Here is a 72,089-nt window from a genome sequence, read left to right as displayed (position 1 = left end):
CACCATTCCATCAATATAGTACAACGAGTCAAGAACAATAGCAACATATAGTAAAACATTGATTTTACTCAAATCTCTCTAATATTTCTCATACTCGAGTCTCATGTTCAATGCCATAATACGCAAAGTATGATCAACACTTTTACACATTTCATCCAATTGCTCTTTTACTCGATAAACTTATTGACATTATTCATTTGATGTAACATACAAAGAACAAGAAATGGTGCATGAACATCATAAAGGAGCCTCGTGAATGAAACAAAGACTGACATTTTCCCAATTCACATATTTAGATTGCCCCAATCTCTCTTCTTCCTCATCAAAATGAAGGACATATAGTTTAAATTAAACAAAAGTTAAGAATTTTTCCAATAGTATCACCTCTAAGAGAATTTCTGACAAATATAGGGTTTCTAAGAGCATCCTCATTGGATTATGCAAATGCAAATCTAATGAGAAGTTTGGCTAATAGAACAACAAAATTGTCTACATTGGATTATGTAACTTCAAAAGAAGATGGCTTTTTGCTACAGTGATTTGGGGTTGGGGTCATATTTGTTTTTACTGTAGCTAGACCAAAGTGAATAAAAATGCTTTTTCTCTCCCTCGATTCTCCCTTTCCCGAACTCATCTCTCTCGCGGTATTTCCCCACCATTTCTCCCTCAATCCTTTCTTCCTTTTTGCTAGGGTTTCTTCATTTCTCCTTCTATCCTTTCTTACTTTTTGCCTTTTCGATCCCCACATGTGTCTTGCGAAATCCTTTTTTTTTTTTCAATCCCCTCCTAGACAGAGCTTTGTCCAGCACCTTTTGTTTCATCGTAGCAACTTCTATTCGTCACAGTAGTAGTTCGTCGCAGCAGCAGCGGTCCGTCGCAACAACATTAGTTGCTTTAGCACCAGCACATCCTGCCATGAGTTTCGAAAAATAGGTAAGTATGTTTGAAATCTGTTTTATTGCAATGCTAATTTAGAAGTGGTGTGATGATTTTATTGTGGATTTAGGGTCTAGGGTTTTGTTATTAAGGATTTTCTTGTAAGATAGAGTGGCAAAAGAAATCCATATTGTTATTAGGGATTTTCTTGCATCCATATTGTTATTGCAAGATAAATGCACATATAGAGTTTTGTTCTCACTACTGTAAAACATGTACAGAAATCCATCATCGTCCTTATAAGATTCATATATGGAGTCCATGTTATTAGCTGTAGATGAAAGCATCCATAGATGCTTTCAAAATTGTAATGTGATTGAAATCAATCCAAAAGCTGTACAGTGTCATCCAGGTGCAAGTATCTGTGAATGCTTTCAAAGCCGTAGCTCACATTGAATATTAAATTGCAATATTTAAGGATGTATAATAGAACCATAAATTAGATGTACGTAAACAACCTCAAGTACGTAAAACATTGCTTGCTAATCTTGTGATGTAAACAACCTCTGCACTTGATTATTGATGTGTGGGAGTAGGAAGTATAAAAATCTTGTGATGTCTCTAAGTTTGATTTGAACACTCTTGGATTAGTAAAATAGCTTGCATATGGGCATAATTAATATATCTTGATTTTGAATTGAAAACAATTTGGATTAAAGGAAAAATGTTTTAGAAGTGCATCAATTTGAATTGAAGGAAGTGGGTTTGGATTAAAGGAAAAGATTTGGATCAAAGGAAAAGATTTTGAATTGAGTTTGGTTGTCTCCTCTTTGAAAGTTTTTGGAGTAAGCCTCAGCTCTCTAGCACATGTTTTTATTTTATTTTTGATAAGTTAGCATGAGTTTTTGCGGAGATTTTGATTATAAAAGAAGATTATTTCATATGCCCCTGCTGTCATTTGATCACCTCATATGCCTTTGCTATCATTTGAGTAGCCCAACAGTTCACTAGTAGAAAGATTTCAAAGTGTGTACAACGTAGCTAGGTACATAATTAGCTTCAATGAGCGAGAACACTATTGCTATTAAACAAAACAATCATACTTTTTTGTTATTATCAAAAGAGGCAGAAGAAAAGAGTAAAGAAGAAATCAAAACATCATGAAAGAGAAAGGATGTAGAAAGAGAAATTAAAAGTTAATATATCATACATTCATACATACTCTACTATTTACACTTAATTAAAATAATTAGGTAATTTTTTTTTTAAATACCTAAGTTGCAAGCAAGCATGAATAATCTATGTACAATAAAATTATTTGATATTCATTAACATTGGCTCAAGTAGGGTGTCGAGAGTGGCTCGAGCGAACACTGGGGTTTATGTCTGACTCGAACCCACTGTCACGCGAGAGTTGAGTGAACTCATGGGCTCAAGTGTCGAGCGCACCTTGAGCGAACTCACGGTTAGAGTCTTGCTCGAGCGCTAGGTCGAGCGACAGTCGAGTGATCTCACTGTTTCTTGATTGTTTAGGTCCAAAACCAGTCTCCACTCTAACAATTAATAATTATGCATACTAAAGAGTAAAGTCTAAGTTAGTAAGTAATAACTATCACTATCATAAATATAATTATAGTAAAATATTTTTTAATGAGTTAGTTACATAATCCACATTAATAATTCATTTAATTTTAATTTAGTAATTTAAATAATTTTTTTATTAATTTATTTGAAAAGAAATGATGAAAAGTTTCTTTTAGTAATTTTTAAATTTCTACTTCAAAATCTAATTTATTTTGGTGTTGTTTAAATTTCAACTTCACAATCTTAATTATTTTGGTGTTGTTTAAAATTTGTATTCATGTTTTATGATGAACTTTAAATTATTCAAAGATTGAGCTTTCATTTGATGCAGATCTCTTCTTCACCACTCTCTTGTAAAGTGGTGGACAAGGGGAAGGCAGCATCCCATTCAATAGCATACATGATAATGTGGTGGCCCAACTATCATAAGCTGAAGGTGAACAAAGGCCACACACTAAAAAATCTTAACGAGGTGTGTCTTTCACCACAGGAGAGGATAATCTCCTTGTTTCATCTTGGCTAAACATTAGCCATGATGATATATAGGGGATTGACCAAAAATCCACACAAATGTGGAAAAGAATTTATGAATACTATAATAAGTACAAAAAACACCAAACACTCCTGAACGTTCGATTGCGTCATTGACCAATCGATGGCAATCCATCCAAAAATGAACAAACAAGTTTTGTGTTGCTGTAGCACAAGTAAAGTCTTTGCATCCGAGTGGTACCACAGAGCTCGATAATGTATTAATTTTTTTTCTCCTTTAATTTTTTTAATATGCTTGGACTTATTTACATACTAACTTTATCACTTTGTTCATTTAAGATTGAGAAGGCGAAAATTATGTACAAAAATGTTGGGAATGCAATTTTTACCATGGAGCATTGTTGGTGTCTATAGAGACACTAACCAAAATGGCAACAACATTAGTCAACATTGTCAATGAGGAGGAAACCACCTGGAAAACATTCGGGCAGTGCTAGATTAACTCCAGATGGAGATGATAGTTTGGATGACAACGTCGAGGACATCCATGAGAGACCTCTAGGCAAGGAGGTTGAGAAATAAAAGGAAAAAAAAAAGAAGTTTAGAGAAGTATTAGATGCTGAATTTAACCATGTCTTAGCTCGCATGACAAATGACAGAAATATATCCATGGTGGAGAGAAGAGAGGCAATCAGCAAGGTAGAGCGGGATAGAAGTGAACACCTTGCACTTGAGAAGAAGAAGAAGTTCGAAGCTAAAATAATGCAGTTAAATCTTGCTGGCATTAATGCAAAGCAGCAAGTTTATTTCCAACATCTTCAGGATGAAATTTATGAAACTTTAATGAATAAGTCTGCAATCACAACACCATATGAGGACATCCACACCTTTTGGAGGTGTGTAAGTATTTGTCTTAGCCTATTTTAACATTGTAGTTAATAGTAGTATATGTTTAATGTATACTTTGTCTGATTTTAGTGGCCATCCAGGCACATGTGATGGAAATACATGTGGCTGGGCAGCAACTATGTTACTTGATATAGTTACCCCACTTTTAGTTTTGAGATTGGGCATTGTCTTTATTTTTTGTGATGGGAAGATTTTTGTGATGGGGTGATTTTTATGATGGGATGAATGTGCCATGAATGTTTGTACACGAGTTCCCAATTACTCAAGTAGATTTCAAATTGTGGAATGTCTAAGAATTGGTGTAGGTTAATTTTTGTGATGGGTTGAATTGTGGAATGTTGGTTGTATCATGAATGTTTGTAGACAGTTTCCAATTACTCAAGTTATGATGTATACTCATTTATTAATTTCTTCTCTTTATTCAAGTCTCTTATTGAATAATATTAATATTTCCATGTAGCTCTTAATTTAGAAAAAAAATTAATAGAAAAAAATTGAAAAAAAATATTAAATTGAAAAAATTTTATTATTATTTTAATTAATAGATGAATAATCTAATGTAGGAATATGTTTTGAGTGGAATAGCCAAATGTAAAATCTTGTAATATTATGTGAATTTTACATTTGTATTTGCATAATCCAATGAGAATGTTTTAACATCATAAGGTTTTGAGATACTTATAGTTGAGAGTGGAAAGTGGAAGATGACACTTTGTTAGGGTAGATGAATTTTGTAATGAAAATAATAGATAGAATACTTTGGAAATTCGAGGAGCCAACACCCTCCAAAGACTAACTTGAAGAACAACTGAAAACTTACTTCATTTTGATAATACATAACGTTAAATGCAGACCCAATAACTACACATTTCAAATGACCACGTTAATCAAATAATAACTGAATGAACCCAATCAACACTACAGAGCCCAACCCACCACTAACTAATAAGATAACCCACTACTAAATACAAAGACCAAATTGACCCTAACAATTAATAAAAAGACATACTACATATATATCATAATCTCTTGACCTAATTCCCTTCAGACACCAACCCTAACTTCTTGCTGCACCTAACACACTCCCATTCTTCAGAAGATATTGTCCACAAGATCTGGGTATCGCCGCTTCATTACCATGAGATCCTCCCATGTAGCGTCTTCTGCCATTGAGCCTTTGCACTAAACTGGTACTTCCACTCCTGCTTGTTGCCCCTTCTTCAATAGACTTTGCTAAAGAACACTATCTAGTTCAGGATCTAAGGTTCCTTCAGGGGTTACTTGAGGAAGTTTAGGGTTAGGCTGAATCTTGGCTCCAAGCTTCTTCTTGAGAAAAGAGACATACAAAGTGGGGTAGATATGAGATTCTTTGGGGGAGATTCAGACGATACGCGATACGCAACTTTTCCAACCAGGGGGAGAACTTGAAACGGCCCATAATAGTGCGATGACAGCTTAATGTTGTGACGAGTGGCCTACGATATCTGCCAGTAAGGCCTTAGCCACAAACCAATCTCCTTCTTGAAACTCCCTATTTGTCCTCTTTAGATCTGCGTAATGCTTCATCTTGTTTTTGGCTTCACGCAGGTTTTCTGGAACCAAGGCTACTATGAAGTCTGGTTTCTTCATCCTCCACAGCTTGCACACTGGTAAACCCTGGTTCATAGGATAACAACCTTGGTGAAGGTTGTCCATAGACAGTCTCAAAGGGTGAGATCTGTGTCGAACTGTGCTTAGATGTATTATAAACATATTTGGCCAATGATAGCCATTTTGTCCTTTGGGCCTGTCATTAGAGAAACACCTTAAGTAACACTCAAGGCTTTTGTTAGTTACCTCTGTTTGTCTATCCGTCTGCAGGTGATAAGCATAACTCATTAAGAGATCTGTTCCACAAATTCAAAATAGCTTTTTCCAAAAATGACTAGTGAAGATGGGATCTTTGTCACTTACTATTGTCTGAGGTATTCCATGTAGCCTGAAAACATATCCATAAATAACCTTGCCACTAATAAGGCTGTGTATAGGTGAGTGAGGGATACGAAATGGGCATACTTTCTCAACTTGTCGACTACTACGATTACCATAGTTCATCTCCATGATGCTGGTAACCCTTTTATAAAACTCATGCTAATATCTATCCAATTCTGCTCCGGTACTATAAGTGGTTGAAGCAACCCTGCTGGGTGGAGGGTTTCAACTTTGTTACTTTGGAATGTATCACATTCTCTTATGAAGCTTCTTACATCATTGCGCATACCAGGCCAATAAAATTCTCTTTTTATTCTAGCATGTGTTTTGTGTACTCCCGTGTGACCTCCTAATGGACTATTGTGGAATTGCTACAGGATCTGTTGTTGGAAAGGCACCAAGGTTCCGAGATGTAGCCTTCCCTTGTAAAAGAGTAGCTTATTTCTGAATTGGTATTGAGAGGGGTCTAGGGTTCCCTGATGGTAGGAGCTAACTAGCTTCTTCAACAGGGGGGGGGGATCATGGGGTTAAGATTTTCTTAACTCTTCCATCCACTTAGCATGTATCATACTGATTGCATGAATTGCCATGTTTTTGGGATTGGGTTAGTTATTGATGGGAAGGTTGGATGGGTTTCTATTTTGGTGGTTGTTGGGAGGTGGGAAAATTGGTTTTTTCTGGTGGTTGGGTTACGTTTTCTGAAGTAGGGAGTCGAGATAATGCATCCGCGACTAGGTTGGTTCTGCCACTTTTGTATTCCACTGTAAACTCATGCCCCATTAGTTTAGATACCCACTTTTGCTGAGTTAGAGTTCCCACTCTCTGTTCTAACAAATGTTTCAAAGCTTGCTGGTCAGTGCGAACCATAAAGGACTGACCCAAGATGTAATATCTCCACTTCCTCGCTGCCATTACCAATGCAGGTAGTTCTTTCTCATTGGTGGATATGGTTAGACTTTTACCTTTTAAGGCTAGGCTAAGGTAGGCAATTGTCTCCCTTCCTGCATCAAAATTGCTCTCAACCCATTCCTTGATGCATCACATTCTATTATCAAACTTTTAAAGAAATTTGGTAATCTTAGGACTGGGGGTTTTACGATAGCCTCCTAGAGTTTCTCAAAAGCTCCTTGAGCCTTTTCTGCCCATGAGAAAGAATTCTTCTTTAGTAGTGCTTTAAGTGGAGCTGCAATGGCTCCATAATTCTGCACAAACCTCCTGTAGTAACATGTCAATCCAAGAAATTCTCGTAATGCCTTAGGATTCTTTGGTACATGCCAATTCTGCATAGAAATAATCTTTTGTGGGTCAGCTCAAACCCTTTCTTTAGATATAAGATGCCCCAAATACTCCACTTTGCTTCTGCCAAATACACTTAGATGCCTTTGCAAAAAATTGGTGAGACTGTGAAATCTGCAAAACCTTCCTCAAGTGCCACGAATGTTCCTGTAATGACTTGCTATAAATTAGTATATCATCGAAGAAAACCAATACAAATCTCCTTAGATAGGGTCTGAACAACTTTTTCATTAAACCATGGAAGGTTGAGGGGGCATTGGTCAAGCCAAAGGCATGACTAAGAATTCATAGTAACCCTCATGGGTCCTGAAAGTTGTTTTTGGGACATCCTTAGGATTCATCTTGATTTGATAATACCCAGAACGTAGATCCAAGTTGGAAAAAATGAGTGCCCCATGGAGTTCATCAAGTAATTCATCAATATTTGGAATGAAATATTTATCTTTCACCGTATCCTTGTTGAGAGCTCAATTGTCCACACATATACTTTAGCTTCCATCTACCTTTTCCACAAGTAACAATAGGGAGGAATATGGGCTTTGACTGCTATGAATGATGCCACTTTTGAGCATCTCTGCTACCAACCTTTCAATCTCTTCATTTTGGTAATATGGAGACCTATAGGGTCTCACACAAGTGGGCTGTGCTCCTTCGTGTAACTGTATTTTATGGTCATGGCCTCGAGGTGGAGGTAGACGATTAGGTTCAGCAAACACAATTTTGAATTCTTCCAATGATGCTTGTATCTCCTGTGGAACTTCTACATTGAAACCCTATCGGATCTCCTCTACCAATTGTAACCAGATTCCTTTTGTTGAGCCTTTCTTCAAACCCTTATTGTGATCCTCTTCCTCTACCACTTGGGATGACCTTTGGATCCCTTGCAGTGTAATTTTAGCCTCCATAAAGGTAAACTTCATGTTGTGGTGTGCAACAACGACTTTAGCTAACTGAGCATGGCGAGTACCTTCAACCATGGTGCAAGAACGTGGCTTTGAAACCACTGTTAGGGTAGAGGAATTTTGTAATGAAAATAATAGCTAGAATACTTTGGCAATTTGAGGAGCCAATACCCTCCAAAGACTGACTTGAACAACAACTGAAAACTTACTTCATTCTGATAATGCATAACGTTAAATACAGACCCAATAACTACACGTTTCAAATGGCCAACGTGGCCAATGATCAAATAATAACTGAATGAGACCTAGTCAACACTACGAAGCCCAACCCACCACTAACTAATAAGATAACCCACTATTGAATACAAAAGCCAAACTAACCCTATCAATTAATAAAAAGACATCCTACATATATATATCATAATCCCTTGCCCTAATTCCCTTTAGACACCAACCCTAACTTCTTGCCCCACCTAACACACTTGAGAGAGCAGCCTATGGCGACAAGGATGGCAACGTGAGTAAGCAACAGAGACGAGGCATTAGCTTAAGAGAGAACGAGGGAGACGGAAGGAGGGTAGGAAAATCGCCAGAGAGGGGGGTTAGGCTATACGGTGACAAAACAATGTCGAAGTTTTTTAGAGTAATAATATATACCATATTTCCATCCCATTATGTCAAAATGTGGCACTTTTATCACTCTTAAATGATCTTTTATTTTCTTAAACAATAAATATAAAAATTGATGGGTAATACCACCTCATCAAAGTGGGATGTGAGCATGGTGTATAGATATATTTCAATTTTTTAGCATCCTAAACGACATTGTTATATATATATATACACATAAATTTTTTAAAATATAATATATATATATATATACACATAAGTATAAATATGTGGGCTTAAGGGGATGGGGTGTAGGATCCACACCTGGGCTCCGCCTACATATTTTTAGTTTTTTGATTCAAGAGCCACCCACCCGCCCCCTGATGCGGGTGGGCAGCCCACCCGTTTGATGCGGGGGCCAGGTGTCCGATAGGTTGCTGCCTAGCACCTCTAACTGGAACTAATAGTGATGTATTGGATTTGACTATTTCAAAGTATTTGATGCAGCTTTTCATGCACTTATCCTCCATATTGTCTAATGGAGCAGTGTGTGACCTCCATGTGCCAGCATATGAACAAATATGTGCATCATGAACATTTGCTCCAATGACGGAACCTATAGATTGGTAGACCATTCGCTTAAATTTCCATTTCAGTGCAAGTGTCATACCTTGAGATTTCTATATTTATTATAATAATATGATTGTCACACCATGCAATTGTCAAGTTAACCTTCTTCTAAGCTACTAGTGATATTTGATGGCATGTGGAGCACATGGTCTTGCTTTCTGAAACCTAAGGCACCTCGTACGAGTGTGCATGACAAATGCATTGTTCTTGAGTTATCCCATTTTGTAGACTTTGAAAGGGCTCTCTAATGATATATGAAAATGTGTGATATGATGCTCTATAGGCAATAATTTGAGACTAGGACTGTAATCGAGCCGAGTTTGAGCGAGTAGTATCCAGTCAAATTCAGCTCAATTGTTGAAAAAAATAAGCTCAAGATCAACTTAAAGAAAATGATTGAGCTAACAAATATATTCCTCTAAATTCGGCAATAATACCATGAAAAATGCATGTTTGGAGACTATGAAGATTTACAACATTCTCAAGTCTTCTCATAATTTCATTCTCAAATATCACTCAAAAACAAAAAAATTTCTCAATTTCAAGTTTTCAACCTTTTTTTCTAATCATTACCTAATCATTTTTAAACATAAACTCAATACAAGTTTTAAAAATTTCAAAATAAAAATAATATTAAAAGTTATATTTAAGCAATTTTTTCACTTTATAATATATTTTTTCAACTTTTTCTCTTATTTTTCAAAATTTGATAAAACCTTCCACTCAAACAATCTCACTACTATTTACAAAAATTCTGAGACACTCCAAGTGTCCAAACATGCTCTTTGGACACTTTTGATCCATCAGCATAGAGAGGAAAAGAAAAATTTGAAGAAACTGAGACAATTTTTTCAAACAATTTTTTCGATCCTTCTGCATAAAGACATCTACGTCTACCACTAGGTAAGAGCCCAAAAGACTACATTTTGCTGTTATTTTCATCATTGTTACAGTACAAATGACTCTTATATATAGGAGAATTGTGGTTGATGAAAATAATACAACATAATATCAATTTAGATGATAAGAGTCAACTATATTTAAATAATTCCACGAAATAATAATCAATCAAAAGATTTGAAAATATTCAAATATGCTTATTTGTGAGAGAGGCAAGCACTAAAGGTCGCAATACTTATGCGTCCAAAGAGCTAAGCATGCACAGTTATATTCTTCGAATACCAAATGTTTCTTGTCTCAATTGGCTCTTTGATATATGAATGAGTGAAATTACAACACTGGGTCTTTGTTAAGGATAGGATTGAAGATATTGTCAAACAAGGAACTAATTCTCAAGATTATCAAGATAAACCAAATAATCATGATCAAGAAAATTGTAGTCATTAAGAAGGTCTTACACTATTAGTCATTGAGTAGTTCTTAATTTTTTCACTGATCTACTTTTACTAGTCTACCTCTAATTACAGGTTCCTAGTACAAACCAAACTATGTGATTGATGTTTATAAATAAACCAAGTTGCACTGCAGTTAGTGTGTGCAAAATTATTCAAGTCAATGTGGATATTTAACATGGTATCAAGAGCCACTTGACTTACGTATTTCTTTTTTCTATGGAGGACCAAACTTCTCAACAATTTGATTTCAACATTCTTTCCCCTGTTACAATACTACTTTCATCAAATAGCTTACCTCCCTCTACCACCCCTCTGACCAATTTTTTGCCTATCAAACCCACCCGTTACAACTACCTTCTATGGAAGGCACAAGTTACTCCCTATCTCAAGGGCCTCAATCACTTTGGCTACGTAGATGGATCTACTCCCTGTCTTGCTATCCTTCTCACCACTCCCACAAACCAATCAGTCCCTAATCCCCAGCTTACACAACTTGGATCTTGCAAAATTAGCTTATTCTCAGTACCTTGAATTCTTCTCTCTCTGAAACAATCCTCACCCATGTTACCAAATGTTCTACTTCTTAACAGGTATGGACAACCCTTGAGTGTATGTTTACTTCTACATCTCAGAAACGTTCCATGAACCTACACTAGCAGCTTGCTACACTAAAGAAAGAGAGCACCTCAATCACATATTATTTTTACAAATTCACTACCTTAGCTACACCTTTGCCACTAAATATCAACCCTAGAATGAGTTTGAGCTTGTTTCTTTCTTATTAGTTGGCCTTGTCGGGAATATGATTCGTTTGTGATGTCCATGACAACCTATGTAGATTCGATATCGTTGGGAGACCTCTACGGCTACATGCTCACCCATGAGCTTCGCTTGTAACATCACCACCTTATGTGGGTCTATCCCTTATTGATGCAAACATGACATCTCATATTAGAGGTGTTTGTAGTGGTCATTTTTCACCTTCTGCAGGTCATGGGACAAACCCTAGTTACAATCGACCCAATTGAGGCAGGGGTGTGGTCGAGGACCCCTTTCCAAGTTCTCAACACCAAGGCCCATCTGTCAAGTATGCAACCGTATCGACCACACCGCTCGCTTCAATGAGTTTTGCTAAGTTATTCTCCGTTTGTTAACTAGGTTTATTTCACCGCTCCATCATCTTATATCGGATCTTGCCAACCTAAATATCAAGTCTAAGGAGTACACTAGATCTGAACAAATTCGTATCGATAATGGATTAGGTTTACCTATTAGACACTTTGCTACAACTCGTTTATCTACCCCCAATATTTCATTTCCTTTAAAGAATGTTCTTCATGTTCCTCACATAACAAAAAAACTTATTCTCCATTCAAAAATCCACCGTTGACACTAATATTTTTTTTTTAATTTCATCCCCATTAATTTTTTTATGAAGGATCAAGCCATGGGAAAAACTTTGTTGTGCGGGCTGAGTAGACATGGACTTTACACCCTTTCTACTTCTAATGACGCTAGTCCACCCACTGCCTTTGTTGCAGAACGTAACTCTATCTCTCAATTACACTCAAGAATTGGTCATCGAGCTTTTAGTGTCGTTAGTCATATATTGTCTCAATTTTCTGTGTTCAGTGTGTCTTAGCTCTAAAGGTAAACAGTTGTCATTTTCGTCAAATTGTATGCAGGCTTTTGCCCCACTTGAGTTAATATTAAGTGATGTTTGGGGTCCTTCACCAATTATTTCTAACAACAGCTTTTACTATTATGTTACATTTTTGGATTTATGTTGTTGCTATACTTGACTCCATCCCATTTCATGCAAAAACTATGTTGCTAGTGTTTTTATTCAATTTCAAGTTCATGTAGAACATTTATTTAATTGCAAAATTAAATCCTTTCAATCTAATTGGGGTGGTGAGTTCCACCCATTAATAAAGATACTCGCTTTCCTTAGTATCCATCATTGCTATCTTACCTGCACACACATCAACAAAATGGGACAATTGAACATAAACACCGACATATAGTTGAAATGTGGCTCGCTCTACTTCATCACAATCACGTTCCCTTTTATTTTTGGGACGAGGCTTTCCACACTGCATTCTATCTCATAACTGCCTCCCCACTCCTCTTTTGCAGCAAAAATCATTGTTTCAAGTGTTATTCCATTGTCCCCCTGACTATTTTTTTTAAGGTTTTTTGGTTATACTTGTTCCTCTAATCTTCGTCCATATAATAAGCATAAACTTCAACCCCATTCCACTTGTTGTATTTTCCTTGGCTATAATCTTCAACATAAGGGCTATAAATGTTATAATCCACATATTGGAAAAATCATCATTTCACGAGATGTGATTTTTCAAGAGTTGATATACCCCTTTCAGTCCCAAGCTCAATCTCAATCTCACACTAGTACACATCTGGTTAGGGCTGAGCAAAAATCCGACTCTGTAATAAGTTAATAACTAGAACTTAAATAGTTAAATTCAATAATATACTAGTATGAGCTAATTATAAAATAATATATTTATACTATAATATAAATAGACTAATGATGGTTTAGTATATGTAAATAACATAGCATTACAACCATACATAATCAAGTATAGGAATAAGTTTACAAGTATTTAAATAAGTCTAGTATAATAAGTTAATAATACATATACTAATTTACTAAAGTATAATAACATGTAATTAGACACTATAGTATAAATCTTGTATAGAAATAAATTAGATACTAGTATAAAAATAACTAATAAGTTTAGTATAATAAATTAATAACACATAATACTAAAATAATTAGATACTAGAAATAAGTCTAGTGTAGAATAATAAGTTAGACACTAGTATAATATAACAGTTCTATTGGAGGCAACCGCAGGGTGAACCGTGGCGTAATCGTGTCCCACGTGGCATTAAATGGAAACGACACCGTTTCTTGGAAGACTGAATTGCAGTTTCTTCTTCACCGCTTCATCAACCAAGGTCTCAAGGGAATCGGTTTCACCATACCCCCGGCCCCCTCTTCTTGTTGTCTGTGATGATTTTGCTTGCTGATCAACCTATTTGAATTAATGGTTAAGTAGTTATGATGTGTTGATTCTCTTTAAGTTCATCATGTGGGTCGGGGGTTAGTATTTCTTACTTGATCTTGAAAAAAATAAGAACAATCATGGATAGATATAGCTATTAGAATTGAGCAATAGTGGCTGGCTGGATCTAATTTTTAAGGCTTGAGAAGAAAAATATGCAGTAAGGTGGGCGGCCATGAAAGATATATATTCGATCTGCCAAAACATGATTGAACAATTTAATTCTCAAGGGTCTATATATAATTCTCAAGGGTTACCAGGTCGTTCAGTAGCCAAAGGTCCACCGCATCGAACTCACCACCTCCATTCTGCAAACTAAGCTACTCTGGAACCAAACCCAAGAACGATTCCAAGCTCGAGAATCACTCTTTCAACTTGAACTCATTCGCCCCCTCCCTCTTTCAACTGGTGGTGATGTAACTAGTGGAGCTGGAGCAAGTTGGTGTAGCTTGGCAAATCTCCCTCGCTCTTTCAACCCCAAGGCCTCTGCCTGATTCCTCTGTACAGGTTCTTCCTAGTTATACTTCTTTTACTTTTTTGCAAGTTGGTTTGTTTTCTAAGCCTTATCACTCCTCACTGTAATATTTTCTTGTTTACTTTAGACATTTCCCTTCTCCATGGTATTTGTTTTGGACTAAAGCATGAAACGGTAGTGTTTATTTATGCCACGTAGGTGGAGATTACCCCCCGGTTTCCCTAGTCGGTTGCCTTTAGCATTTTTCATAATATAATAACATGTAATACTATAGTATGATAACATGTAATTAGACATTAGTATAGAAGTAAATTAGCAGTGAATTATTTAGTTTTAATATTTATAATTTTTGGAAAAAATGAAATTTGAAATGCCACAAAAAATTCTTTTTCAAAATGGGTTAAATATGAAGTTAAAAAAAAAATTCAAAATAAAAGTTCAAATCCAATTCCATTCCGACAAGTCAGAGTCGAATCGAAATCTATACAAGTCAAATTCGAAGTTCAGATTTAAAATCCAATAAATTAAATTCAAAATCAGATTTAAGAGAATCCAACTTCGACTAAGTTGGTGCTCATTGCTCACCCCTACCTTTAGCTCATGCTGCTGTCTCCATTCCTCTAGTAAAAGCTCATTCGTTCATCTTCAGCCCGTGTAGCAGGTGCACCTGTCCAACCCACTGCTGAATCACCCAACCTTGTTGGGCCAACCCTTAGCAGCCCTAACCTGTTAGCCCAACCGGAATCAAACACTTCCCAACCGAATACCCCTCCCAACACCGAGCCCTAATCTCTCTCGACCCCACCCTCTGCTCCCGACACAATTCCCCTCACCAAACCGTCATCACCCTCACCGCCACCCACCAGTGTCGCGCCACCCACCAGTGTCGCACCACCCATCTCTCGGCACTCCATGGTCACACGATCCCAAAATAACCACCGACCCAAAAATTACACCGACGTCTCCGTTCGATAGCCACTACCCAAAGTTCTCACCGCCGAGCTCAGGCCCTATCTCACAGAGTCGAGGGGTGTATTTACACGAGTTATATCAACGACCGTAGCGAAAGTGTTATCGTGCTTTCCAAACTTATGGCACCGGCAAAAATCAAACTACACCATAGAAATCTTTGCAGATCAGTTAAACCCATCAGACCTTATTATGCTCTGGTTTCACTTTTCTTCACTGAAACCCTCTCTTACGCTTCGCATTCCCAAAGACCCCTGTGCACCAAAGCCCGCAATAACGCGTCTTTTCCTTCGGACCTCACCTGCATCACCGATGGCCTAATTTCAATCTTCACCAAGCGACCCTTTTCCCCGGACGATCCTGAACTCGAGAATCTAGCGCCAAGACTGACCACCCAAGTGGTTGAGAGTGTGCTAACTGGCCTAAAGAGTTGGAAAATAGCTCATGTATTTTTTACTTGGGCTTCGAATCAATCTGGGTACAAGCATAACTGTTATACTTACAATGTGATGGCCACTATCCTATCACATGCTAAAAAAATCGACTCACTGAGAGCCATGGCCGTGGATATTGTAAACTCTCGATGTTCCATCACTCCGGGAGCTTTGGGATATCTAGTAAGGTGTTTGGGCAGAGTGGGTCTAATTGAAGAAGCTGACGTCTTGTTTGATCAAGTTAGAATGATGGGTCTTTGCATTCCTAACAAATATAGCTATAATTGCTTGTTAGAGGCTATATGTAAGTCTAAATCAATTGATTTGATTGAAATGAGATTGAAAGAGATGCAAGATTATGGTTGGAAATTTGACAAGTACACCTTGACCCCGGTGTTGCAAGTTTATTGCAATGCCGGGAAGTTTGAAAAAGCGTTGAGCGTGTTCAATGATATGATTGAGCAGGGATGGCTTGATGAACACGTGTTCTCTATCTTAGTTTTGAATTTTAGCAAGTGGGGTGAGGTAGATAAGGCCTTTGAGTTGATTGAAAGAATGGAACGTCATAATATGAGATTGAATCAAAAGACCTTTTGCGTTTTGATTCATGGGTTTGTCAGGGAATCCAGAGTGGATAAGGCCATTCAATTATTTGATAAAATGCGGCAATCAGGATTCAATGCTGATGTTTCGGTATATGATGTGCTGATAGGAGGACTCTGTGAAAATAAAGAGATGAAGAAAGCATTATGTTTGTATTCAGAAATGAAGAAGATGGGAATTCATCCCGATGTTGGAATAATTACAAAGCTTATGACATCTTCCTCTGAAGAGAGGGAAATGATCCGATTTCTTTCAGAAGGGCAAGAAGATAACGAGGAAGATATGATTTTGCTTTACAATTCTTTTCTGAATTGTCTTGTCAATAATTGCTCACTGGATAAAGCTCTTCTCTTTCTCCAGGTGATGATGGGAGATCAATCTGCTACTGAGATTGAGGAATATAAATGCCTAAGGGTTAATAAAGCCATTCGCCCTAACACCACATCTTTTATTATTGTCATTAATGGTCTACTCAAGACTGGTAAGTTGGATTTAGCACTTAGCGTTTTCCATGATATGAAACACATCGGTTATGAACCAAATATTTTACTCTATAGTAACCTAATTGATGCTCTGTGCAATTCAAATAGACTGGTAGAAAGTTACGAGCTTCTTTCAGAGATGAAGGTGTCAGGATTTGAACCAACCCATTTTATCCACAACTGTATTTTTGGGTGCATATGCAAAAGAGAGGATGTTGCAGCAGCCCTTGATATGCTGAGGGAGATGCGTGCTCATGGGCATGAACCATGGACAAAACATTTGAGCTTACTTGTAAAAGGACTGTGCAAACATGGGAGAGCTGTAGAAGCTTTAAAATTTCTTTCTAACGTGGTTCAAGAAGGTTTCCTTCCTGATATAATTGCCTATTCTGCAGCCTTAGATGGCTTGATCAAGATTCAAGAATTGGATCAAGCTTTGGAGCTCTTCCATGACATATGTTCTCTTAAATATCGTCCTGATGTAATTGCATATAATATATTGATAGGTGGGCTGTGTAAAGCAAAAAGAGTTTCAGAAGCTGAAGGTATATTGAATGACATGGTGATCAAAGGGCTTGTTCCCTCAGTTGTTACCTACAATCTCCTAATAGATGGATGGTGCAAAAATGGCAACGTTGATCAAGCCATGCTTTGCCTCTCAAGGATGTTTACTGAAGACAGAGCACCCAATGTCATCACTTATACAACTTTAGTGGATGGGTTATTAAATGCTGGAAAACCTGATGATGCACTGGTGCTTTGGAATGAAATGGGAAGAAGAGGGTGTGCCCCAAACAGAATTGCTTTCATGGCCCTCATTCATGGTCTTTGCAAGTGTGGTAGGCCCGATCCAGCACTTGTGTATCTCCGTGAGATGGAAGAGAAGGAAATGAAACCTGACACATTTGTCTATGTCGCATTAATAAGTAGTTTTGCATCTAATTTTCACCTGCCTTTGGCTTTGGAAATTTTAAAGGAGATGGTTGGCAAAGGGAACTTTCCAGAACCACAAGATAAGAACTATCTGATTTTCAGAGATGCAGTGCTGAAGTTGTCAGAAGATGCCACCACTTCCTCAGATGTTAAAAATCTCATTGCTGAGGGTAGAATTGCTGGAATCTTTTGCCCAGATGTGGAAAATGAAGGTTGAGTGTAACTCATTACCAACTCATCATTTGATCACAAATCAATAAGATCATGCGCACAAGCTCAAGGAAATCTTTAGGGTAGAAGTGGGGTGCACAGGTTATAGAAACATGTCTTTCTTGTCGTGGATGTGGATTAGTTTCAACAACACAGGGAGCAATGTTTCTCATTATCAACTACCTCTGAGATTGATGATCTCTGACATCACCGAGTGAGGTATTTTCACTATTGGAAAACTCTGTTGGTTCTTTTTCCCTGTTGTGATAGGAATTGGTAAGGACCACATACCTAATAATTCATTATTCTTAATTTTTCAATCCATTAGTTGTATAGGATTTAGTTTTCTAGAAGGGAATAGAAATCTTGAACTTTGGCCTTTATTCTCTTTCTATTTAAACTGAAGACAATCCATCAAATTAGGTAGTTATTGGTTTTAGCAGTGGATGAAAAACCCAGTGATGGAGCTTTTCTCTTTCTCTGCATATGAAGACACACAATATTCAGGGGGAAAAGGGAAAGAAACAAAATATACTTGTAAACTATAACCCCCGTGGTGGCAATATAGGACATGACCTGTGAACCCAACTCAACACAAACACAACATGAAATAAGCGGGTTTAGGAAAATGGGTTGATCCGAAAAACAGGTCAATATTGGGTCATCCTGTGAAACCCGCAACCAATCTGTATAACATTAATAAAATCTATTTTCAAATTCTATAATTTATTTAGTTTGACTATTCATGCAATGGCCTGTCAATGTTGAATCACTTGTCCTACTAGTACTTGTCCAACTGTAAGATTGTCATGTCTTAAAGGCAAAGTATGTACACAGGGGTAATCACACATCACGATTTGGGTCACCCATTTGTATGCATCAGACATTGTAGTTAGGATTGCATCTGAATGCACAAATTGGCTTCTATGATTGTTTCAATACCTAGTAAATGCAATAAAAGGAAACTAAGGGCAACTTTAAGATTATGAAATAATGAGAAATGCATTCTTCATCCTAAATTTTGTTTGCCCCACTAACACATCTAATTTGGGATGAAGAGTAGCATTGATCTTATCAAATTTCAATATGCTCTTACTTAATTCAAGTGGTAGATAGGTTAACGTGTGGGAAAGGGCTCTTTGATAGTCATTACAATGCGGCCTATTGGCAAAGAATTCCTATCTATTAGTTTGTAAACTTGAAGAATGTTTTTCATTCAAGTAGTTGAGGTATTTGCTGTCTTGTTCATAGTTATTCCTATTTCTCCAGGTTGAAAATAGACTGTTTATGGTTATAGAGATATGTTTGTCTGTTCATAAAGAGAATGAAGCAGTAGAATGTACTGTTTGATTTGTGTATTACCTTCATTTTTTATTAGTATCTTCGGTAACTTATCAAATTCTTTGACAAATGGTTTCTAAAGTTGTTGCTATTTACAAGCATTTTCTCCCCCCACCTACGAAAGAAAAAAACCTTCTTTTTCCCCCTCATTAATTAATATAGATTTAATCAAGTGAAGTCATTTCTAGTCAGATCTTATTCTATTCTCAAATATATTATTTCCTTACTATATATAGACTACAATTGTTTACAATATAACTCTCTCTCTTCTCCCCTCCACATAATCATAATGATAATAATAATAACAATGACAGTAATAGCACTAGTGGTGTTTGTTAACGTGATTCCTGTTCTAGGCTCGTACTATATTGCAATGATTTGATGAAGAGGTATAAGAGCAAATTATCTGCTCAAGAGGCATTAAAAGGGCACTTAGGTATGCATAGATCCCAATGCCAAGTGAAGCTGGTATGAAATGCTTTACTCTGCTGTGGGTGAGCCACCTTCAATGAGATGCAACTCCAAGTGTAACAGCTGTGGCGCTAGTCAATCATTTTTTTAATGTTTGATGTACAGATATCAATGCTTGCCATGGCAATGGTGTTATGCGGGTGTTACACTTGGGGTGTTATAAGTAGCTGGTCTCTCAACTTAATCACAAAAGTGTCCACATATTCTTACTACAATGTTTAAGATGGAAAAAGAAAATTTCTTTCTATTCTGTGTTAATTAATAGTTTTGTGTTAGTTCTTTTGTTGTGATGACCATAGTATGCTTGACATGTTATCTTTCTTGAATGGCATGCGCGTGTGCATTGTGTTAGTTCTTTTCTTATTGTACTCCGTATGAAGTTCTCTTTTCATTTCAGAAAATCACTCTTTGGTCATTTATCCATACTAGGTCAATTTTAAGGTTTCAGTCCTGGTTTTCTGTCCCTTATGGCTTCTGTTAGTTAAATTAGTATGTTGGTTTTCATGTTGTTTGCAACGTTTCCGTTGAAGCTTACTTTCTGGGGACCATTACTCTAAATTTTGCAATATTTATTTGTTATTACCACTATTTTTGTTTATGTTCTGTTTTGTTTTCATCTGCTCAACCTCAATCCATCTTACATAGACTTTTGCAGGACATATGGGAGGAGGCCGATCCCTGCGAGCTCTCCTGCAAGGTAAACTAATCCTAGTGCTTTGGGGGAGCTTTTTATTTTCTTTTATTTTTTATTTTATTTTTTGGGGGGAGGGGGGAAATGAATTACCTTCACTTAAGATATGGTTTAATTATTTCAGGAACTGATTGCACTTGGCAAAGTAGTTGGAACTGAAAACAAGAGGGCCTTCGGCTGATACAAGAACCTCTTTGCATCAAGTAAATTACAAGTTCAGGTGGCACTTGTAAGAAATTGCAACAAATAACAACTTAGGACTGGTTTGGATTCGGAGATAAGATGAGATGAGATGGTTTTAGATAAAAGTTGAAAAGATATTGTTAGAATATTATTTTTTAATATTATTATTGTTTTGAAATTTAAAAAAGCTGAATTGTTTATTATGTTTTGTATGAGAATTTGAAAAAGTTGTAATGATAAGATGAGATAAAATATTTTTCGAATCCAAACGAGGTCTTATTCTCATAAAAAATGATGATGCCGAAAATAGTAGTAATTACGAGTGACCAATTTGTTTTGAGCGAGTTGAAACATGATGCAAAATTGTGATTTCTTGGGTCCTCGCAAATAATCGATTTTATATCTACTATAATCTACGCTTTCACATAACTCAAAAAACTATAAATTTCACAATTTGAAGTTCAGGTAGAGAAATGACCTCCATTGTAGGAACTCCTCCAACTCAAGTTAGTACTAAAATTTATCGGACTTAAAAATAAACAAGTTTCGGACATGCCTTCTTGCAAAAAGTGAATCCATTTTGAGTCGTTTGGATGGAGAAATACTCTCAATCAATGTCATTCTATCATTATAATTTTTTTAAATTTCTAAACAAAATATAATAAACAATTTAATATTTTCAAATTTCAAAACGATAATAATATTAAAAAATAATATTTTAACAATATTTTATTCAATTTTTAACTTTCATCTCAAACTATCTTATCTATCTCATTATCCAATCAGGTCCTAAATCCCTCTTTCTCTCATCGTGCTCCCAAAAATTAAGAAAGTTCACTCATGACTGCCTGGATCTTCCAAAGAACTTTAATAAGAAGCATTGTTATTGAACACAACACTTATTTAAGTTGATGTTGCTATTTCGATCTTTAATAGGATATATCCAGTGACTTTGGACTTGATACTTTATTTTATTTTAGATGGTGAATTCATTATTCTCCTTTTTTTTTTTTTTTATTTGTAACTTGTAAGTGTTTCTTTTCACCACATCACTGTTTGTCCAAAAAGGCAGATTAATTTGTGAAGTTGTCGAAAATTCTAACTTGTCTGTTTATAATGAATGATCCAATATAAAGAGAGATAAACAAAATATTAAAAAATTTCACACGGGTAACATTAAATGTCGTAGAGGCTATATGATCATGTGTCTATTTCTTTAAAATTGAACCATATATCTATCTAGATAATTAATAATTACAGTTATGAATATATAAGTACTGTATAATCCATTTTAAAAAAAAATGAATAAATACAAGATTCATATGAAAAAAAAATTAATTTTTTAATAATAAATCTTATTTTTTTTCAAAACGGCTGCATGACATTTGCACATTTCATGACTGTACGCAGCATTACTCATCTATCTAATTCAATTGATAATTAAAAAAAAAAACCCTATTTTTGAAAGTTTGATTCTTGGAGGATTATATCCATTGAATTAATCCAACTAAATTATGATCAGGACTTAGTCATTAATGAATTGACAAGTACTGAATACCACATGAGGTTTAGAGCCAAGACTCGCTCTTGACCATTAATTATTTTTATCCAACAAGATTACATCATGACTAATGTCTTTGATAATTAATTATATCCATTGAAAATCGGAAATTGATTCAACTTAATTCGTTTATATATGTTGTTTCATAATAACTACTAGTTCTAGATCATTTTCTAATTTGATCAAGATTACATAAAGATAAGATTTAATTACATATATCCATGTATGTATGGGTTTTTATTGCCAAATTTAGATCAAGTTGGTGGGTTCTAATTAAGGCAATTTATCCAAAGAAATATTCAAATTCAACATGCATGAGGCTGTAAATGAATTAGGCAAAGAAATAGAGGGAGATAAAGCCTATTTTTATAACAAAAGTTGGTTGCTTCAACGTCCTTTGAATGGCTAAAACACAGGTAAAAATCGTTGTTATAAACCCGAACTTGCTTTGGGATCAGACTAAGGGAAGAAGGTTGAAACATGGGGCTGGGGATGATATTATATATTCAAGGCGGCATGTGACTGGGAACTGATCTACTAAGGCAACGATCTCTGTTGGTACTGGATTCAAGGGTTTTTGAAATTTCGAATTAAACATCTTTTGAAAGATGGCTGGAGGAGGTTTTGTTGCCCAAGATGGTGGGAGGAACTATGCCGGTCAAATCACCGCCTTCGTGGTGATTACCTGTTTGGTTGCTGCAACTGGCGGTCTCATCTTCGGTTATGACATTGGAATATCAGGTTTGGATATATACTTCCATTGATTCATGTTTTATGCTTAGAAAATGATTCGTTTCTCAATTTTTGGGTTTCAATCACACAGGAGGGGTGACTGGAATGCCATCATTCTTGAAGGAGTTCTTCCCAGCAACATACAAAAAGTCACATGATGTTAATGAAAACGCGTACTGTAAGTACGACAACCATCTCCTAACATTGTTCACCTCTTCCCTATACCTTGCGGCCCTGGTTGCGTCTTTCTTTGCCTCTGTAATTACGAGGATTTTTGGCCGGAAAACCTCCATGTGTTTCGGAGGTCTTGTTTTTCTCGTCGGAGCTCTTCTCAACGGTTTTGCTACCAACATAATAATGCTTATCGTTGGACGTTTATTGCTTGGTGTTGGTGTTGGATTTGCCAATCAGGTAGTGCATGCATGTGAATGAATGAATACGTACTCCATTAACCAATATATATGCATATAACTTGACAATTTAGATGTTATCAATGGCAGTCGGTTCCCGTTTACCTCTCGGAAATGGCACCGGCAAAGATTAGAGGAGCACTCAACATTGGATTTCAAATGGCCATTACGATCGGTATTGTAGTTGCGAATCTCGTTAACTATGGCTCATCAAAGATTGAAGGTGGATGGGGTTGGAGAATTTCTCTAGGTCTTGCTGCCGTCCCTGCGATCATTATGACCGTTGGATCTATCTTCCTACCCGACACTCCCAATTCCATTCTCGAGAGGGGTCATACCGAGAAGTCCAAAAAAATGTTACAAAGAATCCGTGGCACAGACGACGTTGAAGAAGAGTTCCAAGACCTTATCGATGCTACTGAGGCAGCAAAGAGAGTCGAACATCCATGGAGGACAATCTTGGAACCCAGATATAGGCCACAACTCGTCATGTGCACGCTTATTCCATTCTTCCAACAGGTTACCGGCATCAACGTCATCATGTTTTATGCACCTGTTCTTTTTATGACTTTGGGTTTCGGTCAAAAAGCTTCACTTATGTCTGCTGTCATCACCGGGACTGTTAATGTTGTTGCCACTGTTGTTTCTATCTACTCTGTCGACAAGGTTGGAAGAAGGGCACTGTTTCTTGAAGGTGGAGTGCAAATGATTCTTTGCCAGGTTAGTAAATTAAACTATATATCTTAACGATAATGATCGGTACCAAACTCAGGTACGTGCAAGTTTGTTTGTTTGTTTTTTTTTTTTCAAACAAAGGCATCCACGCACGAGATTTGTAGGCTGGATGGATAGAAATTCATGGACTAACTATCTTATAAAACCGGTTATAAAAGAAAATTCTTTATAAACATACTCAATAAAACTCATGTTTGTTTTGCATTAATTGCAGATCGGTGTGGGAACGATGATTGGGTTGAAGTTTGGGGTCAGTGGAGAAGCAGTGTTATCCAGCGGTGAAGCCGATTTCGTGTTGTTCTTAATTTGTGCTTATGTAGCTGCATTTGCATGGTCGTGGGGACCATTGGGGTGGCTTGTTCCCAGCGAAATCTGTCCTCTAGAGGTCCGATCAGCAGGACAAGCCATTAATGTCTCTGTTAACATGTTGTTTACCTTTATCATTGCTCAAGGTTTCCTCTCCCTGCTTTGCCACATGAAGTTTGGTCTCTTCTACTTGTTCGCCGGTTTTGTGATCATTATGACTATTTTCATTTACTTCTTCCTTCCCGAGACCAAGAATGTCCCAATTGAAGAGATGAACAGAGTGTGGAAAGCACACTGGTTTTGGGGCAAATACATTCCTGATGATGCTGTCATTGGTGGCCCTACCTATTCCTCCAAAAACAATTCTTCTGCATAAAAAAGTAGTGATGATGATGATCATCATGAAGAGAATCAAATCGAAGTTAAGGATCAGAGCGCCAGGATTGATGATGATATGTTCATGTCATGATCGATATTTGCTACTCATCCAAAGAATGTAGAATAAAATAAAATTTGTATTCGATTTTTATCTCTTACATGATGGAGGAGGTTTAGGGTTCAAGAATCCGATCATGAATTCTTGAACTTGCATGCATATCTTTATTGTTTTGAAGATGAAGTTCATAGTCAAAACAAAGGTAAATATGTAAATTTAATTATTATATTTATTTGTCTTAACAAAACAGATAGACCAAATATCATATCATATATATGTATGTATATGTATATATATTCGATCAAAAGTCATCATGCATGATCTTGAATAGAATTTAACTGATAATAAATTTGCTGAACAGGAAATGATCATCTGGAATGATAATAAATGATAAAATAGAATTACTGGGGAGAAATAATTAATATTACAGGCCACTAATTTTTTAAGCCAACAAGGAGGTATTGTATCAATATACTGCAAGAAAATTAAGAAAACAAAAGAAAATCTATCTATATAATTGCCTCAGTTGGGTAAAGAAATGAAGATAATATGATCTGGTACTATATATTTATTTGCACGTGATCTTCAACTTTCTCTTCAATTTTCTCATGCATCTTCGAGAAAATTTAGGTTGGTAATATATAGAGTGCTTAAATTTATTTTAATCAACCGGTAAACTTCATTTTATTGTATAATATTTTGTTTTCAAAATATATCCCCACATGACTTGTCTTATCCAATGAATCCTATATTTCCCCAAACATAGGGCGCATGGGGGGAATGAAGGGGCACACAGATTAGCAAAAGTATGCTTGGCATGGGCGCATGTGAATGATCTCAATGTTTGGTGGGAATCATTTCCGGATGTTATTTCATCAGTTATTTAGCTTGATAAACAAATTAATTTGTTATGCTTTTGTCTTAATGAAGAAGTCTTATTATAAATATATATATATATATATATAAAAGCCAAAAAAAAAATAGATTTTTTAACATGAAAAATGCCAAAAAAAAAAAAAAAAATGGAATCTATTTTTTACAAAGGGTCTGCAAGGCTTGCATATATATTATATAGTTCGATTGTCAACCAATGTCCCTTTCTGATATTGAAAGTCTGAACGTCTAACATACGTTCAACGGAAAATATTTTTCTGTTAGATTTCTTTTGGATTCTTCTCTCTTTTGCTCGTAATTGATTGAAAGGGGTGAAGTGGCAAGTCTCTCTACTCCCACTGGGTAGAGGTGAGTACAGCGCTGTCTTGTCTGTTTATTTCAAGCAAAATAATGTCATTGAGGGAGAAGGTGAGCGATGGAGGAACTTGAAGAGGTTTGGACTAAGTTGAAACTGAACGAGGAGGAACAACAGGAGATTTGCATTCAGAAGGATAAATGGGATGGTTTGAAGGAGAGAGAGAATCGAAATGTGGTTGGCAAGGTGTTATCAGATCGGTTTTTGAGTAAAGAGGTTGTCAAATCAACAATGCTCAAAATTTAGAAAGTGAATAAGGTTGTGGAGTTTGTAGAATTGCGGGCTAATACTTTTGTTATCTCCTTTGCCAATCCGGGTGATTGTATGAAGGTTATGGCTGGACAACCATGGTTATTTGATACTAACCTGTTTGTTTTGAAGAATCTTGACAGTCTGATACAACCACATGCTATGGAGTTTAATTCTGAATTATTTTGGGTTCAACTCCACAATTTACCTTTATGTTGCATGAATCAAAGGTATTGGGAATTGATTGGCAATACACTGGGGGACGTAGTTGATGTGGATGTCTCGGATGAGGAACTGGATGGGGTAGATACCTTCGGGTTCGAGTGAATTTGGACTTACAGAAGGCAATAGCACAACGTAGAACTATTAAGGTTGGTTCTAAGTGTATGTGGGTGCCAATTAGATACAAGAAGTTACCCAGAATTTGCCTCAATTGCGGTTTGTTTTGTCATGGTGATCAAGGCTGTACTCAGACTAAAGGGAGTGCAAAACTTAGCAAGGGAGAAACTCAGTATGGATCCTGGCTGCGAGCAGATTCTGGTATAAAAAGGGGGAGGTTCAGATCCCAACCTACTCCTAGTGAATCGAGTACTGATCGCAGAAAGGAGTTTGAGGAAGAGGGTGGAAGGTCTTACAGGCGATTTCCACTACTGTGTCATCGGAGTATGGTGGTGAGTAGGTTGGTATGGCGGCGGGATTAGTTACTAAAGATCCCGAGAGAGTAAGGATAGATAATGTTATGGAGGTGGATACGGGAGCTGTTAAGGCACGTTTGAGGGAGGGGGATAAGGGGGGAATTATTCAAACTCCAATTACGGTTACTGAAGTTGAGGAAAACATAGCTAAAAGAGGGGAGGGTTTGGAGTCGAATTCTTGGGTTGTTGTGGGCCAACCGCAGACTGAGGAGGTGAGACAGGTTACTTTTAATAGTAAAGACATGGCCAAGGGTATGATTGACTCTATTAAGTGTCCACCAGAGGGTCCATTGCACATGATAGAAAATAAAGAGCAGGATGCCTGCATTAGTCAAGTTGGTGACTAAAGGGGAATGGAAGAGACAGGCTCGAGGTAAGGTTGCATCAAAATTGAACCATAGTAAGGGTAGTGTGGCTGGTAAAAGGAATGGCTTATCCCTGATTGATGAGAAGGAGAACCAGGTTCTTAGCAAGAAAAGGAGAGGAGATGTTGTGATTACTCACTCAAATGATCACCATGTTATATCAGCAGAGGCTGTGGAATAGCCCTGCCGAGAGCCATGAAGATTTTAAGTTGGAACTGCCGAGGGCTTGGGAACCCTCGGACAGTTTGTGACCTTTACATGTTAGTAAAGGATAAGAGCCCAAAGGTAATTTTCCTTATGGAAACTTACCTGAAAGTTAACAAGTTGGAAGCTATTAAGAGAAAGATTAGATTTGATGGTTGTTTAGGTGTGGATCTTGTGGGGAGGAGTGGTGGTCTGGCTGTGTTGTGGAAGAATGGAACTGATTTTGAACTTCTTAACTACTTACAAAAAAAAAAATATTAGTGGGTGGCTTTATGATGAGAATATCAAATGTAGATGGAAGCTGACAAGATTCTATGGGTACTCAGAGGTGGGACAAAGACAACATTCGTGGGACCTGTTGACTAGACTTAATGGTGGACCTGAACCTGGGTGCATTATTGGAGATTTTAATGAGATTCTATTACAAAGAGAAAAATGGGGTGGAAGGGCTATACTAGAACCTCCGATGGCTGCTTTTAGAAGGGCGGTTGTTGATAATGATTTGAGTGACTTGGGTTATAAGGGGGATGGTTTCACATGGAGCAATAATCAGGGAGAGGGTAGTTATACAAAGGAAAGACTGGATAGGGCCCTTGCAAATAGGAGGTGGCGAGACCTATATCAATCTGTTACTATGGATGGGCTAGTGGCAAGGTGTTCTAATCATAAACCTTTGATCATGACACTCACAACAGCTATGAGTGGAAATCAGTCGAGGAAAAAGTTGTTTAGATTTGAGGCTTGGTGGTGCAAGGAAGAGCAGTGTAAAGAGGTTATAGCTGCAAGTTGGGGGAATGGAACAGCATGTGTGAACTCAATGGGTGGTTCAATCCAATCGTCTCTACAACAATGTGGTTATTCTTTACTGCAATGGAGTAAACGACATACTATGCAGATGGATAAGGTGATTAAAGAAAAATCTACAGTACTTAAACGATTACAGGATGAAGGTTGTGGCTCCAACAGTGATAGAATTAAAGCTTTATAGAAGGAAGTGGGGATATTGTTGGAGGAGGAGGATTTGAAGTAGAGGCAAAGGGCAAAGTGGCGTTGGTATGCTTGTGGTGACAGGAATGCACGTTTTTTTCATGCTTGTGCTACCTAAAGACAAAAAAAGAATTCAATTCTGGAAATCATAGATGGTCAATTTGTACTGAGATCAAACCAGTGTGGTATTCAGGAGGCTTTCCAGATGCATTTTCAGGAGGTTTATACCTCTACTGAACCAAATGAGACTGATATTAACAAAGGGGTGGAACGATTGGAGCAGAAGATTACTAGTGAGATGAACAATTTCTTTTGCATGAATTCACTAAGTAGGATGAGGAGCATGCTTGGAAACAACTGGCCCCTTTAAAATCCCCTGGACTTGATGGGTTTGGGGCCTGTTTCTATCAAGAGTATTGGAGCTTAATTGGTGACAAGGTATGTACTGCAGCTTTGAATTTTCTAAATGGGGGACAACTGGACCAAGATCGTAACTTCATTTTTTTGGCTTTGATTCCAAAAGTTAAGAGTCCAGTTCTTGTTGGAGAGTTTAGACCAATAAGTTTATGTAATGTATTTTATAAACTTATTGCCAAAACTCTTGCTGATAGATTGAAGGTGGTTTTACCTAATGTCATTTCCCAAAGTCAAAGTGTTTTCATTGCTAGCAGATTGATTACTGATAATGTTATTATTTCTTATGAGACCTTACACTCTATGAAACATAGACAAAAAGGGAAGAATGGAAATATGGCAGTTACGTTGGATATGTCTAAAGCGTATGACAGGGTGGAGTGGGGGTTTTTAAGGGCTGTTATGCTGAAACTTGGATTCCATGATCATTGGGTTGAGTTGAATATGCAGTGTGTGTGTTCTGTTCAATATGATGTTCTTGTTAATGGTCAACCAGGGAATAAAATTATTCCAACAAGAGGACTTAAGCAAGGAGATCCATTGTCTCCTTACATATTTCTTTTGTGTGCAAAGGGACTGAGTTCTTTAATTAAGCATGCAGAAATTACTGGTTTGGTGAAGGGTGTGAAAGTGGCAAGGGGTGGAACAACTATTAGTTACTTAATGTTGGCTGATGATTGCATTCTGTTTTGTAAATCCTAACTAGAAGAGTGGCAACGGTTAGAGAGTATCTTTTATGCTTATGAAGTTGCTTCTGGACAGAAATTGAACGAACAAAAAACCTCAATTTTTTTCAATTCAAATACCCCTCAGCAAACAAGGAACAACTTAGTAGAAGAAATAGGTGTAAGGAGTTGTGGTGGTTTTGACAAGTACTTGTGTCTGCCTAGTGTTGTGGGTAGATCTAAATATAAATCTTTTCATGAAATTAGAGAAAGAGTTTGGGAAAGAATCGGCAACTGGAAGAATATCTTCTTAACACAAGCAATGAAAGAAGTTCTTATAAAAGTAGTCTTCCAAGCTCTTCCTACATATGCTATGGGTGTTTTTAAGTTGCCTAGATTGTTATGCAATGAGATTTATGCCTTACTTGCAAAATTCTGGTGAGGACATTTGAAGAATGACAATAAGATCCATTGGAGGAAATGGAGTGGTATGAGTAGATCCAAACATTTGATGGAGGGCTCGGGTTTAGGGATATTGATTGTTTTAACAAGGTTATGCTTGCAAAATAGGTTTGGAGATTACTAATTAAGCCTGAATCTTTAGTTGCTACTATTATGAAAGAGAAATATTATAGACATTGTTTTATTATGGATGCAAAGCTTGGTGGAGGACCCTCTCTTATATGGAGGAGTCTGTGGGAGGCTAGAGAAGGAATGAGATGGAGAGTGGGAAATGGAAAGAATATAAGGATATGAGTTGATAAATGGATGCCAACTCCTTCATCATACATGGTTCAATCGCCTATTTCAATTTTTGGAAGGGAAGCATTCGTGGCTTAGTTAATTGATGAGGCTACTGGCTGCTGGAAGCATGATTTGGTTAGGGTGACTTTTAATAGAGAAGAGGCTGTCATTGTTTGTACTATACCTATGAGCAGAATGAGCTTGGAGGATAAACTCTACTAGGGATCTGCTAAGAATGACCTTTTTTCTGTTAAGAGTGCTTATTATATTGCAATGGAGATTAAGAGGCAGCATGGAGGGGAGCAATATGCTAGAAATGGGATAAATATGGTCTGAAAAAATATGTGGAGGCTTAATATACCTAATTATATTATGGTATTTCTATGGAGAGCTCTAACAAATTGTCTGCCTACTAAATATAATTTGCTTAGAAGGAAGCTTGTTGAATCTGGTTAATGTCCAATATGTGAGCAGTTGGAGGAAATGAGTGGTCATGTGTTATGGAGCTGTGTGGCCACCTCTGATGTGTGGTCTGAAAACATGAGTAAAGCACATAAGCTGACATGCAGAGAAGAAGATTTTCTTGTTTCTTGTTACTTGGTCTGAATTATCACAGAAGTTATTGAAAAGTGATCTAGAAAACATGGGTTTTATCTTCAGAAAGGTTTGGCAAAGAAGAAACAATTGGATCTTTGAGAAATCTTTTCAAAGTCCATCTGAAGTAATTATTGCTGCTACGACAGATAGGGAGGAGTACATTCTAGCTAAGGGTGCAAACAGAGACGAATTTTTTGGTTCTACCCCTGTGGATCGAAATATTTTATGGCAAGCCCTAACACAGCTCCCTTATAAGGTGAATTAGGATGCTGGGTTTGAGGAATCCACTCACAGAATGGGGATAGGGATCATAATCCAAGATGGTGTAGGAGATTTTATTGCTACTTCGTGTATGCCTGGGAATGTTGTCAAGGATGTTGTGGTGGCTGAAGCAAATGCACTTTGGAGAGCTATAACTTTCTGTGAGGAAATTGGTATTTGAGGCTACTATTTTGGAAAGGGATGCAATGAAAGTCATAAAGGAAGTGCAAGCGAGTGAGGAGAATTGTGCATGGTATGGACAAATAATTGAAGATATAAAGCTGAAGTGCCGATATGGACAGAGATGGCTACTGCAGTATGCTCCTAGAGAGAGTAATGTGGTAGCTCATAGACTTGCAAAATTTGCCCTGCAATGTGAGAATGAGGTGGTCTGGTTAGAGGATTGTCCAGATTGGATAAAACCTTGTATCCAACTAGAAAAACTATGTATTTCTTTTTCTGTGGAGTGAAAGTATGGAATATGTTATCTTTTTCAAAAAAAAAAAAAAATGTTCAACGTAAAACAGCTCAAACAAACGTACACTACCGATCAGCAGCTTGCCGTCTATACGAGCCTTCGTTCGAAACTCCGTATTAGATTCTTAGGTTTGAACATCAAATATTGCTCCACTACAATATGTATGTTTGAACGTGTACTTATGGGTGGTCGATCGATACTAGTCCGTTTGACCAAATAGATATGAGGAAATGTTCGAACAAACAAATTGATAATCGAATGTAAATTATAGTAATTTTTAGGATTGAGTAAGAGGTTCGAACATGTAATGAAGGGAATGAGTGAGTTGCCGGTTCGAACGGTTCGCAACGTTTAATGACCGTTCGAACTCCAACGTGTGATGTTCTAACGGTTGTGTCTGATTTATATATGTTCGAACGTTTGATGATCGTTTGAAAAGTTAGTATTTTATTTTAATAAAAAATTTAAAACAAAATAGATATTTATATTTCAAAAATATATTACAAATTGTTCAATATAAATAAAACTAATATAGTAAGTCCGAACTCAATAAATAAAATAGTAATAATACTAATAATGTTATCCGTACAGAATTTTATAAATCCTAAAATTTATGCAAAACATGAAAATCAATTGTTTGGAGGTCTAAATTGTTGTATAAGCGTTTGTATTTGGAGTTGCATCTCTCTCCTCAACTCTTCTTGTTGTTATTCTTGTTGTTTTATGCGTATCTCCATGTTTGGTTGTTTCGTCAAATGAGCATCTAACTCACGTTGTTTTACAATCAATTCTTCGATCTTGTAAATCGCATTCTCTAATGCAATGACAGTAGTACTTGACATTGATGAAAAGCCTGAAGGATTTGCACAATGACTCAAACCCCTAAAATATCCTGAACGTTGACCCAGAACTTATGTAAAAACTTCAACATCTCTTGTTGAGAAATTCTGATATGATGCAGCTTCGGCACGAAAGGTAATCATTTTATCCTACACACAACATAAAAGATTTATATTGACACAAAAATTTATATATGTCTAATTAAAACAAATTATAATACTTAAATAATTTTTATAAGAATCCAGATGAGTACACTCTCTATTACGATTAGTATGTGATGCATCATATAATTTTGTCAGATCATAATTGGTGTCTGACTTTTACTACAAGAGACATTGTTAAAATATAAAGTCAATATTAACATTAGTACCTCCAAAAAATAAATTATATAGAATAAAAAAAATAAAGAGTACATTACCAATTTTAGAGAGAAGCGATAGAAAAATCTTAAGTTTGCATGATGATGAATCTTCAACTTCGATCTATTTGTTTTGTTTATAGAACTTCGCTCCTGCATATAAGTTATAAATATTAGTAAATGAAAATTATAAATAGGACACATAAAGAATTCATTTAATTTACCTTATATGATAAATACTCAAACATGTTGTAAAGTTTTTCACAATCTGAATGTCGGACATCCTGAAAAGGATGTTGGCGTGCTTCCTTATTCTCGTACTTCTTGTAATGCTCGTGACACCTCGCCTTATACTTACGAAATGCATTACACATCAGCTCATCAACAGTCTTATGCTCTTATTTCTAACCAAAACTTAGTTCGAAGTCATCTTTGAAAAAATATATACACAAAAATATTATCATTTAGAATATTAAATAATATTAATATAAAGTTATTATTTAAATATTATGTACCAAACAATACTTCTTGATAAGCTCTTTCACATCTTGCGGGTCTTTATGCCATGAACTCGTAACCAAAAGTACATAAGTCTGTGTAAGAGCACCCATATGCGATGCAAGCCAAACTGCTTATTGTCCCCTGCCTCCAGTATGTTCGTCAGGAATGTTAAGGTTAATTTTACCAACTTTACGATATTTCTTCAATATCACACCTCTAGTAGTGCCCCATCTGTGACGAGATTGTACTGTTAAACACAGAAAATAGATTTAAATTGTTTCATTAATTATATAATTTTATGATTGTTTTGTATATTATATTTTGTAATTAATCTTTTTAATTTTATTATTTAAATTTTAGGTTGAAATGTCTTCTAGGGGAATGTCAAAGAGTGCCAGAGCAGGGGAACAAGGTTCTTCTAGTAGTATGGTCAATACATTTTTGGGTCGTAAAGTTTTATTAGAGCGTCAGGTGAAGATTGATGATTTTCAGAATCTTCTCTTCGAGGGCCGCTCCTTGACATTGGTGTTCTTGGGGCACGGTTGGTTACCGATTCTGGACCACAAGGACGAGGCGTTCCTGTTAGTGGCATATATTGATATCGTCACCAACTTTTATAAAGGGCTCGATGCCTCCAGTCTGGATGCAGATGGTAGATATATTATCAGCATACGAGGTATTTCATTCCCGTTCTCGGCAAACATACTTGCCGATTTTATTAGCATTGCAAATTTTGGAGACTGCATATCCAAACTTGTTGCCCAGGGAGTCTGTAGCTGATGAGGAAACAGCTGAGGACGAGGGCACAGATACTGATGGACTGGATGGCCTCTCAGATGCTGAGGTGAGGCCGTTGGTTGTTGGTCCAGATGCTCCTCCTTATGATGGAATGAAGAGCATCAAACTTGCTCATTTATCAAATTTTTTCAAAATTATGAACTTAATCATTGTCCACAACATTGACCCTCGGTAACACAAGATAAAGGTTGGCATGGATAGGGAGAGATTTATGATACGCATCGCTCGTATGATGCCTATCAACCTAGTAGGTTATATATTCACCAGGAAGCGATCAGAGGTTTCATACATTACGACGACAGATATTTTGCCATTAGGCCTTCTGATCACACGATTCCTATTATTGGTTGGGGTCTTACCTAATGTTACTGAGCGTATCCGAGAGCCGATTGGACCGGTCAACTCCTCCACCCTGTCATAGAGCACGGGGCACTCGAGACTTTGTCTTCGTACTCCTACTACAAAGCTGGTTGATACCCAGATCAGAGATGCACACCTAACTGATGGAGTATCGATCGGTGAAACATCCACATAACCTGAGGCATCACGCACTGTTACTCCTAATCAGATTGCTAATATAATGCGTACAGAGATCCAGACTGCCTTCTCTGGCTTACGTACAAAGATGATGGATGTCATTTTTGAGTTAGTTGTGAATGTTGAAAGCGTGTCTCAGACTCAGGAGACGATATCTACTCGACTGACACAGATAGTGGCAAAAATAGATGCAATCAAGGATGTCCTCAAAGAGTTGGGGACATAGTATTTTATATCTTTTATTTGTATTTTACTTTATTTTTGGTATGGACAATATTTGATGTTTTGTAAGTTTAATTAATTATGCATTATATTTTTTTTATAAATTAATTGTTGATTACTATTATTATTTCTTTAATTGATTAAATCTTTTATTAAATTAGTGCCATCGTTGGAACACAATACTACCATTCGAACATTAACTGACTGTTCGAACCCTATACTCCGTTCGAAAATTGGTGATCTACATGTTCGAACAGTGTAGAGGGTTGTTCAAACGGTAAAACAATTTCCCGCGCTTATCCCACCAATTTTTTTCCCATCCTTGAATAATTATTTTATCAAGGACAAAATTTATCATCCCTAAGTATACCGTTCGATCATGTTCGAACAGTCTGCATGTTTCAGTATTGTTTTTAAACAAAATCAAAATTTCATCTTTAGATCTTATTTTTTGTGACGATTTTCATTTCGTTTTGAAGAGAAATCATCCCAATAGCTCAAATTTGTTGTAGTGTGAAGACATGCAATAGCTTATGGACGTCGAGCGAACCTCTAAAGTGCTCATGTACATCTGGATGTTTGTTGTGTAAAAATTTACAGTTTCATGTTTAGTTCTGTCTGATCTATTTCCAACCAATTCCATTACTTTATGGGAAGTTTAGATCAAAACCAACATTTTAAAAAGCGATTCAATGGTAAGAAATGTGACATGCCATGCTCATTATTACTTTTGTGGCACTCTTGTTTGTCCGTAAAGGGTTAAACAAGGATCCATTGCGGTGGCAGGGGTGCCAACCGATCGGGAATGCCCCAAATCTTATTTAGGGCTAAGCTCATATTCTTAAGTTGAGCACACGTCAAATGAAAAAATTGCATGCAGTAGCAAAATAAGTAAAGAGATTAGTTAGAGACTAATACTAAATATACCAGAGGTTTGTACCAATAAAAGAAATTTGACCTTCAATAGTAATACACATATGTCATCTTCATTTATTCCCAAATAATATTATACGCTGTCATTAGTTCATCACTTATATCAAAATACAACGAAACAGGGCTGGTTCTTTTTCCTTGGGAAACTCTACTTGGGCTAAATCTGCATTAAGATCTACAACTTCAGAAAATTAAACAATAGGTGGGACCACCACAATGAGACTTCTAAGAAATCCCATTAGGTTAAAACCCATGACATGTACTATTAATGAGAGACAATAGAAATGAATATACATGCACTGTATTATGTAAATAATTATGTGAACACATATTCATGCATGGCGAGAAATCTCCCTCCAAGCTGAAACATATGTATTCATAGTCAGGTCGAGATATCGCCCTAATGATAAATCTCAAGTATATAAGCGTGACGGGGAATTACCTTCTGAGCAAGTCTCATTTATGTATAGTAATTATTAGGGCGAGGAACCACCCTCTTATCAATCCACAATGTCTCCTCATATAAGTACCAACGAGAAATCGCTCAGCCCATTCAACATGGAGAATCACTTTACCTGGCCAACGCGTAAGCTCATTCACCAAATCCAACCCATCTGACTCGGGGAATCACTCTACCAGGTCAAAGCACACAAGGACACCATGCATGATCAACTCGAGAACTCTCTCTATCCATGTTATCAAGTGAGGCCAATACAAAGACGTTCCACCCCGATCAGGGAATCACTTTGCCCGTAAAAAACTTGTGGTAACATGTAGTATAAATGGCGCAGGGACTCATAAACTCGTCCATGATTATAGATACACGGTAAGACTCAATACTCAGAAATCACAACATCATTAATTCACATCATTCAAATTCATCATCTCAAAATCACAACATAAAGGAAACCTATAAACATAATGAAGAAAATGTACTTTCATGTAGGAAATATGTGAGTTATAGAATATGCAAACCCTAAATTTGCAACATACTCACAAATATTTACCCCACATTCCCAGTATGGCTGTAGGAGCTAATCTACCTGAACAATATTATTATTATTGTGGCACATCATCCCTCGGTAAAAGACCTAGCTAGAATCTATGGTGCCAAGGGTACCAGTAGTACATCAACACCCAAGGTTTGAGTCAGGTTATGCGTGCAACGTTCTCAAGGAAGTGCATATATAAGCAAAAGATAAATGGTTTGTAGTGAAAAAGTAAGGTTTACACTAAAAGTTAAAGATTATAGTACCAGAAGCTTAATAGAACTTCTAAATTTATTTCCACAATATCCACATGACACTTCATTCTTCAAATAATTATACGCATGTCCAACACACTCGCAAATAAGGTCGACCAAACACACTCGGTCGCTTTGCTACTATTTATAAGTACAGTTTCCATAGGTAGACAAAGTCCAACAACAGAAAATAGGTCTACTCGCCCATTGCTCAAGCTGGGTTGGCTCTTCCTCCCCGAGTATTAGTCCTGGATCTAGTTTTGTATCAAAATCTATTGTTCCGATACCAAAACCATAGGCACGTTGGGCACCTATGAAAAGACTACTAATGAGCAATAATGTTCGTGAATATATAATGAACATTTTTATGCAGTAAAAGCAAGGGTGAATGCATGCATTAGTGAGTGATGAGGAATCACTCTCTCAGGCAAAAATGCAAGTATTCGCAAAACATGGCGACAAATCACCCTTTCAGTAAAACACGTCTATATAAGCATAGAAAGAAATCGTCCTCTAAGGAGTTACCATCTATGCAAAACTCAATATATATATAATGGTACATGTTGCTAAGGCGAGGAATCACCCTCTTCTCAAGTACGTAAAACTCGTAAAATCAATCACATAGCAATTCACAGATATCACATAGATATTCATTACACAAACATCCGTTGCCTAATGGTAGGGGTGTAAAAATTAATCGGAAAACTGGCCTGGACAGGCCCGAACTGGTGGAACTGGTCCTGTTTTGGACCGGTTCAGTCGGGGACCTGTTCCCTTAGTTCTAAAACCCCGCCGATACTCATGTTCTATGTTTTTTAGGACCGGACCGGTTCACTAGATTATATATTTTAAATTAATATTTTTAATATTATATATAATATATATAATAATATAAATTATAATTATACATAAGATAATGTTATTATAATATAAAACATAAAATTTTAATCATAAACATGAAAATTTATTTGATCATATGCTTTAAACATAATATATATATATTAATAACATTTTATGGCCTAATAAATTCTGAACATATTCATTTTGATAAATACATAATACATTAGTATATTAATTATATTTTATGCCCTAATACTAATACTATTAAAACCAAAAACTCGGATTGAAACCGGTAAAACTGGAGGTACCGGTTTGGGAGGATAACTAGTGCATAATCGGTTTTCAAAAATGCAAAACCGGTGCATATCAGTTCGGTCTTAAATTTTTTCCAAAACTGGACCGGACCGGTTACACCCCTACCTAATGGGTCAATAGGAGATGAGCCACTCCACCGTTCGAAATTGGTAAATCTCTCCCACCAGACCAACATAGTGCAAGTCAACTCGTCTGTACTGCATGTACACCAACACAGGTCGACTCTCACACAGAGATATACATGTTACACTGGGGAATGTCTACTCGGCAAACCAACTCAAAGACACCAAAACTTGATATGCTCAGGGGATTCTTCATCCTCTCTATCAGGTGAGGCCAATGCAATACCATCCCACCCCAATCATTCACGGGAACTCTCCTTACCCATATGAAACTAATGGCGATGTATCGCAAGAATGGTTCATGAAATTCTCTATCTCATGCCATGGTGATCGACACTCGATACAATTACTCACACAAAGATAACACCAAAAACAAATGCATTCAAATATCTGAGAACATGAAGTAAAAACATTCGTAAACATAATGGAAAAACATTTATTATTCCATGATTGGAAAGAAGAAAATTACAGAGTATGCAGAAGCCAATATTCCATAACATCCTCATACAACATTTACCCCACATTCCTCAGCACTGTCTCAAAAGCTTACCTCACTGTCTTAGAGTTACGACAACGTTACACAGCTTTCTTTGTTTCCTTTGAAGTTACTCACTTCTTTTGAAGAATCTGACTCCAAGGGCTCTCGGGTGTTTACTCTTTCAAAAGTGAGATTTTGACTTTTGCCTTAAGCCTTTTAAAGAGCAGGTTCATCAGATATCCTTCTGACGTCCTTCTGACTCCATTTGTGATTGAATAAGAGTCATTTAGTCTCGATCATCCTATTGTAGGATGACAGAGATAGACTAGAAGGGTATGGTCCGCACTTCCTTATGGTCTGCCTTATGTCCAATCCTCAATCTCTCTTTGTCTGAGGGTCTCCCACGTGGCATTAGATCATACCTCTAGATTGAGACGATATGATCTACCGAATCATAATCCTTTCAGTAGATCCACTCCGAATATGACTCTTCAAATGGAGTGTGGGCTACTGCATAGGACATTGCCACCTTCTGAGTGTCTATATATAGCCACAGAAAGCACATACATGTCAGCAAAGGTCTTGTCTTTGATTGTTGCACACCTTCAGCTCATTCTTCACCTTTGTATATTAGGTAGCTTTTCTGAACTAAGAGCCTCTTCCGCCCCTTGTTCTCGCCGAAGTGCTTGCTCGCCTTTCCATTGGACTATTTGCACTCTGCAGACCAGTGCTACCTTGTTTTCCAGTCAAATAGAGGAAGGATCATGTTTGCCTTCCACTCAACAAGGAATGCCTCACTTCTTCACCTTCCATTTTTCTCCTGATTGGCAGTCTACCCTCTTTGACTGGTGCAGTCATTACTTCCTCTCATCCTTACTAGAAATTTCATCCCCGGAATTCAATTAGGATGCATCCTTGACTTGTTCCAAGGGAGGCTCACGAGGTGGGGAGTTCCTTGGTTTCTCTATCAACACCATTTGAAGCACATCCCTTCCCTCAACTTGATCTGTCAGTGAACCTTCACTGCCCACTCTCAGGGTGCGAGCACTCACCTCCATCGGCTTCTGCCGCATTGGTCGCCAATTCTGCTCTCTCGTAATCTAGCTCTTAATTGATATGAGATTGACCTAATATCAAGAATTCTATCTCTCTCAATTGATCTGAAACAAGAACAATATATCATTAAACACAATAATTGGAAAAAACTAATCCCATAAATAATATTACTAATCTTCAATGAGGTTTCATCCTCAACCTTATATAAAAATCTAGCTAGACATGATCATGAAAATAAACTCTAAAATTTGAACGTAAATAAAAATCAAAAAAATATTTAAAAGAAACTAAAGAAAAATAAAAATTATAATACTCTCAAAAAGTAAACATAGCTGTAAATCTGGAGGTAGAACTCCAATTTATTTTTCTTCTTCTTCTCGTATGCTCTATGGTGCCGCTTCCTTCTTTTGTCTAGGTTTCATTTGGTGCCCTTGTTTGGTGTATGTGGGACTAATTCTGGGTCTATCTATAAGCGTTGAAAACTTGGAACTCAAGTTCGTTTCCTCATACACATCAAACTTCTTTTCCATTTCTAACTCGTCTTCTTCTCTCTCTTTTTTCTTGTCTTTATCTCACATTGGCTTTTCCGTTAATGTCCAAGCCAACTTTTAATATTTGCATCACCACTTTTCATGCCCTCTTTGCTTCCTTTTTCTTATTTTACTTATTGGTTTCCTTTACGTTCATGTCCAAAACTTATATTTTTGTTATTCGTGTAAGAAAAATAAATATTTTAAAATTAATAGAAATTTAAGAATTAAAACTATATTGTTGTGATAATCTTTATTTAAAGTATGAAAGTTATGCACAATTCAGCTATTATCACTCGCCGACTGTGCTCTCTCATAATCTATCTCCTCCGTTAGCTTTGACATTATAGGACGTAGGTGAATCCTCATCCTTGTCCTGCCCTTGCTCGTCACGCTTCGTTACCACTCGTTTCTAACCACGAGGTGCCCTAGTCGCACTATCATGGTCCAGTATTTTTGCTATTAGGGTCCTTGCCCTCCTTGAACTCTCTTTGTCTCGACAACACTCATTTTCTCCTCTTCATTCGGCCTCCAAACTTGCCCATTAGCATTGATTTTCCAAGAACCATAGCATTTTCTAAGGCAGTACAGTTGCCCTTCATGCAATTCTTTTGTCTTGCACCATGGTTTTGGTGGACTCGGAGTGTTATGGTCTAAAGGGGTAACTAAAGGCTTACTTATAGCCTTACTTTGGCCCTTAATTGGATTGATTTATCCTAGCCTCGAGCATTACAACGCACTCATTAGAAACAACTGTTTATGATAAAAAAATATGTATGAGATTTGAGATGACTATTCTATTCCATTTGCATTATTGATTTTGATAAGAGTGTGCTTGTAACAGCTTGCCAGAAATTCAATGGATAAATTTCTTTAGACCCTAGGACTATAATGAAATCCCAAAAAGATTTCACTAATTGAGCGACCACTTATGTTTTAATCTATCAGCATAGTCGGTTTCCTACCTGTTATGGTGCAAAAGTGCCTTTTTAATTGTTTGAGGCATTTAGGAGTCTGAGTTTGAGAAACAAATTACATCATTAGACTCAAATGATTATTTAGGATATTACGGTGCAATAAGATATTTCCCACTTTCAGAATGAAAAGTGTTTGGAAATGCCTTTTCATTTATTCAAGGCACTTAAGAAGCGAATTTTACGAATCGAATTACACCACTTGACTCATATGATTAATTAGAATTTTATGGTTTAATAATAATTTTTGAAAAATTTGGGATGAATGGTAACATTCAGGATAGCACCATGTGGCACCCGATTCAAATGATTGTCAATTGCTATGTGGATTGTCCAAAACAACCTTGGGGAATTTTTAATAGACACTTGGCAAGATTCTAGCCACACTTGGTGAATAGTGTAGGACATTTGGCACAAGGAGAAATCATGAGATAGAAATGCGAATGAATGGAAGGCAAATCAAGCCTATGATAATGCCACCTCAAACAAACACTATTACATACAACAAAACACTTTGTGGCCAACCAAAATAGGGTTTCAAATGTAGAGAAACACCGAGCCATTGACATCTAATTAAAACCCCAAATCCATAGAGGAAACCGAAACCCTAAATGGTTTCTCAAACCCTAAACCACTCAATGTTTGCTTAAGTAATTAATTATTTGATTAAATAGCTTTCATATGCTATTAACCACTCAAATCCATGCTAATATACCCACATTTATTTTTTGATACCTTAGTAATTTAATTGGGCCAAGAAAAATTAGAATTGGGCTTGATCAAAACCAAATCCCTAAAGAGTAATACTACGTGCAGTCATGGAGTGTGCAAGCGCCGTGCAGTCGTTTTGAAAAAAAGTAAAATATACTATTAAAAATTATTATTTTTTCATATGAATCTCGTACTTATTCACTTTTTTCAAAATAATTGCAAGACGTTTGCATACTCACGACTGCAACTACCATTTCTCAATCCCTAAACCAAACCCATTTAAACCCTAACGTGATACCCATTCAATTAGGCCCATAAAAAACTACCACCAATGCAAAGCTTCTTAAGGAAGTTTCTCTCACTACCAAAGGGATTCCTATGACTGACATGTCAGCCCAAATAGTGCATGAATGGGAGGCCAAATAGTTCATGTTCACATCACGATGCTTTCATCCCATTTTACTGCAATGCATCTGTATACTGCTAGTAAGTTGGTAGTTGACATGCTAAGATTTGTGATAAAATATCACTTGGTAGTCTCAACTACCATTCCTCCCAAAATAGTAGACTATATGTCAGGATTTGTTGAGGCAGTTGAAGACAGACTAGATGAGGTCATTTAGGCCCCAATGTGACATCGAGAAGATTAATTCTTCTATTCTCTAGTTTATCAATATGATTTTTGGCTATCTTAACGGATTTTCCAAGCAGCTCGATGAGTTAGGGAATAGTTATGTTATTCAGTATTGTACTTATGGAGCGCCACCTCCAGTACTTATTTATATTACATTCATGATGGACAAGTTTTGTAACATTACAATTATTAGTCTGTTATGAAGTTATTAAGCATGTTATGTTTTGGTATATAGTCTCTAGTACAGTATTATTTATTCAAGGAAAAAATTACCCGTTGCATATTGCATACTGTTAGATGCATGATATGTGCATTATATCTTTAACTGTCATGCACAAAGCAGGTAACCAAGCAATATCCGGGGACATCAGAGTGCTTCTTTCATGTTAAGATTCATTTTTATTTATTTTAATGTTTAGGCTTAAAATTTCGGGAAGTACAGTACCCAATACAATCACATGTTGAATATATGGATCTGAAACACTGAAAAGTAAATCTCACCGTGGTGACCAACAAGCGGTATTGTTCAAACGAAACCATAGATTTTATCGCAAATACGGTTGTCTCTATTGTGGAGGGGAATATTGAAAATGAGGTTGACTGTCAAGACTAGCATATATTCATAATGTATGATTTTGTAGAAATTGTACTGAATTGTAACCTTTTGACTAAATAGTGCATGATATTTGTTTATGTAGATTTGAAGCTTAAACAGGTAAAGTGAGGGATTTTATGTATTTGGTACTAATGAGTAATGAGCGCATGATTGTTCAAGTTGGACTAAGATTTAGATATTTGTGATGGTTATGAGCTTAATTCCTATGCTACATTTCATTTTAGTTATTTGAGAAATTTTGTTGCAATTGAAATTTTAATTAGATACTTCATACTTTTTTATAAGGTTTAATAGCATGAGAGAACTATAACATGGGTTATAAGTCCAACATCTCAACGGCTCAGTTGAATATATAAGGGGAAGCCGTAGGCATCATATATGACAAATCCAAAGGCTTATTTAGACATAAAATAGTTTCGTGAATAGTTAAGAGAAAAACCATTTAACATTATCGGAAGTGGCGGAACCAAGTTATTTGAGGCATCAATTGTAGTTGAAAGGGATAAAATATCTCAAGTCTAGATAAATCAAGCCCATCCCATCAAAGAGTCTCCACTAGAAGATAACAGAAGGAGAGAGGAAGATCAGACAAATATGGGACAAGGAAAAAGATGATGTCAAGGGGAAAAGAATGAAGTGACAGAAAGAAAAAGAAAAAGGATAAAGGGAAAAAAGCAAGTCAGACACGTAAGCGAGTAGTGGAATAAAGATGTCATCCATCATCACTCCCAAGGCTAGGATAAAAAGGGATCAGACTGGACGAGGAAGGGATTTCTTCTTCAACCTCACGAGGAGAGCTACAGAGAGAAAATCTCTTACTTCCATTGTATAGCGAGGATGAGAGATCATGAGAAATTATAAAACAATCATATTATAGTATATTTGCCTTTCAAACGACTCGCCATATGGTATGGACAATGGGTGCACGTTGAAATGCACCTGAGGAGGCCTCTTTCCCAATCCCAATGGCTCTTGTGGTCTAGCGGGCAACCACCAGCCATCACCAATTCCACTGGCGATCTTTGTCGCCGGCAAGGTACTCCATGGCTCAACCAGTCTCCCCGCCACACAGGTAGGCATCCATCACAAGTGAGCATCCAGGGTAACCTCTTACCCGCCACAAAGCTCCCTCGCCACGGCAGGAAACCACCCCGACGTGAGAAGCTTGCTAGGCCACCACATGCTCGGCTCGAGCTTGCTAGAGTCCCATGGCCACCTAAAGTTGCTCGGCCACCAGCTCCCTAGCCATGAGTTGCTCAGCCTGGGCATTACTCAACCAGGGCTTGCTCAGACTAAGGCACCCTCTCGGGCCTAAGCATTGCTCGACCTAGGTATTTCCCGGCCAATGGTTACTTAGCCTAAGGCACCCTCCACGGCATGAGTTTGCTCGGTCAGATCTCCTCAGTCCTAGTGGGTCACACGGCCACTCTACTCCTTGACCATAGGTTGCCCAATCAGAGCCTGCTCGACCACCACATTTCCTGTAACTTGGTGCACGATGGACCTGGACACAACTCAGAGTTGCTATAACAAAAGAGAACTGTCCTCCACAACTCAATCAAACAACAGGAATCTTTGGCCGCGTACACAAAATGGTTCAACCAACTGGGCTCTTCCACCATGACAAAGCTAAAGTGTTGCATGGCCTTGGGCACACGTTTCATGTCCCATGCAACGTTTTGGGTCCTTCTATGCAACTGTGTTTTATCCGCCCACAATACACGCTTCGAGCAAATGAGCAGAAAATTGCCTAAACATAGCCGAGTCCACATCGCTTCAAAGATACTTGAAGATAGAAAACTTACCCAATGGTAAACAATTTCAAAAAAAAAAAAAATCAAATCAGCAATTGATAAACTCAATCAAGTGAAAATTTGAAACAACTTTCTCATCGCCATGTCTCTCTTCACAAAACTCCTCGAGGCTTCACTGGAATCTCGGTCTCAGCACACCCCGAAAACATACTTTGTCGGAAATCACCCGCGTAGTGCAGGATGACGGCTACTCAACCCCAATCTGGCACCACTCGGACATTTTAATGCATTTTCATCAAAATAGATTGCTTGGAATTGCGACACCTCGAATGTTCATCATTACCAAAGCATGGTTGCTCGCAAGCCTCGCCAATGCATCTTCCGACTTTGTCGCTCTAGAAGAGCAATCCGGGTTTGCAAATCTCACATTTGTGATATCAATTATCTATGCTAACCGATTTGACTTTTTAGCACAATCAAGCATCTCCTTCAACAAAAGATGAGTAACTGGACTTGCCACGAAACAACAGTCGGGTCCAGTCCCTTGACAGCCCCACCCTCACGCTAATTAAAACCGAGTCTTTAGACTCATCGCGAAACAACGGTCAGGTCCAATCCCTTGACTACCCCGCCCTTGCGCTAATAAAATTAAAATCTCTGGACACACCGCAAAACAATGGCAAGGGGCAAAAATCCGCTAATGCCATTAGAAATAAAAATGATCGATAGAATACGCACTCTTTGCTAATGATAAAATGATCTCATGCAACCTATCAAGCAAATGTCCATACAAGCAAACCCAAAGCCGATTCTCTTGACTCGCGGCAGACAACAGCGATGACAGTCTCTTTACTACTTCAACCCTCGCCTACAAGTTCAGCAAAGCTAAGTCCCTAGACTCACCGTGAACTATGGGTAGTAACAGTCCCTTGACTGCCCAACCCTTGTGCTCCAAGCCAAGCTCTGCGCTCGCACTTAGCACAATTGAGCACATCTGCCACCTAACTCTCCAAGTTGAGCTTCGCACTCCCACTTAGCGTGGTCGAGCACAGTTCCTGCCTAACTCTTCAAGCCAATTCGCTCTCACACTTAACGCGGTCAAGCATATCTCCCGCCTAGCTCTCCAAATCAAGTTTCACACTCACACTTACCGCGACTGATTTTATGCAGGCTATGTCTGTTGTAATTTAACTTAAAGATTCTCAAGGCTTTCTTTTGGAGCAAATCGACCTTAAGAATCGCGAGCAACTAAAGAGGATAAAATATCCCAGACCCAGATAAGCCAAGCCCAGCCCATCAAAGGGCCCCCACTAGAAGACAACAAAAGAAGAGAGGAAAAAGCGACAAAGATGAAACAATGAGGGGATAAGGAAAAAGAAGATGTTAGAGGGAAAACAATGATGTGATGAAAAGGAAAAGAAAAAGGAGAATGAGAAAAGCAAGTAAGGCACACAAGCGAGGAGTGGAATAAAGATGCCATCCCTCATCACTCCCAAAGCCAAGATAAAAAAGGGATCAGACCGAACAAGGAGGAGACTTCTTCGACTCTTCAGCTTCTTCAACCTCACAACCAGAGCTCTAGCGATAAGATCTTCTCCAAAAAAAATAGATCTCTGACTTCTATTGACTATGAGAAGCTGTAAAACAATCATATTATATGGATTTTCCCTCCAAACGATCCGTGGACTTAGACACTATACCAAACCATATTTATTTTCTATTCATTGCTATGGATGTACGTACAAATCCTGTATAGCTAATTTGAACCGCCACTGGGAGCTCCAAATCACACCGATTGAGGCCCAAAATATTTTAGTGGACCGGGAAAAACTCTTTCTCCTATTCCGGCATGTTGCGCAATTTTTTGGCATTAACAGTAACATTGTATATTAAGTGATACCAAAATATCTAAATTTTGCAAGAAACTTATATAAATTAGTTTACATACTAGAATGAAAGATGCATTTATGAAAACCAGATGTTAATTTTTATTGAGAACAAAATTCTTAAAACTATCTTTACAAAAATGATAATGGATGAATATTATTGTTTAAAAAACAATCATAAGAAATATAAAGGAGATTCTAAGTAGTATTTTTTAAAAAACATTCTATATGTATATATATATATATATATGACAAATTATAAATTATTTTCTTCGAAATAAAAGCTTTTTTAAAGATGACTTTACCGAAATATAACTTTTATATATGGTTATGAGTTTACAATTTGTTGTGGAATTAAACTTTAAATCTATTTCTTTAAATTTACATAAATTTTACATGTTTATCGATTTAAAAATGTTAGGGTCCGCCACCAATTATCAAATATTGTATGTAGGGCTGTACAAAAACCGACAGCACCGGCCGCCACCGGCCGCCACCGACGCGAACCGACCGGCCGCATCAGGAACCGGCCGGAACCGGTGGAGAACCGGTCGGCGTGCGATGGAAATTTCAAGAAACCGATGTTCAGCGGTTCGGTCTCGGTTTGAAGCTGGACCGGACCGCTGAACCGACCGATATAATAAAATCCTTTTTTTTTTTTTAATATACCCTTATCAAAACGGCGTCGTTCCACTTAAGTTTAAGTTGAACGGCGCCGTTTTAGTTAAGAAGTACTGCAACTGATACGGGAAACGACGTCGTTTGGCATTAAACCAAACGTCGTCGTATTATTAAGGACGTAAGCAAAAAATAATAAGTCTGAAACGACGTCGTTCCACTTAAACTTAAGTGAAACGGCGTCGTTTCGTTAAGAGTATTCTTCTTCTCCCGATCTTCTTCTTCCCGAACTCGCCTCTGTAACCCTCTCTCTCTCTCTTCTGTAAGTCTCTCTCTCTCCTATGCATCTCTCCCTCTCTCATTCTCTCTCATAATTATCTCACTAGAACCGCCAAAGAACCGACGCCGACCGAGAACCGACAGAGAACTGCCTCGATCGGTGTCCTCATCGCCATCGACCGGTTACGGTCGGCGCCTCATCCATTTTTCCAGACGTCGGTCGGAGTCGATTTTGCCCAAAAACCGCGCCGACGACGTCGGTTTTCACCCCTAATTTGTATGCTGGGAAATAAAACCCATTTTTTTTTAATTGAAAAAGATATTTCTGAGCTGTATATTTAATATATATTTATGTGTTTCTTTTCATATTTAAAAAAACACAAAAATACAGAACAAACATGTCCTAAGGACAATAATCTCTTTGAAACCAAGGAATTCAGTTGGGCTATGATATCAAAGTTAACCCAAGAAAAGGCTACGGAATCCAACCTGAAACCAACAAATGGGAATTATCATCCCCACGTGAAACATTGTTAATTAGGTTTTTGTGATTGTCCCTTTGCTACCCCCTACGGACGCAGTTAAATTATATTATTATAAATGAGAGAGAGAGAGAGGAACCCGAAGTAACTTCCCCGCACGACCAAAGCTGGAATTTTAAAAGTTGAAGTGGGTCCCAGCCCGACCAATTGAGTGCATGGGTTGATGGGGATGGGGTTCATGCTGCAGCAACGGCAGCAACGGCAGCATAATTCTCCAGCAATCCTAATTAACGACCAAAGCTAAGCCAAGCAAAACCAAACCAAACCAGGAAATTAAAACTTAAGGAGACGAAGATGCAGCAGCTCAATCAAGTGTTAATGGACTTCATGAAAAAGCTACATTTTTCCTTTTTCTTTTACAATACACTGTGCTGTGCTGTGCTTTTGTGTTGTAGTGTTATCTGGGGTCCACCGCCCATGTGCCTTCCTCCTGTCTCCACCAGCTCCTGCCGCTCAATCATTAGTCCCTCTGTTCCCCCCCTCTCTCCGAGTCCGTAGCCATAGCCATTAGCGGATACCTCTCTCTCTTTTCTCTGTTTTTTATTGTTTATTTATTTTTAATTTAAAAAAATACAACCGTCTGTCTGTACTCCCATCTCTCATACTCTAGGTCCAGCGGAAGACAAAAGACCCATGTCTAATTCCGACGGAGCCAATAATGGTGTTTCCAACGGCGCCATTGTAGACCCCCAGAGGCAGCAACCGGGTCTCAATGGTTCTCTCGTCGCCGTCAAGAAGCCCCCCTCCAAGGACCGTCACAGCAAGGTCGACGGCCGCGGCAGGCGTATCCGCATGCCCATCATCTGCGCCGCACGTGTCTTCCAACTCACTCGCGAGCTCGGCCACAAGTCCGATGGCCAGACCATCGAGTGGCTCCTCCGCCAAGCCGAGCCCTCCATCATAGCCGCCACTGGAACTGGCACCACCCCCGCAAGTTTCTCCACTCTCGCCGTCTCCGTGCGTGCCGGCGGATGCGGCTCCAGTACCTCCCTCTCTTCGTCTTCAACCTCCACCTCCCTCTCCCACTCTCTCGACCACAAACCCTTGCTGGGCCCCACCCCCTTCATCTTAGGAAAACGCGTCCGTGCCGACGAAGATGCCGACTGTAAGGATGAGGGCCCCTGCGTCTCCGTGGCTAATTCAATGGGATCCTTACTGGGACCCACCGCCACTGGTGGGTTCTGGGCGTTGCCGGCCAGAACCGACTTCTGGAGCTTCGCTGCTCCGCAGGCCGAGATGGTGCAGGTACAGCAGCAGCAGCAACAACAATCGCTGTTCGTCACACATCATCATCAGCACCAACAGCCAATGGGCGAGGCGTCGGCTGCCAGAGTGGGAAATTATCTTCCGGGGCATCTGAATTTGTTGGCTTCGTTGTCGAGGGGACCGGGGAGTTCGGGTCGGAGAGAGGACAACCCTCGCTGATTATTCAAGTCTCTTGTATGGTGATAGTGGTGACGGGTATGGTGGTGTGCGTAATTTGCTATAAAAATTGCATGTGTATGCTTATTGCTGTCTCCCTATTTTGTGAGGTGTCTGAGTATCAGTGAAGATCATGATTTTTAGTGAATTTGTTAGGTTTAGATTTGTTCTTCCTTTTGGTTTGAATGGACGTTCGAATTAGGGTTTGTGGAGGGTTCGGAAAGTTATATGTATGGATGAATGGGGACTCGATTAGGGCATTTACTCCTTCGTTTGATGAAGATTATAGGGTTTTAGGGTTCACATTTGTTTAGGTTTGGACGGGGGGTTTTTGGAGGAGAAAGCGGTAAGTGACCATGCAAGTCCACTCCAATAATAATGATATAATTTTGGGGCATTTTTGTTTACAACTCGACGACGACGACGACGACATTCCCAACATGACCATGATGCTTGCAACTGGACTGGGGGCTTACAGATTGGGTTATTCACAAGTTTTTTAGAGGTTTGGTCGGGTACTGGTCGAGAGGATCATAGAATTAACACCTCTGTGGTTCTTGGCCGGATCGAGGTTGATTCTTGCGCTCTCTGATCCCTGGCTTTGGTGCTCCATGTTGAGTGTAATGGTCTTGGATAGTATCTGGGTGTGTGAAAGATAGAGATGGATGATATATAAAGCTCTGATACCTCTGATCTTGTATGACCGCTTTGTTTGAGAATTTTTATCAGTATTTAATTTTAGCCATTTTTTAGATTTTTCCCGAGTGAAAAATATCATGTGTTCCTCTCTTCTCTTGAATGTAAGTGGATTGTTATTCAGCAAAAAAATAAATAAAATGTAAGCGCATGGATTGTTTTTGGGGTCGCCTATGGTATGAATGGAAAAGAAAAAAAAAATTATATTATGATTATCAACTATGTTTCTTTATATATTTTTATTTTTTATTTTATTTTTTTAATAATTAAAGAAGTGATAATTAGTGAATTTATATTTTTCTTATTTTTTTCTTAATACTTAAGAATGTTTAAAAAATATTTTAAAAAATAAAATAAAATAAAATAAACTCATTTATACTGATATGCAAATTTAGTGGGCACATTTGGTAGACATCTATATGTTAGGTTGCCTATTCTATGAATGGAAAAGGAAAAACAAAAATGACAGTATGATTATTAAATATTTTTATTTATATATTTTTATTTTTTTAATAATTAAGAGAATGACTATTAATAAATTTTTATTATTTAATTTTTTTTTTAATGATTAAGGATATTTACAAAATACTTAAAAAAAAAGGAAAATAAAAGTAAAAAAATTTATTTATACTAGTATGCATATTTGGTAGCACATTTGGTAGGCACCATATGTTTCTCAGAAAATGTTAGGGTACACACCAAATGTGCATACCAATGCAAATAGATTTTTTTTTCTTTTTTTAAATATTTTTTAACATCATTAATTATTAAGAAAAAATTAAAAAAATACAAATTTTAACTATTAAATAAATTAAAATACTCGAGTGAACATATTTAATAAATACATTTAAGAGTCTTACCATAATTTTCTATATTTCCCAGCATTCCTTTCTTTTGCTTTTCTCTCGTTCCTCGTCGTGAGCTAATTGCATCAATCTGTTTTGCTTGCTTACGTTGTATGCTAGATGTTGTAATAATTTCTCTTAAATGTTTAAAATTTCTGTGCACATGGGAAGGCCTATAATAATAGAGTCGTGGTACATGTACGCATGAAAAATGCACAATTATTTTCGTGCTGACGTGACAGAGATGTTACTGCCACGTCATTAAAAATTTGAAACTTCCCAACAGCAAAATTCTAGCAGTCTGAAATTACCCAGCAGCAAAACCTGTCTGAGACTTCCCATTCTAAAATTTCTCTCTTCCGATGAGGTATTATGTTAAGAGAATATATATTTATAATTATAAATTATATAATTATCGCGTAATCGTTTTAAAAAAAATAAATAAAATATAGGACTTATATGAAAAAAATTAATTTTTTAATAATAAATCTCACTCTTTTTCAAAACGATTATGCGGCATTTACGTACTTCACGATTATATGTAGAAATACTCTTATATCAATGACCGCATTGTAAACCCGAGCCAGTTTCAGGCTTAAAATTCGATACTCAAATTTACAAAAAAAAAAAAAAAATCTGCTCAAATGTCCAAAAACTTTGTTTTTCTCTTCAGATTGTAAAACCTCCCAAAGTTAACCCCTCTCTCTCTTTACGAGGAAACCCTAACCACTGCATCATGCCTTTGTTGCAGTTGTCTCTCGCCGAACCACTGCAATATCGTCACTCTACCATCGTTGCTCTCTCGCTAGATGTTTGGATCACCACCTTTGAAAGAAACTAACGCTAGCAATTTGGATTTGTTTTCTTCTCTCCATTGAATCTATTTTGTTCTCTTTTTGTTGATTTGGGTCTGTTTTGATGAGAATATTTGAATAAAAGAATCTTTGAAGAGTATTTTTATAGGTTAGATCTGGATTTGTGACTCTGTAATTTGCTGGTTTTCGAATCCTTTTAGTGTTGTTGTAGACGTATTCATTGGCCGAGGCCAGGCTTTTCACATGAAATTTTTGGGTAAAACTTATAGCAGTAAAAGTTTAGTAGATTTATGTTGTAGTCATCTTCTCTTGATGGTTTGTGAATTTTGTGATCTAAAGCAAATTCTGGGTTGATTAAGGCTTTGTTTGGATATTGAAAGTGTTTCATCTCGTCTTATCATTACAACTTTTTTAAATTTTCACAAAAAATATAATAAACAATTCAACTTTTTCAAATCCCAAAACAATAATAATATTTTTATAATATTTTATTTAACTTTTTACTTTCATCTAAAACTATCTCATTTCATCTCACTATTCAAACTGCACTTAATAGACTTTAACTATTTTTTTAACTGTCAATGGAGGAACTTTTTGAGATAATGAAATATTTTCTTAGTGCTCATATCCTCGTGTTAACGTTGTGTTACATATGCCTTTGGGCCAGGTTCCATCAACTCATGTCTTCAGAACTTGGGCCTGTAAGAATAGAGAGGAAGGCAACTGGGAGAGGGCGACCTTGGGGCTGAGGGGCCTCCGATACCCAAGTTAATAAATTCTCTTGAAAGTTTGTAAATAAGTGAGAGAGTCTAGGGATCAGATAACATTTCTCATACCTATGATTCGCTATTTATACCATGAGTCTAGAAGATAGATCGTGTCTACCCCCATGAAATCCGTATCCTTTGTACTATTTCTTTTGTCAGAGTCCTTGAATGTGGCGTGACTCTGCTACAGCGTCATTAATGTGGCGTGTAGCTCGGGGAATGGTGCCATTAATGCAGCTTGGTTTCTCGAGTTGCCTCACCCCGCTGGCGTCCTTGATGGTCTGTTGATGCCTCCCCTATCAAAGGATCAAGGGTGCCCCGTACTTTCCACCCATTAGTGGGACAAGTACTCAAGAGCTAGACACTATTTGAGGGGTCTCCAGGTCGACTAGTCTCATCCCTTGTAGCACGTTCCCTCATGTAGGTAGCGTCCAGAAGAGCCTACCCATGGGTTGAGTCGGAGATTCTACTGATTCTAGGTTAGGCCTTTGGTTCTTGTTCTCTTAGTTGCCATTCTTAGGCCCACTAAGACGAAGGGGGAAAAATCCCCATACACGAAGGTTCTTCACTTAAAAGATTATCTTAATAAGCCCAGGGTCATTGTTTGTCCTTTGTGATTGTTTCATGTCTTAGTTTTTTGCAATATTTAATGATAGGAATTGTGCATTTTTTATGAGTTACAAAGCTGATGCAGGTAACAAATCTTTGGAAATCATGTACTTAATGATTTGTAGGCCCAAACATGTCAAAGGTGATATGATGTTTGAGTTGTTGGCCAGATGAAAAGAATAAGGCTGGTGTGGATTCAGAGATGAGATGAAATAGTTTTAGATGAAAGATGAAAGTTAAAAAAAATATTATTAGAATATTATTTTTTAATATTTTATTGTTTTAAAATTTGAAAAAGTTGAGTTGTTTATTATATTTTGTGTGAAAATTTGAAAATTTGAAAATGTTATAATGATGATATGAAATGAGAGACTTTCTGAATCCAAACAGGGTCATATATTCCCTCCACTTGAGGAGTTAACATAGCCTCCCTTTTAGATGTAAGGCCCAGGCGTTGTGAGGCTCAGACCAGTGCGTAAAAGGGCCCAGCCTTTGTCTTGGTAGTCTTCCGAAAGACGCCGTTTTGGAGGTTAGTGTCTTCTTCCTCAGCTCCCGTTTCTTTCTCCCTCTCTTTCACATTTCGGTTTCAATTTCTGATTTCTCCTGCATCCCTCTCTCCCATGTTACTCTTTTCTTTCCGGTTTCATTTTATTTTTCTTGTCATTGGTTCTATTTTGTGGTTCCAAATCTCACGCCCTAAACCTCCTCACTTTCGGTTTTCCCTCAAAATCAGTTTCTCATCTATCGCATCCCTCCATTGCAGCGGATCACGGTGGTTCTCTCTCCCGCGTTTATCTTGTTCTGTAGTTGGTATTCTCCTTTCAAGACTCGGCTCTTCTCTCCTTCTTGCACTACGCTTAGTCTTCAGGTATAACTTCTTCTCCCTCTCTTTTATTCTGCAACCAAGACCCTGTTTTTTCACCCTCTCAGCTGACTCTCTCTTCCTCATCATTGCAGTTTTGTTGTTGCCTTGCGGATTTGGGTATTGCGTTTTGTGGTCCTCGGGTTTGTTCTTCATGTAACCTTTGAAGCCACTACTGGAGAATTTAGCTTCCGTAGGTAGGCTATTCTTGTTCTCAGTTTCTTGCGCGCACACACACACTTCCACCTCTAGTCATTTCAATGGAATTTATGGGTCATGTTTTCATTTTAGAGTAGTCTGTGGGCTGTTCTTTGGGCATTTCTTTGTATAAGCGAACTTCATGTGTTGGAATGTTCTCAATTTGGATTATTTGGAGTTGCATTGTAGTTAATTTGTTGGATTGGTGTTTTAGAAATATTTAGAAGGGAATTTTATTTTGTCGAGTGCAGTTTAATATTTTGAAGTGTTGGGTTTTGTTTTCTGTTATGGAGTTGTGAACGGAAAGAAATGTGCAATGTGGAGTGTTGTTTTGGGTTAAATTTTTTTGTAATTGTTTGGGATTACAAGCTGCTGAAATAAGTGTGAGTTAGTGATGATTTGAGTTGACATTAGTTTGATGCTTGTATTGGACAATACTAAGATTGGTATAGAATATTTTGGGTAGAAGTGTGGGCTGTCCAGATTGTTATTTGGTTGTTTAAGTTGGATAAATTTGCTGAAATATGGTCTAGAAATTGGGTCTTAAGTTGTCTTAGACAAATTTTGTGTTGTTGGACTTTAATACTTAGTTTATATATATTTTTATGAATAGGTGACGAGACGGATAGAGACCGTATTCAAGGCATAGATAATACGCTGCATAAATCAGGTAAGCGGGGTTCCTATGCTAGGTTTTATACAATTTAATAAGACTGAGGTTGACTTTATGGAAACTTGCATATTTTGTGATGTAATGGGAACTTGGGAAAAACAAAGATCGTCGCTTATCTGCATTATTCATCAAATCTTTATGAAAAATGAAAAATATATTCTGACATACATTGTGTAGACATAAGCCAAATTCTATCATGTGGTTTCTGAAATCTGAAAAAATGAGCGATATTGAGAATATGGAAAATTGTAGATTTATTTAGAAAGATGTTCTGCCTTTTGTTGTCAATGTGTAAACTGTCTGATTCTGTTTTGGTACTCTGTATTATTTTGATATAACATCTGAAAACCTTTGGCATGGTGTACTGGCATTTGTATCTGACTCTGTCTCTGCTTTGTTCTGCTCTGCTCTGTTTGGGTTGGTACCAACTTCTCTGTCTCTGAGTGCACCCACTTTGGAAACAAAGTGGTTTTATTGTGGTCTTTCATGTGTGCACACTCGAGGCTCCGAGAAGAATAAAGGAAAGATTTTACCTCTGCCTCTGCCTGGTTTGGCCACCGGGGTTAACACAACCCTACCACGGGGGTGAAACATGATCTCTGCTCTGTGTGATACTCTGTTTTGATATGATGATGATACTCAGTTTATGTTATGCCAAAGTATTACGGGTTTTACTTGTCTTAAAACCATCGCTCCATCACTTTTGGAAAACATGTTTTGTTATGTATGATAACTCTGTAAAATATTTTGTTCTGCATATTGTACTTTGTAAATGCTCATGTTTGCACGCTAGCATATGTTTTTTGTTTACTGAATTGTTGATAACTCACCCCCTATCATTATAATATTTTTCAGATGATGTGGAGAGTCCAACTGAGGACCTGAATTAGATTGGTGAACGTGTTTAAGCTGATGAGATGATGTTAGAAGAAAGAATTCTGATGTTCTTTAGTTTTAATGTCTTTGAGAGTTAATTATATCTTGGGTTTAGTAAGATTTATGAATTATTAGTTAGTTTGTTATGATTACCGGAAGATTATGGACTCCTTAGTTTATTTAGCTGCAGTAATGACTTTGTGGAGTTTTCAATGTGGTTATTTAGAATACTTGATATTGAGTTTTGCTATTAAAGTTTTGGAGTTTTATTTTAGTTGTGTTGGGAAATAAGTTTTCTTAAAAGACAAGTAGTAATTCTCCAGATCAACCGGGTTTGGGGCGTTACATTAGATCACAAGCCTTCTGCTATTAACGTTTTCCCCCCTTTGATTTGTCATTGTTCCATAATCCCGCAACATTAATTTGAGGCAAATTATCTAATCTAATTCAGATGCTAGTGGTTGAATGTGCTGAATTTTGGTGGGAAATGCATGGATTGTGAGCGAGTGCCCACACACGACTGTTTTGTTTGGTCTTGAAGGCGCCACCCCACCACCCTCTTATCTCTCTCTCTAATCCCACCTTTTCTCTTTCTCTCCCAGTTGGATCAGGTATTTGCTGTTAAAAAATGGGTCTTTACATTTCTTCTTCTTCACACATTTCTTCTTTAAAAAATGTGATTTTTCTCTCCAACTCGTTCCCGTCTCCATAAACAACTCAGTCCAAGACAAACCAACTTCTTCCTCGTCACTAGCTTCTCCTTCACATTGCTCACACCAAAGCCCATTCTCACATGTGAGTTTTCTCTTACTCTCTTTCTCTTCATTTTTCATGTTCTTGGGTGAAATTTCTTGTGTGAAATTTGGATGAAATTCGTGAGTGAAATTTGGGTGAAATTTGTTGGAGTTAGTGGGTTGGTGGGAATTAAAGAAGGGTTGTGGTCCATGGTTGAAACAAAGTAATGGACTTGAGGTTTGTGTTGGTGGGAAATTTGTTGGGAAAGAAGTACGAACAGAGTAATGGACCATTCAAGCTGATGCAGTAGTTTTCCAGAATGTTTAGATGCATAAAGTATCAACCAATATAAATAAATAAAAAACAATCTGAGTTCAAGTGATTAGACTATAATTGAAGAACAATGGAGGCACATGGTACAACGTACAAAGAAACTGTTGGAAATTATAGGAGGATTATTTTTTTTTATTCTTAATACGCCTAGTAAAGATATATATAATTTGTTCTTAACAAACCGAGCAGGTCGATGTATAAGGATGATGACAGTTATATGCAAAATTGTGTTTTTGATTTTGTTGGAAACTGGAATTAATGATATATTATCATACATACATTGTTTTATTTTTATTATCAATTGTAAGAAGTAATATGAGATCTCATTCATACTTACTAAAGTAGTCAATAAATTAATATAGTAGCTAAAGAGAAAAATATGCTTAGTAATTCATATCTGATGAGCATGGAAACTGTAAAAAGTTTAGAAAAGGAAATGAGGGTACGTACCCAAAATTGCCAGTAAAAATGTCACTAAAGAAAATGAAAAGCAAATAAAACATTGATATGATAAGCCAGTAGAATACATAAAATATGCATACTCACTACAAGAAATAAAATTTTTTTCGGGAAAAAATTTTTTCACTAAAAATTAACTTTTCGTCATAAATTGTTTTTTGCGGGGAAAAAAATCGTCGCACATTCATCGGAAATATCTCGTCGTTGATAGTTATTAATGACGATAAAAGCACATCGCTGCAAAAGATACTGCATTTAGCGACGACATTTTTGTCGCAATAAGGGTCTAATACTTGGTCCCAAAAAGTCCCCATAAAACAAAAATCGTCACAAAAATTAATGCAATTGTGATGAAAAATTTGTTCCTCATTAATATTAGACAATTAATTCGTCGCATATATGAACATTATAGCGACCAAAATAACTGTCACTAATAGAAAATTATTTGTGAGGAAGTATTGTCGTCGCTAAGCTAATTTTTGTAGTCAAAATTAATTTATCACAAATAATACAATAAAAACCTAGTGTCTAGTATAGGTAACGAGTTAAATTTGTCGCTATTGTTTATTATTGGTGACGACTAACTCTCGTCACTACACACCATGATTTAGATTTAGCGACAAATATTTATCATGATAAATGATGACATGCATTTAGAATTAGTGACAAATATATTTCATCACGTATGATTGCACAATTCTTCATTCTTTATAAATATAATACCAACTAATCATCAATATTAAAAAATATTAATAACAAATTATAGTTCTATAACAAAATGCATAAAATTAAAGCCATCATTTAAATCTAGTATCATTGTTCATAAAAACACTCAAATAAAGTTTGTTCTTTGCAAACTAAAATAGAAATGTGAAATTGAATGTCTCTTTAGGACTCTCTATGAGTCTCTAATTGTGCCATAATTTCTGAGAGGCAACAATCATATTCACTTTGTTTCTCTACCATATTGTTGATATTTGATTGCATAGATTCTACCATTTGCACCGACTCCTCCCATTTCTCCTTATAAACCTCCATCTCATTCTTGTATTTCTCTACTTGTTGAGTGAGTTGGATGACTTTGGATGAACGTGAAGATGATGGAATAGGTATGAAATAATTTCTCAATCCTTTGGCATAACCAGATTTATGCCCTAAAACCTCTTTGAAAATATCTTCTGCAGTCCGTGATGACCCGGCAGTATTTGTGTCTCATTTCATAAATCTTTCATCCTATGCTGCAAAAACAAGAGCAAGTTTTTTTAAAAAAAGTAAGTTAGTATATATATGCATTGTACTTGTCTAAGTCCAATGCATAACCCAAATGAAATAAAATCAATTAACCTTAAGAAATAAAATACCACAAAAGAAAAAACAAACATTAGTAACATCTCAAAGTTGAAATTGACTTTTTATTTTTATTGATTGTTGTACAGTATAGTTTACAACCATGGTTAACATAAGTGAGCAAGAGGTCTCATCTCAAGTTTCTAATACATTATTTTAAAATAATCATAATAATCAATAATGCAATAACATTCTAATTACATGGTGCCATAAAACACCAAATCTAAAAACTAAAAAACAACAATGTAAATATCAAACACTTGCACATAAAAAATAACTCTACAAATAACGTTTAAGTTACCTGTATCAGTTCATCTATGAGCTATAGTAAGCAAATAGTGCAAGATGGCATATTCTAACTCTAACTCAAAATGGAACTCTATATAATAACTTAGACAAAGACAATGACAAAAAAAAAAAAAAAAATTAGATTCCTTAGACCAATGAAAAGAAAAAACTAGAAATATAACGTCTACATGGTATAGTTACGATATAAAATCAAGACTCCAGTTGAAATAAGGTATTTCGTTAAGAAAGATGCATTACTTACATAATTTTCTTCTGCTGTAGGAGTTGTAAAAGAGCCATCTTTCGAGTGTGTGAGTTTGTAAAAATCAATCAAAGTAGTATCCTCCCCACGCTTCAATAGATTAAAAAAAATTAAAAAAACTCTAATATTAAAAATCACAATGTATAAATGACAATTAAAAAATACCTTTTATTCGAGAAGTCGAGCAAATGATTTTGATCCAGCCACATGATTAACTTTCAAGTTGCTTCTATTCAAAACATTTTGATCACACAATTTATATATATATATATATATATATATAAAGAAATAAACCAAAAAATACAAGTTAATTCTAGGAGTAAAAATATAAAGAAAAAAAAAGAATTGCAAAGTTTATGAATAGGTAACAGCTAGCTTCTTTGTCCATCCTAACTCAATATTTATTTTATTTAGAAATGGAACTAGTACCAACCAACTAGTTCTACCCTTAACATATATTAACATTTTCAGACTCCAATTCCATCACAATCCTACTATATATACAACACCCACCATAAATTTCAAGTTTACATTATTTGTAAATAATATAGATATCAATTTACATTTATTTTCTCATAAAGAAAATAATTTTTATGCATGTTTGTTACTGACGAAATTGATACTAAATAATACAATAGCTTATGAATATATACGTGACAAACTTTAACATTGAGATACCTTGTATTTTGGGTCTGCCCATCGATCACATAATATCTCCCAATCAGCTTGATTCAAATCATCTGGGACATGAGCAATCGCTTCTTCTTTTGTTGAGTATTTCTTAAATTTCTTGTGCAATGTATGGTGATAGTCATTGTAGCTTCGTTGTAACTTTGTTTTAACGCTATCTTTAACTTCATCTTCATTCCAGTCAAGGAGGAATTCTCCCTAAAACATAATTAAATTAAACAAATGTATTACATAATTTTTAAACCAAAACAAGAAAATAATAAATAGGCACAATGATTACTTACGCAGACCCGAGCGTACAATTCCTCCTTATCTACTTCAGGGATGTGCTTCCAGCTTTTGCATGTAATGGGGGCAAAATGCCTAGCAATATAGCCTACATTGCTAATAAAAGTAGTACTATTTGTTCCAATAGCTCCCTTATTGCCCGATTCTATCTTCACTGGAATGAGACCAATTTTTCTTAGTTTCTCATATGATATGAACTGTGCTTTACCACGACCTCGTTTCACCTTAGAAGTGGGTGAAAAATATAGGAATAAATCATTTTTAAAATTACTATTTTGTAGCTATTATAAAAGATGCATGCATGTATAATAATGTTGACATAAAATAATTACTTTACATTAGATGAGAAGATGATGAAAATTAAGATCATGATTTTTTTTCCCTCCTAAAACCCATAAAAAGTAGCCGCCGCCTCTTCCTCTCTCCCCAAAATCCCGACACACCCCTCCCCTTCCCCAACCTCACCCTTCCCCCTCGGCACAAACCCTCACTGCGCAAGAGCAGTCGCCGCCGCTGTCGTTATCGCGTCTCACCGGACATAAAAACCTCTCCTCCCTCTCAGCCTTCCTTACCTGAGGAACCCCCCCCTCCCCCCACGCGGTACCCTCTTCCTGACATGCTAAGACAAAAGGATTGTCCTTGTACCAAACACGAGATATATTTATACTTGTAAAATGATTGTCTATTTGTATTCTTATTCTTCGTTTTCCAATATCCCACCAATCACAATTGAAAAGGAATACTTGATGACCTCCCAAGTAATGTAGCTCCAAAATATCATTTAAAACTCCGTAAAAGTTAACATCATTGGCTTCGTGTTCCCCTTTAACAAGTACACCACTACATTGTGTGTACCGATTTCGTTCACATTCTTTAGTGTGAAATCTAACACCATTCACGATACAACCATTATAGAATGCAACTTGTGGGTCAGGACCGCAAGCTAGTGCATATAATTGATCAGATATCTCAAGTGCATTCTGGCTATGCAAATGTTTAATCTATTAAAAATAATGCAAAACAAACAAATATAACAATTAGCAAAATAATATTATATGGATTGTATTTAACATATTAGAAATATCGTCATATTGCTAAAAAAAAAAAATACTTACACGTTGTTTGAACTACTTTTGAAATTCAGCTTCATGTCTATGATATATATTATTTGTGCATCTTGCTTTGATCTCCTCATGGTGTTCACTGCAAATAAAATTTATATCAATACGTGACATAATTAATAACTCATATGCATGTGCAATTAAACAAATCAAACATAACTTACTTACTTTAGATAACGCTCAATTTCTGTGCAATTATTTAGCACATACCATTGTACCTTTGCAAAAGGTCGTTCATCTAAATTGTGAAGTGTTGAGGATCCTAATGGACGAACATTCTGAGAAAAAATGGACAAACCTCTGAATTCATTCCCTTGTCCAATATCAGTATTCCGCTCTACTCGATTAAATCTTGTCTCAACATCATGAAAATACATAGAACAGAATGTCAAGCATTCAACATCAATATATATGCCTCCGCAATTGATCCTCCTGGACGTGCTCGATTTCGTACATATCTTTTGAGTTTGTCAAGAAACCTTTCAATAGGATACATCCATCAAAATTGCACCGGTCTTGCAAGCAATGCTTCACGTGGTAGATAAATGGCTAAGTGTATCATTATATCAAAAAAGGCTGGTGGAAATATCATTTCGAACTTGCAAAGAATGATGACAATATTGCTTTCTAGTTGCTTCAAAACCTCTATGTTTAAGTACGTGAACATAGTTCTTTAAAAAAAAAAAACTTAGTTCAATCAATGCCATCCTTATATCTTTTCGCAAGTATCCACGAAGTGCAACTGGGAGTAACCGTTGTAAAAAAAATGACAATCATCACTTTTCATTCCTGATATCTGACGATTAGCAACGTTCACACACCGAGAAATATTTAAAGCATAACCATCGGGGAACTTTACAGATTCTATCCAAGCACAAAAACTTTTTCTCTCATCACTTGATAATGTGAAGGGTGCACATGGCATTAGACAAGAACCGCCATCTTCTTTTAAGTGTAGTTCCTTCTTGAGACCCATTTGATGCAAATCTTTTCGTGCTTTGACTGTGTCCTTTGTCTTTCCCTCTATATTCATCAATGTTCCTAGGACATTATCACAAATATTCTTCTCAACATGCATGACGTCCAGGTTGTGTCTTAATTTCAGTGTTGACCAATATGGTAACTCAAAGAATATACTTTTTTTTGTCCAATTCAACTCCTCTACTGCACGTTTTCTCTTATTTGTTTTTCCAAATTGCATATCTCTGACATTTATAAGCTGTTCTAACACATCATTGCCAGACAGTTCATGAGGTATCAATCTATGCTCTTATTTACCCTTAAAAATAGCTTCTTCTTTTTCCGCCAAATATGCCCTGGTTGCAAAAAGCGACGATGAGCCATATAACAATGCTTCTGCCCATATTTCAACCACATAGATTCTGTCTCCTCATTACGCACTGGACACGCTAATTTTCCTTTAGTGCTCCATCCGGAGAGGTATGCATATGCAGGAAAATCATTTATTGTCCATAATAATGCTGCATGTAATCGAAATGTTTGTTATACTAATGCATCAAATGTATCTACGCCTTCTTCCCACAACTGCTTCAATTCATCAATCAAAGGTCTCAAATACACATCAATTTCATTTACAGGTGCCCTAGGCCCAAGAATAAGGTCATCATGAAGTACGGATCTTTCATACACTTCCAAGGAGGTAGGTTATACGGTATAAGTAGTATCAGCCACACGCTGTAAGATGTACTTATGTTACCAAATGGATTAAAACCATCTGTTGCCAGTCCAAGTCGAACATTGCGAGATTCTTGAGCAAACTATTGATGCGATTTATCAAATTCTTTCCAGACCACAGAGTCGGCTGGGTGTCTCAAATTATTCAAATCTTGAACTCGTTTTTCTCTATGCCATCTCATATCCTCAGCTGTAATTTTTGACATAAATAACCTTTGCAATCTTGGCTTCAATGAAAAATACCGCAATACCTTATGAGGAATTTTCTTATCTTTTTTTTCATTGTCAACCCATCTTGGCTCTTTGCATATAGGATACTTTTGACTACTAGCATGCTCTTTCCAAAAAAGTACACAATCATTTTTGTATGCATCTATCTTATTATAATTAAAGTCCAAACCTCGCCTCAATTGTTTTGTCTCATAGTATGACTTAGGCAACGTCTCTCCATCGGGGAAGTGCTTTTCTCAATAGGTCGATCAACATGTCAAATAACTTATTACTTCAATTATTAATTTTCTTCAAATGGAGCAACCTTATAATGAAAGTCAATTTTGAAAACTTCACACAACCTGGATAAAGTTGACGTTGAGAATCTTCCCACAACTGTTCAAAATTTCTATTTCCTAATTCTGGCAATGCGGGACCTTGGCTAGTGGAAGACTCTCATACATTAGTATTCATAAATGTTCCCATGTAAATATCAGCTAACATTTCTTCAACATCGTCAACATTTTATGTCCAGTCATTTTCATTAACATTGTCAAGAACTTGATTTTCATTCCATGTTTCATCTTCACCATGAAATATCCATTGCGTGTAGTTCTTATCAATTCCTTTAATGAAAAGATGATCTTCCACTACATTTATAGTCCTATAATATCCATTCTTACACTTGACACATGGACACCTGATCATACCTAGTTTGTCTGCATGACCACGTGCAATACCAATAAATTGATTCACCCCTTCTACATATGTTATAGAAAATATATTAGTAAGATGCATCTAGCTTTTGTCCATTTTATTGTACCTATAAAAATTTAACAAACAAATCGAGTTCAACTAAAACTAAAACCATAATTGAAAACTAACACAAGTGGATTTGGATATATAGTTAAGATAAGCTCAGATGTTTTATTAAAAATTAAATATAATTTTATTAAATATAATTTTATAGTATTATTTTTATTTTAAAATTTAAAAAAATTAAATTATTTATTATATTTTTATATCTATTCTATGATTGAAAGCGTCTATAAACATTGATGAATAATAACTTTTATTCATCTATTTTCCTTTTTTTTATTACGATTTTGTCTCTTTCAAATACTTCTGAAATGAAATTAAGAAATAACAATGATGAGACTAATAAATAAATAGAGGAGAGACAATTGATATGAAAGAAAAGATTAGTGCAGTTGAGTTTATTGGTTTTATTGTTTTTTTTTTTTTTTAACTGTAAAAGAGCTGGGTTATTATAATGGAAAATAATTTATAAATAATATTTTTTTATAATAATTTACATAATTATATTTTAAATAAAGAATACTTTTATAAACTATTTTATAAAAATAATATTATTTTATAAAAATATCTTTCTTTTATTTTATTTTACTAATTTTATCTCTTTCAAGCACTGAAATGAAATTATAAAATAATAGCGATGAGACTAACAGATAGAGGAGAGAAAGCTGAATTGATTTGAAAAAAAGTCTGGTACAGTTGGTGTTTTCTGACGAATTTATTGCTTTTATAGTTTTCTTTTTTTACCGTAAAAGAGCTGGGTTACCATCATCGCTTTGCTGGGAGCCTAAAACACTAAAAGACAAATCATAAAAAATATAATATTTTATTTTTGTCAAAATTATAAATCAATCTCTCAATTGATTAAAATTGTTCTATATCATGAGAAAAATATTATTGAACTCATATCAGTAACTCTATTTTTCAATTAATATGAAACAAGAACAATAGATCGTTGAAAACATAAATAACTCCAAAAAAATCAATCTCATAAATAATAATACTATATCATCATTAATGAGATTTCATTCTCAAAATTAGTGGAAAACTTAACTAGACATATTTAAAAGAAATATAAGAAAATAAAAATTACATACCAGAAAATATAAACGTAGATGTAGAACCGTTCTTTCTTTTATCCTTAATTCGCCTGTGCAGCTAGCTTTATTTATTTTTTCCAAATCTCGTTCGGCGTGTAGATATAAGTGTCCCGGTTTCAAGTTTATGTACCCTCATCTGGTTTCAAGTTTCAACAAGATATATATTCCATTTCAAAATTTAAAAAAGAAGAAGATATTTTTAGTTATTAAAATTTGAAAGTCCCTTGGTGGGTATAGCGTGAATTAAGGAATTGAAATAAATCAAATACTAAAAACATCAAGAAAAATAAAAGAGCATTGATGTAAAATATATATATATATATATATATATATTTATATAAGAGCACGAAACATAGGAAAAAGAATATTTAATTTCAATTTTTTTTTTAAAAAAAAAAGAATATTTGCAATTTGAGGTGATGTGAGATCATGGAAAATTTGAAATTTTTGGTTAAAAATAATACAATACATAAAATAAAATAAAATAATTTAAAAAATATCATTCAATATGTTCAAGATCAGCGACAAATTTAAATTTTTTCTCATTGAAGATAAACCTTTAGTTACGAGTTTTATATCGTCATTAAAATATTAGTTTTTACGAAAATAAATTGAGTTGTAAAAGGTTCAGTATTAGACTAAAACTGACAAAAAATTACAGTTCCACTAAAATTTGTTATTTATGACAAAATGAATCTAGTTGACAATACTCTACTACAACAAGATTATTAGCGACGATTATTGTCATTGCTAGCTCTATAATTGTCGTTACAATTACTTTATCATATGGTGGAAAATTTTCCCGCTTATGTATTTGTGACCAATATAAATAACGATATAAGTTTGGTTGTCAAAATTAATATTAGCGACGAATGTTAAAATTTTATTCGCTAAAGATAAACATTTATTTACGATTTTTATATCGTCGCTAAAATATTTTCTTTTGCGAAAATAAATTAGGTTGTAAAAAGTCGATTATTCGATTAAAACTGACAAAAAATTACAGTTTTATTAAAACTTATTATTTATGACAAAATGAAACTAGTTGGCAATACTCTACTACAACAAGATTATTAACGACGATAATAGTCATTGCTAGTTTTATAATTGTCGTCACAATTACTTTCTTATTTGGTGGAAAATTTTCCCGCTTATATATTTGTGATCAATATAAATAACGGTATAATTTTGGTTGTCAAAAGTAATAGTAGCGACGAATTTAAAATTTTCTTCACTAAAGATAAACATTTAGCTACGATTTTTATATCGTCGCTAAAATATCGTAGCTAAAACTTTCGTTGATAAAAGTGATTTTTCTTGTAGTGACTCCTCTCTGCATAAAAGATTAGTAAGTAATAAAAATAATGGTTGTAAATATCAATATATTTCTTTCCCTCAAATGAACAACTTCGTGATCTAAAAGATGGTGTTACGTGTGTGCAGCATCTTTTTGAGTTGTTGTTATGTGTGTGCATCATATTTTTGAGCTGTTGTTATGTGTGGGCAACAATGTGTTCGGCAACTATTGCTATGAGGGTTTTGAATTATACTCCTATAATTGGGAAACCTATCAGGATTATGTATTGTTTGTAACCTGTAAGAATTATTGTTTAATCAAAGTTCATTGATTGGAAGACTTGAGTGAATCTGACAACATGCAAGGTCTTTATATTTTGGTTATAAGATTCTCTCAATGTGAATTATATAAGATTCTCAATAGCATTTATATAAGTGCAGATTCTTTGTTGCAGCTCATTATGTATTTCCATTGCACTTCTCACAATTCTTAATGGATTACTGGACGTTAGCATTATCTTACTGGACACATTAGCATTATATTAGTGGACACAAAACTATCTTACTACATGTGTTTTTAGATTAGTGATTGCACAGGCCATGATAATGTGGGCAACAACTAAATGTATCCATGAGCTATATGTTTGCCTCTGTTTTCTAAGACAACATGTGATCTGGTTGTTCATTGAATTAATGTTTGCCTCTTTACTCATTATCTACATATAATCTACGTCTGATTTTGTACAATAATACTCTCTTTAAGGATGGACGCCACATTTGATGAAGATCCCTTCTTCACCACCCTATTGAAAAGTGGTGAACAAGGTACCTCCAACACTCCAATGGGTAGCAATCATGATAATGTTGTACTCCAACCAACACGACTGGAAAGTGAAAAAATGTCACCTAGTAAGAAATCTGCACGAGGTGTGTCTTTCACCATAGAGGAGGACAACCTCGTCGTGTCGGGTTGCCTCAACGTTAGCATTGATTCTATTCGTGGAACTGATAAAAAATCTACACAAATGTGGGATAGAATTTTGGATTATTACAATGAGTATAAGAAACCTAGCAATCCAGAACTTTCTGTTGTGTCACTGATCAATCGATGGTCGATAATCCAAAAACGCACAAATAAGTTTTGTGCTGCTATAGCCCAAGTAAAATCATTGCATCCAAGTGGTGCAATGGAGCAGGACAATGTATAAATTTCAAACTGTTTCAAATATGCAAATTATTTAGAGAAATTATATTCTCACATTCTCCCTTGGCATATTTAGATTGAAAGCGCCAAAATCATGTATTGAGAGATTAAGAAATCCAGCTACATCATGTAACACTGTTGGAGTCTATTGATATACCAACCAAAATGGCAGCAACATATGTCAATGTTGTCAACAAGAAGGAAATCGTCTGGGAAGGGTTTAGTTATTGCAGACTCGACTCCAGTAGGAAAGGACAGAGTAGGTGAGAACGTTGAGGTCATCATTAAGAGACCTCCAGGCAAGAAGGCTGAGAAAAAGGGGAGAGAATGAGGAAGGCTACCGAAGCTTCGGACTCTGAATTTCATGCGTCATTAACTCGGTTACAAGAGGATAGAGCCATGTTCATGCGGGAGAGAAGGGAAGAGGCCAGCAAAGCGAACTTTGATAGGTCTGAATTTGTAGCCGAAAAGAAAAGGAAGACCGATGTGGAGATAATGAAATTGGATATTGCTGGTATGAATGCAATGCAGCGAGAGTATTTCCAAAATCTTTAAAAATAAATTTTTGAGGAATCTAAGAGGCGTTTTTCATCTACATCTACATCTACATCTCTATCTCAACCTTTTGGGGGTGTGTAGCCATTTCTTGTCTATATTTTGGGCTGTTGTTATCTATTTAATATTGTAATAGAACACTTTTTGGCTGGTTTTAGTGGCTGGACAACCACTATGTGCAGAGGAAAAGCTATATTTTGGGCTGTAATGTGGGTACTGCTGTTGTTATATTTTGTGTATTGTTGTAATCTGAGTCTCATGAGTACTGCTGCTGTTATATTTTGTGGGTGACAACTATATGTGAAAGAAACTTCTTGATTTTGTCCTAATTTTTGTAAATTTTGAATAGCAACTATATGCTTCTGTTGTTATATTTTCTAGGTTGTTGTATGTGGTTAGCAACTATGAGATGTTGTTATGTGTGTGCAACATCTTTTTGAGCTACTATTATGTGTGGGTAGCAATAGTGCTCAACAACTATGAGTTGCTGTTATGTGTGTTCGGCAAATGTTTGAGCTATTGTTATGTGGGCAGCAATGTGGTCAGCAACTATGAGTTACTGTTATTTGTGTGTAGCAAATGTTTGAGCTACTGTTATGTGGGCAACAATGTGGTCAGCAACTATGAGCTGCTGTTATGTGTGTGCAGCATCTTCTTGAGCTGCTGTTATGTGTGGGCAGCAATAGTGGTCAGCAACTATGAGCTGACCAATGCTTCTTTTTGAGTTGCCAGTTCTTTTTCTCTCTTTATAAAGCTTGTGATTTGATTTGTAGTTGTCTTGAGAAGTTTTGTTTGTAGTTGTGATGTTATTTTATCTGTAAATTTTGGGCAACAATTATGTAAGTGTTGCAAGTATAGATTGTTGAATTGTAAACAATAGTGATAGTGTTTAAATGATAGTAGTAGTAGCACAATTTGTTGCTCAACTAAAAATGCTTGTGGGGGAGAGTTGTGAAAATAAAAAAGAAAATAATTATTGGGGTTTGTTGGGAAGAGTTGGAGATTATGAAAAAAATAAATAAATACAAAAAAAATTAAAGAAATAAAAAAAATCATATTAGAAAATATATTTAAAAAATAATAATATTTTATTATTATAGAGAATGAAATTACTAATTCAGTATGGAGTGAGAGTTTTGAGTCATTAATCAAAAGCTAAAAAGCCATCATATTATCAAGTTTTAACTTGGAGATAGCTAATCCAATGTAAATGCTCTAACATAGTTTAACAAGCACCATAAGCTGATCATATTATGCATTGATTTGCTCCAAGGGAATATAAGTTCATAAATTAATAAATCAAACACCTGTTTAATTGGATCAAATCTATATAATCCATTGGAATAATCTTATCCACTTTTTGATTTCTGATTCTGGTGCTTCAGGGATCCTCATGCAATAGTGAAAGACAAGATATTATCTGTTTCATGGTTGTTCTGGCCGTGTTTTTATAACATATGAAATCAATTACCAGTTATTAAAAAAGGAAACTATGGAATTGCTTTTATCTTAAATTGTGAACTCAAAAAAAAAAAAAAACACTGGGTACAACTCATAAACCCTAGTTCCAGCCGGGTCTAACTCAGACTAATCCAGGTCAGAACCTGGATGAACAGTATTAAGAGTCATTATAACTTTAAAAAAATTAAAAAAAAAACAATTAGTTTTTAGCATAACTAATATATATATTAGTGCTTACAACCCATCCCGTGCTACAACACTTGGTCCAAGCCAGCCCAATCCAGTACTGAACCTGGCTGCTGTTGGGTTAATTGCGGGATCTGTACATGGGCTTGAGGGGCCTGACCACATTTTTGTGGGGGGGCTTCCCTATTACTTTACAGAGACTACGCTTAGGGCTTTGTGATGATATTGGTGGTGTTATTTTAGTGGATAGTAGAGTTGAATACAAAAGTTGGATGACTGTGATGCTTATTTATTATTCTGGATTTAGCTCAGTTTGTATATGAGAATACAATACACCACCCCATTGTAATACATATGAGTTTGGATTTGTTGATGGGCTTGGATGCTTGTTGATGGGATTTTATTTTGCATGTTATATCGATGTTCAACTTGAATGAATGAAGCAGCCATTGATTATGAATGTTGCATTTAGGAACAACTAAAAACCTAGAAAGAAAATTAGGCCTAGGAAATTTAAAGCTGAATTAAGTTTTAGCGGCGAATTAAACGCCTTTACCGGCGACTAATTTATCGCCGCTAAAAACTAAAACTTTATTTATCCTAAACCAGCGATGTACAAATCGCTACTAAAACATCAATACCAGCGATTAAAAATTCGCCGCAAATAAATTTAGCAGAACGTAAATTACGGCGATACTCAAAATCGCTGTCTATAAGTAAATACCGGCGATGTAAATATTGCCGCTAAATACTTATCGAATTGAAAAGTCAATTAGCAGCGAGTAAAAACTCGCCGTAAACTAGTATTTCGCAGCGATTAAAAGTTCGCTGGTAAAAAGTACAACTCCAATTGCGGTGATAAAAAAATCGCGGGTATTAATAAAGGCCGGAGATAATTAATCGCTACCAAATGCACCAACATACGGCGATTTTGATGAATCGCTGGCAAATATATTTGGCAGCGATATTTTCACTTTTAGCGTCAAAAATTAATCGCGGCCACTAATCTTTCCCAGTGTTTAACAACTGAATCCTATATTGAATTTGCAGCGATTAAGTTTTGGTAAACGACGAATAAATATTCGCCAGGAAAAAAATATATGGCGGCGAGTTTTGGGTTCCGTTGGACTAGATGTAAAGTGGGGCTTTAATACCGGCGATCTTCCAGCGACTTATAAATCGCTGGGGTACATGTATGCCAGCGATTTTGTGGGTATAGCCAGCGATATATAATCGCTGGTAAAACTGCTAAACCTTGTAGTGATATATATATATATATATATATATATATATATATATAAAGTTTCAACATCAACAATATAAAAAATATATAAAAAATAAAACTTATAAATAAATTTCTCAATCAAAAAGTAGGCAAAATGATGGATGAGTTCCTCTTGTTTAAAGGAAAAATGAGTTGAGATTTGGAAACAATCTAATTATTATCCCATAATATTTTTGTACTTGTGGATATTTGATGGGCCGGTCTGCAACATGTTATTTTTGAAGGAGATTCAGCTAGAGTTGTTAAACGTGAAGCTTCTTCTCGTGTATGGCTTTCAGCCACAAGTGTAATTGATGTTATGAATAAATGTGTTTCCATTTTCAATAAATAAAAATAAAAAATAAAAATTGATGGGTCCCATTAATTAACTACGATATATGGTTTTTAAGATTATCGTAAGCTTCTTGAGGGAATTCATTCATGTATTCTTGTGTCATGTTTGGAAAATCAACTTATTAGATATAATATTAATTTGTTGTATAATATTATATATAAGTTTATGGTGCGTAAATTTTATATAAGAATTAAAAAATAGAGTTTATTAAAAAATATATTTTTTAAGTGCATATCGTTTTTTATTTTAAGAATTTACATAGGATTTATACATCTTAA

General features: G+C 36.2%; 3 protein-coding genes across 4 annotated transcripts; all 3 read left to right on the top strand.

The window, feature by feature from the left end:
- Nucleotides 1–14,990: 14,990 nt before the first annotated feature.
- On the top strand, nt 14,991–20,613 carry LOC108998111 (putative pentatricopeptide repeat-containing protein At5g08310, mitochondrial). 2 transcript variants are annotated; one of them, XM_018974559.2, is made up of 3 exons: nt 14,991–18,041; nt 20,290–20,331; nt 20,450–20,613. In XM_018974559.2, exon 1 carries the CDS (start codon nt 15,283–15,285, stop codon nt 17,827–17,829), a length of 2,547 nt encoding a protein of 848 aa, XP_018830104.2. In that variant the 5' UTR covers nt 14,991–15,282; the 3' UTR covers nt 17,830–18,041; nt 20,290–20,331; nt 20,450–20,613. The 2 variants fall into 2 exon arrangements, with proteins under 2 accessions (XP_018830104.2, XP_018830105.2); XM_018974560.2 differs by having other exon boundaries at nt 20,280–20,331.
- A 1,852-nt stretch (nt 20,614–22,465) lies between these two features.
- LOC108998113 (sugar transport protein 10-like) lies at nt 22,466–25,045 on the top strand. The gene is made up of 4 exons (XM_018974562.2): nt 22,466–22,810; nt 22,893–23,212; nt 23,302–23,931; nt 24,161–25,045. The coding sequence occupies exons 1-4, from the start codon at nt 22,678–22,680 to the stop codon at nt 24,626–24,628; spliced, it is 1,551 nt and encodes a 516-aa protein (XP_018830107.1). The 5' UTR covers nt 22,466–22,677; the 3' UTR covers nt 24,629–25,045.
- A 23,719-nt stretch (nt 25,046–48,764) lies between these two features.
- Nucleotides 48,765–50,684, top strand: LOC108998154 (transcription factor TCP7-like). Its single transcript, XM_018974633.2, has one exon. The coding sequence runs from the start codon at nt 49,017–49,019 to the stop codon at nt 49,806–49,808; it is 792 nt and encodes a 263-aa protein (XP_018830178.1). The 5' UTR covers nt 48,765–49,016; the 3' UTR covers nt 49,809–50,684.
- The last annotated feature ends 21,405 nt before the right edge of the window (nt 50,685–72,089 follow it).

This window comes from Juglans regia, chromosome 16 (genome assembly GCF_001411555.2).
Source record: "Juglans regia cultivar Chandler chromosome 16, Walnut 2.0, whole genome shotgun sequence".
In the NCBI taxonomy this organism is placed as follows: domain Eukaryota; kingdom Viridiplantae; phylum Streptophyta; class Magnoliopsida; order Fagales; family Juglandaceae; genus Juglans; species Juglans regia.
This window is presented reverse-complemented; position numbering and strand designations above follow the sequence as displayed.

Coding starts and splice junctions, on each gene's coding strand:
- LOC108998111 (XM_018974559.2), top strand. CDS start 15,283: ATGGCACCGGCAAAAATCAAACTACACCATAGAAATCTTTGCAGATCA.
- LOC108998113 (XM_018974562.2), top strand. CDS start 22,678: ATGGCTGGAGGAGGTTTTGTTGCCCAAGATGGTGGGAGGAACTATGCC. Junction 23,213..23,301: donor GTGTTGGATTTGCCAATCAG/GTAGTGCATGCA, acceptor TATCAATGGCAG/TCGGTTCCCGTTTACCTCTC. Junction 23,932..24,160: donor TGCAAATGATTCTTTGCCAG/GTTAGTAAATTA, acceptor CATTAATTGCAG/ATCGGTGTGGGAACGATGAT.
- LOC108998154 (XM_018974633.2), top strand. CDS start 49,017: ATGTCTAATTCCGACGGAGCCAATAATGGTGTTTCCAACGGCGCCATT.